Source organism: Cherax quadricarinatus, chromosome 82, assembly GCF_038502225.1.
Source record: "Cherax quadricarinatus isolate ZL_2023a chromosome 82, ASM3850222v1, whole genome shotgun sequence".
Lineage (NCBI taxonomy): Eukaryota > Metazoa > Arthropoda > Malacostraca > Decapoda > Parastacidae > Cherax > Cherax quadricarinatus.
Genome location: NC_091373.1, coordinates 5,654,347 through 5,726,435, shown reverse-complemented (window position 1 = coordinate 5,726,435; position 72,089 = coordinate 5,654,347). Strand labels below are relative to the sequence as shown.

The 72,089-nt window shown below is 42.6% G+C and overlaps 3 protein-coding genes across 10 annotated transcripts in view; 1 reads left to right on the top strand and 2 right to left on the bottom strand.

Annotated features, from left to right (window-relative positions):
* The window catches only part of LOC128702924 (sialin-like), a 55,613-nt gene extending 44,360 nt beyond the window's left edge, over positions 1-11,253 (bottom strand). For 2 of the 7 annotated variants that reach the window (XM_070102563.1, XM_070102569.1), the window contains exons 1-2: positions 11,114-11,253; positions 7,012-7,272 (exon numbers count right to left, since the gene is read on the bottom strand). In XM_070102563.1, coding sequence (XP_069958664.1) covers positions 7,012-7,039 — 28 coding nt within the window. In that variant the 5' untranslated portion in view covers positions 7,040-7,272; positions 11,114-11,253. The remainder of the gene's footprint in view (positions 1-7,011; positions 7,273-11,113) is intronic. The other 5 variants (XM_070102568.1, XM_070102566.1, XM_070102564.1 and 2 more) reach the window with 5 other exon arrangements.
* A 12,281-nt stretch (positions 11,254-23,534) lies between these two features.
* Tctp (translationally controlled tumor protein) lies at positions 23,535-42,469 on the top strand. The gene is made up of 4 exons (XM_053797311.2): positions 23,535-23,693; positions 33,597-33,852; positions 41,245-41,498; positions 42,383-42,469. The coding sequence occupies exons 1-3, from the start codon at positions 23,666-23,668 to the stop codon at positions 41,465-41,467; spliced, it is 507 nt and encodes a 168-aa protein (XP_053653286.1). The 5' UTR covers positions 23,535-23,665; the 3' UTR covers positions 41,468-41,498; positions 42,383-42,469.
* A 1,798-nt stretch (positions 42,470-44,267) lies between these two features.
* LOC128702863 (myb/SANT-like DNA-binding domain-containing protein 3) lies at positions 44,268-56,326 on the bottom strand. Of its 2 annotated transcripts, none has more exons than XM_053797312.2 (3): positions 56,032-56,326; positions 53,899-54,008; positions 44,268-48,986 (listed from the first exon to the last, which is right to left on the bottom strand). In XM_053797312.2, exons 1-3 carry the CDS (start codon positions 56,295-56,297, stop codon positions 48,535-48,537), a joined length of 828 nt encoding a protein of 275 aa, XP_053653287.1. In that variant the 5' UTR covers positions 56,298-56,326; the 3' UTR covers positions 44,268-48,534. The 2 variants fall into 2 exon arrangements, with proteins under 2 accessions (XP_053653287.1, XP_053653288.1); XM_053797313.2 differs by having other exon boundaries at positions 53,914-54,008; positions 56,032-56,325.
* Positions 56,327-72,089: the final 15,763 nt, after the last annotated feature.

Below are 72,089 nucleotides of genomic sequence, written 5' to 3'. Positions count from 1 at the left end.
AACACACAGAGACTTGAACCTACATAACACACAGAGACTTGAACCTACATAACATACAGAGACTTGAACCTACATAACATACAGAGACTTGAACCTACATAACACACAGAAACTTGAACCTACATAACACACAGAGACTTGAACCTACATAACATACAGAGACTTGAACCTACATAACACACAGAGACTTGAACCTACATAACATACAGAGACTTGAACCTACATAACACACAGAGACTTGAACCTACATAACACACAGAGACTTGAACCTACATAACATACAGAGACTTGAACCTACATAACATACAGAGACTTGAACCTACATAACACACAGAGACTTGAACCTACATAACACACAGAGACTTGAACCTACATAACATACAGAGACTTGAACCTACATAACATACAGAGACTTGAACCTACATAACACACAGAGACTTGAACCTACATAACATACAGAGACTTGAACCTACATAACACACAGAGACTTGAACCTACATAACACACAGAGACTTGAACCTACATAACACACAGAGACTTGAACCTACATAACACACAGAGACTTGAACCTACATAACATACAGAGACTTGAACCTACATAACATACAGAGACTTGAACCTACATAACACACAGAGACTTGAACCTACATAACATACAGAGACTTGAACCTACATAACACACAGAGACTTGAACCTACATAACACACAGAGACTTGAACCTACATAACACACAGAGACTTGAACCTACATAACACACAGAGACTTGAACCTACATAACACACAGAGACTTGAACCTACATAACACACAGAGACTTGAACCTACATAACACACAGAGACTTGAACCTACATAACACACAGAGACTTGAACCTACATAACACACAGAGACTTGAACCTACATAACATACAGAGACTTGAACCTACATAACACACAGAGACTTGAACCTACATAACACACAGAGACTTGAACCTACATAACATACAGAGACTTGAACCTACATAACATACAGAGACTTGTACCTACATAACACACAGAGACTTGAACCTACATAACACACAGAAACTTGAACCTACATAACACACAGAGACTTGAACCTACATAACACACAGAGACTTGAACCTACATAACACACAGAGACTTGAACCTACATAACACACAGAGACTTGAACCTACATAACACACAGAGACTTGAACCTACATAACACACAGAGACTTGAACCTACATAACACACAGAGACTTGAACCTACATAACACACAGAGACTTGAACCTACATAACACACAGAGACTTGAACCTACATAACACACAGAAACTTGAACCTACATAACATACAGAGACTTGAACCTACATAACACACAGAGACTTGAACCTACATAACACACAGAAACTTGAACCTACATAACACACAGAGACTTGAACCTACATAACACACAGAGACTTGAACCTACATAACATACAGAGACTTGAACCTACATAACACACAGAGACTTGAACCTACATAACATACAGAGACTTGAACCTACATAACATACAGAGACTTGAACCTACATAACACACAGAGACTTGAACCTACATAACATACAGAGACTTGAACCTACATAACACACAGAGACTTGAACCTACATAACATACAGAGACTTGAACCTACATAACACACAGAGACTTGAACCTACATAACACACAGAGACTTGAACCTACATAACACACAGAAACTTGAACCTACATAACACACAGAGACTTGAACCTACATAACATACAGAGACTTGAACCTACATAACACACAGAGACTTGAACCTACATAACACACAGAGACTTGAACCTACATAACATACAGAGACTTGAACCTACATATCATACAGAGACTTGAACCTACATAACACACAGAGACTTGAACCTACATAACATACAGAGACTTGAACCTACATAACACACAGAGACTTGAACCTACATAACATACAGAGACTTGAACCTACATAACACACAGAGACTTGAACCTACATAACATACAGAGACTTGAACCTACATAACATACAGAGACTTGAACCTACATAACACACAGAGACTTGAACCTACATAACATACAGAGACTTGAACCTACATAACACACAGAGACTTGAACCTACATAACATACAGAGACTTGAACCTACATAACACACAGAGACTTGAACCTACATAACACACAGAGACTTGAACCTACATAACACACAGAAACTTGAACCTACATAACACACAGAGACTTGAACCTACATAACATACAGAGACTTGAACCTACATAACACACAGAGACTTGAACCTACATAACACACAGAGACTTGAACCTACATAACATACAGAGACTTGAACCTACATATCATACAGAGACTTGAACCTACATAACACACAGAGACTTGAACCTACATAACATACAGAGACTTGAACCTACATAACACACAGAGACTTGAACCTACATAACACACAGAGACTTGAACCTACATAACACACAGAAACTTGAACCTACATAACACACAGAGACTTGAACCTACATAACATACAGAGACTTGAACCTACATAACACACAGAGACTTGAACCTACATAACATACAGAGACTTGAACCTACATAACACACAGAAACTTGAACCTACATAACACACAGAGACTTGAACCTACATAACACACAGAGACTTGAACCTACATAACACACAGAGACTTGAACCTACATAACACACAGAGACTTGAACCTACATAACATACAGAGACTTGAACCTACATAACACACAGAGACTTGAACCTACATAACACACAGAGACTTGAACCTACATAACACACAGAAACTTGAACCTACATAACACACAGAGACTTGAACCTACATAACACACAGAGACTTGAACCTACATAACACACAGAGACTTGAACCTACATAACACACAGAAACTTGAACCTACATAACACACAGAAACTTGAACCTACATAACACACAGAGACTTGAACCTACATAACACACAGAAACTTGAACCTACATAACACACAGAGACTTGAACCTACATAACACACAGAGACTTGAACCTACATAACACACAGAAACTTGAACCTACATAACACACAGAGACTTGAACCTACATAACACACAGAAACTTGAACCTACATAACACACAGAAACTTGAACCTACATAACACACAGAAACTTGAACCTACATAACACACAGAAACTTGAACCTACATAACACACAGAAACTTGAACCTACATAACACACAGAGACTTGAACCTACATAACACACAGAAACTTGAACCTACATAACACACAGAGACTTGAACCTACATAACATACAGAAACTTGAACCTACATAACACACAGAGACTTGAACCTACATAACACACAGAGACTTGAACCTACATAACACACAGAGACTTGAACCTACATAACACACAGAGACTTGAACCTACATAACACACAGAAACTTGAACCTACATAACACACAGAGACTTGAACCTACATAACATACAGAGACTTGAACCTACATAACATACAGAAACTTGAACCTACATAGCACACAGAGACTTGAACCTACATAACATACAGAGACTTGAACCTACATAACACACAGAAACTTGAACCTACATAGCACACAGAGACTTGAACCTACATAACATACAGAGACTTGAACCTACATAACACACAGAGACTTGAACCTACATAACACACAGAGACTTGAACCTACATAACACACAGAGACTTGAACCTACATAACATACAGAAACTTGAACCTACATAACACACAGAGACTTGAACCTACATAACATACAGAGACTTAAACCTACATAACATACAGAGACTTGAACCTACATAACACACAGAGACTTGAACCTACATAACACACAGAGACTTGAACCTACATAACACACAGAGACTTGAACCTACATAACACACAGAGACTTGAACCTACATAACACACAGAGACTTGAACCTACATAACACACAGAGACTTGAACCTACATAACACACAGAGACTTGAACCTACATAACATACAGAGACTTGAACCTACATAACATACAGAGACTTGAACCTACATAACACACAGAAACTTGAACCTACATAACACACAGAGACTTGAACCTACATAACACACAGAGACTTGAACCTACATAACACACAGAAACTTGAACCTACATAACACACAGAGACTTGAACCTACATAACATACAGAGACTTGAACCTACATAACACACAGAGACTTGAACCTACATAACACACAGAGACTTGAACCTACATAACACACAGAAACTTGAACCTACATAACACACAGAAACTTGAACCTACATAACACACAGAAACTTGAACCTACATAACACACAGAAACTTGAACCTACATAACACACAGAAACTTGAACCTACATAACACACAGAGACTTGAACCTACATAACACACAGAAACTTGAACCTACATAACACACAGAAACTTGAACCTACATAACACACAGAAACTTGAACCTACATAACACACAGAAACCTGAACCCACAAAACGTACAAAGACTAGAACCTACAAAACGTACAAAGACTAGAACCTACAAAAGGTACAAAAGACGTGAACCTACCTAACATACAAAGTATACACACACATACTACCGTGTAAGTTACTTATACACAACATTGACACAAACACTGCTCTTAAGCTTCAACAATTCAGGGAGGACTGCAGCAGAACACACACGTAACACCACAATACACACCTCATTAAAAGCCGAGTGAACACTACGACCAAACAATAGGACCAAAAACTTGAAGGAAAAAATAGAGACCTTTCTGAAGACTCAAAAATAAACTTCATTTCTCTCAATGGGTGAATAAAGAATCAGTCCAAACTCTCTTGAACGTGATGTGATATATGTAAACACGAACATGAACAGCACTGCGCAATACTGGTTTTTAGGAGGATGGTGTCCTATATTGCTATGTTATTTCTTGCTAAATTCTCGTTGTGATCGAAGCCATGTATTATAATCTTAACTACATGATTACATACATACATATATATATATATATATATATATATATATATATATATATATATATATATATATATATATATATATATATATATATATATATATATATATATATATATTTATATATATATATATATATATATATATGTGTGTGTGTGTGTGTGTGTGTGTGTGTGCAATAAGATCACAGTAAACAGGTGAAGAATTTAATACACTGGACAAATAATAATTTTTAAATTTTCTTGGGTAGAATAGTTTGTGGGTGAGTTGTGCAAAGGACCTATCCAAGTTGGGTCGGCGCGCGTTAGGTGTTTAACCGTTGTGGGATCTGATAGTGAGGTGTTGGCCAGACCCCTTATATAGCTTCCTTGGATGCTTTACTTTCATACTATCCACATGTTGGGATTACTGTCCCAATCAGCCTACGACAGACCAAACTGGTGGCTGCCAGAGCCATGAAACTTATGGGGGAGGTCTTAGGTGATACCCCATCTCAACAGTGGTACCGAGCAGCGACTCAGGGAGAACCCCCTCCATATGATAGAAGCTGGTCCAGAGCGCAGTGTACCGCCATCCATCGGCTTCGTTTGGGCTTTCCCACAGCCAAGATGATGGTAGACAAGGCTGAGGAGGAGATGTGCCAGTACTGTCAGCACGTTGTCCAGCGGCCCCTAACACACTATCTTCTGGAGTGCGAAGTTACTGAGACGCTCCGCAGGCAACTAGGAGTGATATTCCCTCCCGAAGAGGAACCAGAGATGACTGCGGCCACACTAGTGTACCATGGAGTCAACGAACCAGACAAGCTGTTACCTGTGATAACGACATATCCTCCTCCTCGCTAGTGTCCATAGTTAGGAGTACATACGGTGTAGTCGCTTATGAGATGCGCCAGTTGAACTGACCAGAAGAGTGCTTGAACAGCATATGTCTCATCATTGTAGAAACCTTTCTCCCTCGGGAGCCAGAGACGGGTCATCGCAAGATTGAGACCCGTGCCAGGACTACGGTCTTGGCGAACATTATACATACATACATACTTTACTTTCATAGTTCCTTGATAATGTGAGTAGTCACGAAAGCGCTTGGAATTTCTCTATTCTTTCAGAGTGGTTGTTTTGCATATATATATATATATATATATATATATATATATATATATATATATATATATATATATATATATATATATATATATATATATATATATATATATATATATATATATATATATATATATATATCAATAACAACATTGCTACTAGCCAAGGACTCGAACCCATGCTGCTTTGGCGTGCCTCATGTTGGGCGAAAACTCATGACGACTTAATCCACTGGACCTTACAATCCTTAAGAGTTTTTTGGCCGTGAGGCCCAAAAACAGAAGAAACACGTTCACCGTCACTCACTTTATAATCTTGCCAGAGGGGCACTGATACTACAGTTCAAAACTGCAAATATCCCCACCCCTCTTTCATAGTGCAGGTACTGTACTTCCCACCTCCAGGACTGTAACTTACTCACCCATCCTTCAGAGTGCAGACACTGTACTTTCCACCTCCAGGACTCAAGTCCAGCCAGCCGGTGTCCCCGAATCCCTTCATAAATGCTATCTTGCTCACACTTCTACAGCACGTCAAGTCATAGAAACTAGTTGCCTCCACTTCTATCCAACAAGCTCACACACGCTTAGATGTTCAAGCTTCTCGCACACAAAACCTACTTTACCTCCTCCCTCCAACCTTTTCTAGGACGACCCCTGCCGTACATATTTATAAACCTTTCAAGTCTTCCACTTTTGTTCCATCCTCTCTAAAAGTCCAGTTCATCTCTGCAATCCTTCTGGATAAAACTTTTAGGAACCCTGAACCTCCTAATATCCACAAGCATATCCCTGTCCCAGTGGCTGTATATGCAGTACATAGTTACACACACACACACACACACACACACACACACACACACACACACACACACACACACACACACACACACACACACACACACACACACACACACAACTTACAATTCTTGTCAGTCTTTATAGTAGTCATCTTGTTGATTTTCTTGTCGACTGTGTCGACCAGTTGAGGGAGAGACACGGGGTGTTGACCTCTTGAAGGAGAGACACGGGGTGTTGACCTCTTGAAGAGGAGACACAAGGTGTCGATCTATTGAGGGAGAGACACGGGATGTTGACCTCTTGAGAGAGAGACACGGGGTGTCGACCTCTTGAAGGAGAGACACGGGGTGTCGACCTCTTGAAGAGAAGACACAAGGTGTCGACCTATTGAGGGAGAGACACGGGGTGTTGACCTCTTGAGGGAGAGACATGAAGTGTCTAGACTAGGAGTCTACCTGGTAAGGGGACACAAGGAGTCTACCTGGTAAGTGGACACGAGGAAACTACCTGGTAAGGGACACAAGGAGTCTATCTGGTGTGGAGACATAAGAACATAAGAAGGAACATTGCAGCAGGCCTATTGGCCCAAGCGAGGCAGGTCCAAGTCTCCCACCAGCTTAAGCCAATGACCCAACCTACTCAGATAGGTCACATTCACTTAAGGAAGGAGAACGGTATCAGACCTACCAGCACAAGCTAGTCAGATCCAACTCACACCCACCCTCACCCCCTCATGTAATTATCTAACCCATTTTTAAAACTACACAACGTTTTAGCCTCTATAACTGTACTCGGAAGTTTGTTCCACTCATCCACAACTCTATTACCAAACCAGTGCTTTCCTATATCCTTCCTGAATCTGAATTTTTCCAACTTAAAACCATTGCTGTGAGTCCTGTCTTGGCTAGATATTTATAGCATGCTATTTGCATCCCCTTTATTTATTCCTGTTTTCCATTTATACACCTCAATCATATCCTCCCTAATTCTACGTCTTTCCAGCGAGTGCAGATTCAGTGCCCTCAGTCTCTCCTTATAGGGAAGATTTCTGATACATGGGATCAACTTTGTCCTTCTCCTTTGTACGTTTTCCAGAGCATCTATATCCATTCTGTAATACGGTGACCGAAACTGTGCAGCATAATCTAAATGAGGTCTAACCAAAGATACATAGAGTTGAAAAACAACCTGAGGAATCCTATTATTTATGCTTCTTTATATGAAGCCAGAGATTCTGTTAGCTTTATTGTGAACACTAATGCACTGTTGTCTTGGCTTTACATTATTGTTAACCAGAACTCCCAAATCCTTCTCGCAATCAGTAATATTAAGATCTACATTTAGTTTATATGTGGCATGGTTATTTTCCTGTCCAACATTTAGAACTTTGCATTTGTCTATATTAAACTGCATCTGCCACTTCTCCGACCACTGATTCAGTCTATTCACATCTTCCTGGAGTGCTCTAATGTCCTCGTCAGAATGAATTCGACGGCCTATTTTGATGTCATCAGCAAGCTTGCTTATATCACTATTTATTCCCTCATCTATGTCGTTTATGTACCATGATCTACCTCCTCAAACACCTTAGTAAAAAAAAGTTAATAAATGCGTAAGGCAGGAACGCCCTTTTGTAAAACTGTGCTGAGATTCGTTGATCAATTTAAGCTTTTCAAGATGGCTACAGATTGCCTCGAGAATTATTGACTCCATAAATTTTCCCACTATGGAGGTTAGGCTTATTGGTCTATAGTTCGAAGCTAAGGACCTGTCACCTGCTTTGAAAATAGGTATCACATTTGCCATTTTCCATTTATGTGGCACTGTGCCAGTTTGTAGTGATATGTTGAAAAGATTAGCCAGAGGTTTGCTAAGCTCCTCTTTACATTCCTTTAAAATCCTTGCATACAACTCATCAGGGCCTGGGGATTTGTTAGGTTTTAATTTATCTATTTGTCTAAGGACCATGTCACTTGTGACCCTAATCGTGCATAGTTTATTATCGTCCTGTTCTACATGATTTATTATTTCTGGAATATTGCTAGTATCTTCCTGTGTATAAACTGAGAGGAAGTAAGTGTTAAGAATTCTGCACATTTCCTTAACACTGTTGGTGAGCTGACCTGAGTAACTTTTAAGTGGGCCTATCTTGTCCCTAATCTTACTTCTGTATACCTGAGAGAATCCTTTTGGGTTAGTCTTCAGTTCCCTTCCAACTTTAACATCATAATCTCTCTGCTTTTCTTATTCCCTTTTTTATTTCTCTCTTTAACTGAATATAGTGATTTTTTAACTGCCCCTCTCCTCTTTTGATTCGCCTATATATGCCTCTCTTTTGACCAATGAGATGTTTTATTCTATTGTTTATCCATTTAGGATCTGATTTTCCTATTAGGAACATGAGTTGTCTGAGTAGCTAGAACTACACTCTGGAAAGCATCATATCGGCAACCATCACCACCTACCTGACCCATAGTCAGGTCATTCCAGCTCAACCCACCCAGGCAATTTCTCAGTCCTATGAAATCAGCCATGCAGAAGTCAGGGACAGAGACTTGATTGCCATTATTAGGGTAATTCCATGATACATTAAATTGAGTGATTTGTGATCACTTTCCCCAAGCTCACCATTAACCTCAAGATTATTAATTAGTGATTCCCTGCTGGCAAGAACTAAGTCAAGCAGGTTATTTCCTGTAGTTGGTTCTGTCACAAACTGTTTTAAAAAACAATCCTGAATCGCATCAAGAAAGTCGTTTGACTCTAAATTTCCTGTCGAATTGCTCCAGTCACTTTGTCTAAAGTTGAAATCCCCCATTATCACAGCATTTTCATACATAGATGTCTTACGAATTTTGTCCCATAGAAGTTTATTGCACTCCCTATCAAGGTTTGGGGGCCTGTAAATCACACCCAAGTTTAGTTTTTCATGGCCCTCGAGAAGCTGTAACCAAACAGATTCAGTGGCTGATGCTCTTAATTTTATACCTTGTCTAACACAACAGTTTAAATTATCTCTGACATACATCACTACTCCACCACCCCTCCTATTGACCCTATCAGTGTGGAATAATTTGTAGCCTTGTATGTAGCATTCAGAAAGCATTTCTCTATCTTTCAGATTGAGCCAGGTCTCTGTTATAGCAAAATATCTATGCTTCCTGCAATTAATCTTAACTCATCCGTCTTACTTCTTGCACTCCTGCTATTAGTACAGTAAACCTTAAGGCAGCTAGTCTCTCACTGCCCTCTGTTGTCCCTCTTTGTTTGCTGACCTGATCCATTGTCTTTATTTGTAACTTTATGAAGAATAATGTCTTTTAAACATTTGCTGTTTTCAACCCTAGTGCTGCAACCTGACTGTTTCCTACACACACCCATACCTCTATCTTCTATCAGTTTAAAATCCTAGACATGTCAGCAATGACCCTCTCGATCGAGCTGGCAAATGCTGCCACCCCAGCCCCAGAAAGATGTACCCCATCCCTTGCATACATATCATGTTTGCCATAAAAGTTGTTCCAGTTGTCAATGAATGGGATTGCAAGTTCCTTGCAGTATCTGTCTAGCCAGCAATTTATACCAATTGCCCTAGACATCCATTCATTGCCCACTCCCCTTCTAGGCAAGATGCTACATATCATTGGGACCCATCCCTTTGACCTAATTAAATCTATAGCTGACCTGTACTTATCTAGCAGCTCTTCTTTCCTGCCCTTGCCGATATCATTTCCACCATCACTGAGACAGATAATGGGCTTGTTCCCATTACCTGACATAATATTATCCAACCTGTTGACTATGTCACCAACACAAGTTCCAGGAAAATGCACTCTATGTCTCACTTTCTCATTCCTGTTACAAAAAGCACGGTCCATATATCTTACCTGAGAGTCTCCCACAATCAGAATGTTCTTACCTTGATTAGCAGGGGAGTCAGTGGTAACTTTAACCTCACTAACCACTGAAGTACACTCATCCTGGAGAACAAAGAATCGATGTACACAAGGAGTCTAATTGGTAAGGGGACACGAGGAGTCTGCCTGATAAGGGGACACAAGGTGTCTACCTGGTGAGGGGACACGAGGAGTCTACCTGGTAAGGGGACACAAGGAGCCTACCTGGTGAGGGGACACGAGGAGTCTACCCGATAAGGAGAGACAAGGAATCTACCTGGTAAGGGGACACGAGGAGTCTACCTGGTAAGGGGACACAAGGAGCCTACCTGGTGAAGGGACACAAGGAGTCTACCTGGTGAGGGGACACGAGGAGTCTACCTGATGAGAGGTAAACTCAAGTAAAACATGTAAACGAGACACACACTGAGGGCTAGAGAGTGACCCGATCCATGGATGTGCCACGAGCTGACTGACCTTCCACGACATCAACAAAGATGGAGGAGGGAGAGGTGGGGGAGGAGGAGAGGGAGGAAGGGAGAAGCGAGAGGGAGGGGTGGGGGAATAAGGAGGGAGAGATGTGGGGGAGGGGGGAAAAGGATGAAGAGAAGGAAGGAGCAGACGAGAAGAGGGAGTCAAAAGGCCGTTCAATCTATGTACTCACCTATATGTGGTTGCAGGGGTTGATTCACAGTTCTTGTGTGTACTCACCTAACTGTACTCACCAAATGTGTGTGTGTGTGTGTGTGTGTTCTACAAATAAGCAAACTAAATTGAACGCTAGTCAAGGTAAGTTGCTAATATTCTGCATGTGTAAAGTACCAAGGTGTTGCCTCCTTTACAGGTAATTAAAAAAAAATTTACATAATCAGAGAATCTGGGTTCAGTGTATGGTTCATACCACGACGCTCTCCAACACCCAAAACATCATTAATCAATTATTAGATGATTATATTATCTCGGCTGAGATAACAAAGATACCTCAGAGGCGTCCTTCATGACAGTGAACCGCAGGATGCAGTTACACGATGGATCTCAGTAAGACTGCATCACCTGATACAATTATCTTGGATTTGAGGTCCAACTACTTGGACTTATTGTAGAGCGCTTGGAGTTGTAGCAGGTTTTCATCTTGGGCAGGGAACTGGTATAAAAAAATAAAAATTATGTGTTTTGTTTACATTTTATTGTAGATTATACCGCCACCTTTACATACTCTTGTGTCTGACTGGAAACTTGTATGTCTGGAAAAACTGCAGAGCAAAGTAATGAAGATCATCCTGGAATGTTCACGTACCAGTAAAATTCCAAATATGTGGAAAAAATTGACATTTCAAGCATCAGAGAACTTGTGACTGAAAGAAATGCCCTCACTGGTGTTCTAACCCCGCCCGGGGTATGGTTTGTTTGCAATCGTGTCATTACGATTTCGTGAGTCAGCTCTATAAACTTTATTCAGCACTGGCGAACACTTCCCCAAATTGATGATAAAAACTGGAACTGACCTCCAAAGGAACCAGATACATCATATAATGTCAAGGAAGAGAACAGAGGCACTTTCCTTCACCATGGAAAATTACCTCTATCCAAACCACTATCTCTCACTTCCCCCTGAAAAGCCTTATTAAATTTCAACCAAAGTTTAGCCTTAAGTTGCAGTGAACAACTTAACAAATACAACTTAAGGCTATCATTACGCTTCCGCCATTCAAACTGAATTATTTGTTATAATCCTTGCAGTCAAAGGCGTCCATTTATCTAAAATTTGCAATTTAATTGTAAGTAATTCTAATTTTAATTGTAACTAATTCTCTATCATTTGTGGCATGATTGTCAGAAGCCAGACACTGGTATGACAATGTAAATATTGTATATAATTGTTGTAAGAAGTGGTTTCAAGTATTAGTTTTTTTTGGAAAGCCCTTGAGAATACTGAGTGTGGTAAGATAATGGAGTCAAGGTGCGCATTCTGTGGCTTATCATATATTGGTTTTGTAATGGATGACAGCATTGCTGACTTGTCGGATGTATGAGGAAGTGGACTACGACTTTAGGTTGTCCACTAGTTGTTTGAGGACAATAATACGAAAAGAACTTGAACTGAACTTCATTGACTTGAGTCCGAGGAAGACTGACACTGTTATTCTATCATGCAAGAGGAGCCGCACGTCTAAGGTGCATCCAGCATCATCATCTGACTCCTGGATGTCATCACTGCCAGGCTCCGGCTGACTCACAGGGTGTTATCACCACCATCACCACTCAACTAACTGTGAAATTTGCCATAGGGACGGTTGTCACACCTTGCGTTATTATGTCCTAGAATGCAAGAAAAAAATCGTGGATTCAGAGACAACTCAATCACAAAAATGCTTAAGAAATTCCAAAGTATTTTATCCAGAGTGACATATTACCCGACATTCTAGGAAAAACTCCTTAATTCAGAGAATTGGATCTGTGCTCCTATTCTCTAAATTGACCCTTAATGCTTTCCCTTCGCCCCCCTTCCCCCGCCCCCTAGAGTCTCTGTATAATCCCTAAGGGGTTTGGCGCTTCCCAATAATAATATTAATAATAATCTAGAAAAAATTCCTAAACTTTTCCATTCGCCAACAAAGTCAAAACAACTTAAAGTTGTTTATATTCAAACAAGCCTTGTTAAAATATAAAATAAACAATTCAACATTGCGTGTAAACTACAATGTAATATTTTGGCTACATAAACAACTCATTATGTTGTTACAGGATCATAAACTTGTGAAAACGCCATTACTAATGTTAGCTACTTAGCTACCGTAGCTGAGTTGGTAGCGCATTCACCTCACACGCAGAGGTCCGGGGGTTGATCCCCGGTGCCGGTGGAAACATTAGGACGTGTCTCCTTAAGACACCTGCTGTCCATATTCACCTAGCATTAAAATAGGTACCTGGGTGTTAGTGGACTGGTGTGGGTCGCATCCTGAAGGGGGGGGGGCAAATTGCCCTAATTCGCCCGAAATGCTCTACGTAACCAGGGGCTTCCTATATAGTACGTAACTGATGTCAGCTATGGTCTGTGTAAGTTCTATCATGTGCCTTTTGCTGTTGCAGGTATGAGGATTTTATTGCACACACACACACCACAATAACCACAACTACCACCCAGACTTTCACAACACCACCACAACCATAGCATCTTGTTACTTAGCAAGGATAGTCGTGTCTAGGACGAGAAAATGCTTTTTATAATAAATACCAAGGTCTCAGGTGTGGCGTGAATCTTCACCGATGGAGAGGCAGAGGTGAGAGAGAGAGAGAGAGAGAGAGAGAGAGAGAGAGAGAGAGAGAGAGAGAGAGAGAGAGAGAGAGAGAGAGAGAGAGAGAGAGAGGAGAGAACATTCATCACAAGCTTGGAATGTTACTGTGCACAGTGTGGTGGCTGTACTATCATGTGAACGGGATTTAAATACTTTATGGTAAAAGTATTTACACGGGTATTGACTGTGCAACCGTGACAGGCGACCCAAGGTGTTCATCACTCTACATTATTATTACTATTATTATTATTATTATTATTATTATTATTATTATTATTATTATTATTATTATTATTATTATTATTATTATTATTATTATTATTATTATTATGAAAACAGTGCTTAGCCAATATGTGTCATACAGTTTCAGTCTTATCTTCTTACTGGTTCTACCCTCGCACCTTATTAACCGAACAATACAACTCCCAACATTATATAAATCACTGGGTAAGTGTTCAGTGACGCCTTATTGCTTCAGAAATTTCAATGAATATAATAATGTAAACAAACATCCAGAACGTCTGGAGGAGGTTCAAGGAATTTGAACCTACAGTTCACCTCACACTTGAACCTTCCAGTGACAGGTTACCGTTCCTTGATATTGAGATATAAGGAATACAATAAATAATTATTTTATACTACATTTGTATACATTTTTCATTCCATGATGTCCTCGTGCACGAAGCAGATAGTATCTTATAATTCCAGGTCGACGGGAGACTTACGAATGCAAATTTCGTTACTGATGGCCAACAGTGTCGACATATTGATGAATAAGACAAGTTTGAAATGCTTGGGTATGTTTACCGCAGACACGTTTCACCTGGACAACAGTCTTCTTCAGTCGAAAGCGGGTGAATAAAGACCTAGAAGCAGTAGTAGTTTTGACTTGGTGGGAGGTGGTCAGTCCCTCAGGTTTGAAGATATGATAGCAAATGTACTCGTGTCAAAGAGCTTTTTAACAAGGAGTATACCTGGAGAGGGTTTCAGGGGGTCAACGCCCCCGCGGCCCAGTCTGAGACCAGGCCTTGAGTGCTGCAATATAGATCAAGCTTCATTTTCCTTCCTTCTTCATCAAAGGCTACAAAGAGAAAAGAGCTCATGGCATCATCACTTCTCATCATCATTTCTCCGTGCACTGACACTATGTTGAACAAAGTTATCATCCTTCCCAACAGCCAAGTTGATCTGAACGTCAACAAAGCATTCCCACAAACTTAAGAGTCACCATAGCTACCAGCACATCCATTAAAATGTTTACCAGAGGCAGTGTGGAGAACCTTGAACCAATCAACACAATGATGCACACACAACCGAACTACGCATGTGTTCAACACTGAAACACAACCAACCACTTAATGAAATGGAATCAAGTCGCTTTATGATTAAAGAATCAGAGAATACAGAAATGCTTCGAAGCATCATTAATGTACATTCAAAACACATTACACAGGACGATAACAGTTTTATACTTCCAAAAATATTCACACAAATTCCATTAACCAACAAGTCATTACTAGTTCTACTACTACTACTACTACTACTGTTATTACTATTACTACTACTACTACTACTGTTACTACTACTACTACTACTTCTACTACTACTACTGTTACTACTATTACTACTACTACTACAACTACTACTATTACTGCTATTACTACTACTACTACTACTTCTACTACTTCTACTACTGTTACTACTATTACTACTACTACTACTAATGTTACTACTACTACTACTACTACTGTTACTACTATTACTACTACTATTACTAAGATAACCCGATAAAATCATATAATGTGATTCATTTACATTGTTCCTTTGCAGTATTACAAAAAACCCAACAACCTGGTTGATCAGACCCTAATCCAGCATGAGGCTTGGTCACAGACCGGGCAGCGGGGGCGTTGACCCCCGCCAAACTCTCTCCAGGTATTTTACATAACTTGAATATGATATTGTGTATATGGACTTCAGTAAGGCTTTTGACAGGGTCCCACATCAGAGACTATTGAGGAAAATTAAAGCACATGGAATAGGAGGAGAAATTTTTTCCTGGATAGAGGCATGGTTGACAAATAGGCAGCAGAGAGTTTGCATAAATGGGGAGAAATCAGAGTGGGGAAGCGTCACGAGCGGTGTTCCACAGGGGTCAGTGTTGGGCCCCCTGCTGTTCACAATCTACATAAACGACATAGATGAGGGCATAAAGAGCGACATCGGCAAGTTTGCCGATGATACCAAAATAGGCTATCGAATTCATTCTGACGAGGACATTCGAGCACTCCAGGAAGATTTGAATAGACTGATGCAGTGGTCGGAGAAGTGGCAGATGCAGTTTAATATAGACAAATGCAAAGTTCTAAATGTTGGACAGGACAATAACCATGCCACATATAAACTAAATAATGTAGATCTTAATATTACGGATTGCGAAAAAGATTTAGGAGTTCTGGTTAGCAGTAATCTGAAACCAAGACAACAGTGCATAAGTGTTCGCAATAAAGCTAATAGAATCCTTGGCTTCATATCAAGAAGCATAAATAATAGGAGTCCTCAGGTTGTTCTTCAACTCTATACATCCTTGGTTAGGCCTCATTTAGATTATGCTGCACAGTTTTGGTCACCGTATTACAGAATGGATATAAATGCTCTGGAAAATGTACAAAGGAGGATGACAAAGTTGATCCCATGTATCAGAAATCTTCCCTATGAGGATAGACTGAGGACCCTGAATCTGCACTCTCTAGAAAGACGTAGAATTAGGGGGGATATGATTGAGGTGTATAAATGGAAGACAGGAATAATAAAGGGGATGTAAATAGTGTGCTAAAAATATCTAGCCTAAACAGGACTCGCAGCAATGGTTTCAAGTTGGAAAAATTCAGATTCAGGAAGGATATAGGAAAGTACTGGTTTGGTAATAGAGTTGTGGATGAGTGGAACAAACTCCCAAGTACCGTTATAGAGGCCAGAACGTTGTGTAGCTTTAAAAATAGGTTGGATAAATACATGAGTGGATGTGGGTGGGTGTGAGTTAGACCTGATAGCTTGTGCTACCAGGTCGGTTGCCGTGTTCCTCCCTTAAGTCAATGGGACCTGACCTGACTAGGTTGGGTGCATTGGCTTAAGCCGGTAGGAGACTTGGACCTGCCTCGCATGGGCCAGTGGGCCTTCTGCAGTGTTCCTTCGTTCTTATGTTCTTATGTTCTTATGTTAACTACCCAGGATAACCCAGGGTAGGGAGGGTTAACCACCCAGGATAACCCAGGGTAGGGAGGGTTAACCACCCAGGATAACCCAGGGTAGGGAGGGTTAACCACCCAGGATAACCCGGGGTAGGGAGGGTTAACCACCCAGGATAACCCTGGGTAGGGAGGGTTAATCACCCAGGATAACCCAGGGTAGGGAGGATTAACCACCCAGGATAACCCGGGGTAGGGAGGGTTAACCACCTAGGATAACCCGGGGTAGGGAGGGTTAACCACCCAGGATAACCCGGGGTAGGGAGGGTTAACCACCCAGGATAACCCGGGGTAGGGAGGGTTAACCACCCAGGATAACCCTGGGTAGGGAGGGTTAACCACCCAGGATAACCCGGGGTAGGGAGGGTTAACCACCTAGGATAACCCGGGGTAAGGAGGGTTAACCACCCAGGATAACCCGGGGTAGGGAGGGTTAACCACCCAGGATAACCCGGGGTAGGGAGGGTTAACCACCCAGGATAACCTTGGGTAGGGAGGGTTAACCACCTAGGATAACCCGGGGTAGGGAGGGTTAACCACCCAGGATAACCCGGGGTAGGGAGGGTTAACCACCTAGGATAACCCGGGGTAGGGAGGGTTAACCACCCAGGATAACCCGGGGTAGGGAGGGTTAACCACTCAGGATAACCCAGGGTAGGGAGGGTTAACCACCCAGGATAACCCAGGGTAGGGAGGGTTAACCACCCAGGATAACCCGGGGTAGGGAGGGTTAACCACCCAGGGTAACCCTGGGTAGGGAGGGTTAACCACCCAGGATAACCCGGGGTAGGGAGGGTTAACCACCCAGGATAATCCTGGGTAGGGAGGGTTAACCACCCAGGATAACCCGGGGTAGGGAGGGTTAACCACCCAGGATAACCCGGGGTAGGGAGGGTTAACCACCCAGGATAACCCGGGGTAGGGAGGGTTAACCACCCTGGATAACCCGGGGTAGGGAGGGTTAACCACCCAGGATAACCCTGGGTAGGGAGGGTTAATCACCCAGGATAACCCGGGGTAGGGAGCGTTAATCACCCATGATAACCCTGGGTAGGGAGGGTTAACCACCCAGGGTAACCCTGGGTAGGGAGGGTTAACCACCCAGGATAACCCGGGGTAGGGAGGGTTAACCACCCAGGATAACCCGGGGTAGGGAGGGTTAACCACTCAGGATAACCCAGGGTAGGGAGGGTTAACCACCCAGGATAACCCAGGGTAGGGAGGGTTAACCACCCAGGATAACCCGGGGTAGGGAGGGTTAACCACCCAGGGTAACCCTGGGTAGGGAGGGTTAACCACCCAGGATAACCCGGGGTAGGGAGGGTTAACCACCCAGGATAATCCTGGGTAGGGAGGGTTAACCACCCAGGATAACCCGGGGTAGGGAGGGTTAACCACCCAGGATAACCCGGGGTAGGGAGGGTTAACCACCCAGGATAACCCGGGGTAGGGAGGGTTAACCACCCTGGATAACCCGGGGTAGGGAGGGTTAACCACCCAGGATAACCCTGGGTAGGGAGGGTTAATCACCCAGGATAACCCGGGGTAGGGAGCGTTAATCACCCATGATAACCCTGGGTAGGGAGGGTTAACCACCCAGGGTAACCCTGGGTAGGGAGGGTTAACCACCCAGGATAACCCGGGGTAGGGAGGGTTAACCACCCAGGATAATCCTGGGTAGGGAGGGTTAACCACCCAGGATAACCCGGGGTAGGGAGGGTTAACCACCCAGGATAACCCGGGGTAGGGAGGGTTAACCACCCAGGATAACCCCGGGTAGGGAGGGTTAACCACCCTGGATAACCCGGGGTAGGGAGGGTTAACCACCCAGGATAACCCTGGGTAGGGAGGGTTAATCACCCAGGATAACCCGGGGTAGGGAGGGTTAATCACCCATGATAACCCTGGGTAGGGAGGGTTAACCACCCAGGATAACCCGGGGTAGGGAGGGTTAACCACCCAGGATAATCCTGGGTAGGGAGGGTTAACCACCCAGGATAACCCGGGGTAGGGAGGGTTAACCACCCAGGATAATCCTGGGTAGGGAGGGTTAACCACCCAGGATAACCCTGGGTAGGGAGAGTTAACCCCCCAGGATAACCCGGAGTAGGGAGGAGGGTTAACCACCCAGGATAGCCCTGGGTAGGGAGGGTTAGCCACCCAGGATAACCCAGGGAAGGGAGGGTTAACCACCCAGGATAACCCTGGGTAGGGAGAGTTAACCACCCAGGATAACCCAGGGTAGGGTGGGTTAACCACCCAGGATAACCTAGGGTAGGGTGGGTTAACCACTCAGGATAACCCTGGGTAGGGAGGGTTAATAACCCAGGATAACCCGGGGTAGGGAGGGTTAATCACCCATGATAACCCTGGGTAGGGAGGGTTAACCACCCAGGATAACCCGGGGTAGGGAGGGTTAATCACCCATGATAACCCTGGGTAGGGAGGGTTAACCACCCAGGATAACCCAGGGTAGGGTGGGTTAACCACCCAGGATAACCCAGGGTAGGGAGGGTTAACCACCCAGGATAACCCTGGGTAGGGAGGGTTAACCACCCAGGATAACTCAGGGTAGGGAGGGTTAACCACCCAGGATAACCCAGGGTAGTGTGGGTTAACCACCCAGGATAACCTAGGGTAGGGTGGGTTAACCACCCAGGATAACCCTGGGTAGGGAGGGTTAATCACCCAGGATAACCCGGGGTAGGGAGGGTTAATCACCCATGATAACCCTGGGTAGGGAGGGTTAACCACCCAGGATAACCCGGGGTAGGGAGGGTTAACCACCCAGGATAATCCTGGGTAGGGAGCGTTAACCACCCAGGATAACCCTGGGTAGGGAGAGTTAACCCCCCAGGATAACCCGGGGTAGGGAGGAGGGTTAACTACCCAGGATAGCCCTGGGTAGGGAGGGTTAACCACCCAGGATAACCCAGGGTAGGGAGGGTTAACCACCCAGGATAACCCTGGGTAGGGAGGGTTAACCACCCAGGATAACCCAGGGTAGGGTGGGTTAACCACCCAGGATAACCTAGGGTAGGGTGGGTTAACCACCCAGGATAACCCTGGGTAGGGAGGGTTAACCACCCAGGATAACCCAGGGTAGGGTGGGTTAACCACCCAGGATAACCCAGGATAAGGTGGGTTAACCACCCAGGATAACCCAGGGTAGGGTGGGTTAACCACCCAATATAACCCAGGGTATGATGGGTTAACCACCCAGGATAACCCAGGGTAGGGTGGGTTAACCACCAAGGATAACCCAAGAAAGTCAGTGCGTCATCGAGGACTGTCTCTCTTATATCCATTGTGAGCCATCAATCTTGTCCCCCAGGATGCCACCCACACCAGTCCACTAACACCCAGGTACCTACTTACTGCTAGGTGAACAGTGACAGCAGGTGTAAGGAAACATACCCAAGGTTGCCGTCCGTGACGAGGATTGAACCACGGATACCCAGGTATGTGTGTGTGTGTGTACTCACCTAATTGTACTCACCTAATTGTGGTTGCAGGGGTCGAGACTCAGCTCCTGGCCCCGCCTCTTCAATGATCGCTACTAGGTCCTCTCCCTCTCTGCTTCCTGAGCTTTGTCATACCTCTTCCTAAAACTATGTATAGTTCCTGCCTCCACTACGTCACATGCTAGGCTATTCCACTTCCTGTGTGTGTGTGTGTGTGTGTGTGTACTCACCTAGTTGAGGTTGCGGGGGTCGAGTCCGAGCTCCTGGCGCGTGTGTGTGTGTGTGTATGAGGCGAGTGCGCTGTCAACCGAGCCACAAGTTGATGAATGGTAGTAACCCCACTCACCCATACTGTGGGTGACAGTCACCCTATACACACTACACTGTGGGTGATAGTCACCCAATACACACCACACTGTGGGTGATAGTCACCCCACACACACTACACTGTGGGTGATAGTCACCCTATACACACCACACTGTGGGTGATAGTCACCCTATACACACCACACTGTGGGTGATAGTCACCCCATACACACCACACTGTGGGTGATAGTCACCCCATACACACCACACTGTGGGTGATAGTCACCCCACACACACCACACTGTGGGTGATAGTCACCTCATATACACCACACTGTGGGTGATAGTCACCTCATATACACCACACTGTGGGTGATAGTCACCCCATACACACCACACTGTGGGTGATAGTCGCCCCACACACACTACACTGTGGGTGATAGTCACCCCACACACCACACTGTAGGTGATAGTCACCCCACACACATCACACTGTGGGTGATAGTCACCCCATACACACCTCACTGTGGGTGATAGTCACCCCACACACACCACACTGTGGGTGATAGTCACCCCACACACACTACACTGTGGGTGATAGTCACCCCACACACCACACTGTGGGTGATAGTCACCCCATACACACCTCACTGTGGGTGATAGTCACCCCACACACACCACACTGTGGGTGATAGTCACCCCATACACACCACACTGTGGGTGATAGTCACCCCATACACACCACACTGTGGGTGATAGTCACCCCACACACACTACACTGTGGGTGATAGTCACCCCACACACACTACACTGTGGGTGATAGTCACCCCACACACACCACACTGTTGGTGATAGTCACCCCACACACACTACACTGTGGGTGATAGTCACCCCACACACCACACTGTGGGTGATAGTCACCCCATACACACCACACTGTGGGTGATAGTCACCCCACACACACACCACACTGTGAGTGATAATCACCCCACACACACCACATTGTGGGTGATAGTCACTCCATACACACCACACTGTGGGTGATAGTCACCCCACACACACTACACTGTGGGTGATAGTCACCCCACACACACCACACTGTGGGTGATAGTCACCCCACACTGTGGGTGATAGTCAACCCACACACACCACACTGTGGGTGATAGTCAACCCACACACACCACACTGTGGGTGATAGTCACCCCACACACACCACACTGTGGGTGATAGTCACCCCACACACATCACACTGTGGGTGATAGTCACCCCACACACACACCACACTGGGTGATAGTCACCCCACACACACCACACTGTGAGTGATAGTCACCCCACACACACCACACTGTGGGTGATAGTCACCCCACACACACCACACTGTGGGTGATAGTCACCCCACATTGTGGGTGATAGTCACCCCACATTGTGGGTGATAGTCACCCCACATTGTGGGTGATAGTCACCCCACACACACCACACTGTGGGTGATAGTCACCCCAGACACACCACACTGTGGGTGATAGTCACCCCACACACACCACACTGGGTGATAGTCACCCCACACACCACACTGTGAGTGATAGTCACCCCCACACACCACACTGTGGGTGATAGTCACCCCACACACACCACACTGTGGGTGATAGTCACCCCACACACACCACACTGGGTGATAGTCACCCCACACACCACACTGTGAGTGATAGTCACCCCACACTCACCACACTGTGAGTGATAGTCACCCCACACACACCACACTGTGGGTGATAGTCACCCCACACACACCACACTGTGGGTGATAGTCACCCCACATTGTGGGTGATAGTCACCCCACATTGTGGGTGATAGTCACCCCACATTGTGGGTGATAGTCACCCCACACTCACCACACTGTGAGTGATAGTCACCCCACACACACCACACTGTGGGTGATAGTCACCCCACATTGTGGGTGATAGTCACCCCACATTGTGGGTGATAGTCACCCCACACACACCCCATACTGTGGGTGACAATCACAAGATAACAGAAGCAAATAATGGGTCTCGGGACTGAGCCTCAGTTTTAATAATAATAAGTTGCGCAATATTGAGAAAAAATATCAAATAAGCGAAATAATTCAATTAAAATAAGGCGAACACCTAAACTATTTTTTTAAATTGAGAAAGCAGTCTGGCGTCATTGGAAAACAAATAATAATTAACCTAACCTTAAATGAGAATTATTTTATAACAAGTGTTGACGTAATTTCATGTATGGGTGAATTATTTTAGGTCAGGTAAAAAATAATTTTGGGTCATGGCTGCCTACTTTTTTTTACGTTAGAATAATGACGTTAGGTGTTCATTTTGTTTAGATTTCTGATGTTTTATTGATTCAGGGCTTTACTACACATGGTGTAACATGCTTTACTGATTGCACCATGAGTAAAATAGATATATATGAAGGGTGTGAGGAGTGCGCCTGTCACTTGTTTGTTTACAAGGAGGGTCCTTCCTGGCTCAGCCCCAGCGAGACCAGCCTTTATCATCATACTCTTCCGTCTTCATCCACCATCATCCATCCACCATGAAGGTCTTTAAGGACATTATCACCGGTAAGTTAACCTACGGTAACTCACTGTTAGACCTGAGGCGTTAATTCTGGCGCTAGGATAGTCGAAATAGCCCTATTTATCGCTTAGAATTTAGCGAGTGAAATGACAGCTCTAGGTTACAGCTGGGTAGTGTAATGAATTTTTTTTTTGTACCTCTGTTCAGGCTTTTTTTTTTTTTTTACCCTTTTTATATGGTGTGTATGAGTACATTGTATTGTATTCAAAATATCAATACACAAAATATATGAATAATAACAAGAGGCGACGTCATTTAAGGAAAATTTTTATTTTTACATATTTTTTCTACTTACATTTTTAGCTAAGCTTGTGCATTATTATGGTTCATTTGCAAGTGCTAATTGACTTTAATTTTGTAAATGAGAGAGGCAGGAGCTTTAAAAGCTTTCACTTTGACCTAGAGACGATGATTCATTATGTTAGGCTTGAATACAAAGCTTGACTTCACAGCTTTATGTTACAGCTTTAATACAGTTAAATACTCTAAAATAAAGTTGACTTTACAGCTGGGAACGTGAGAGTGCTGGGAGTGTGTGGATATGTTTCATAACGGCAGTAGGCCTATTGAATTATGCTGGGCAGGACCTGCTTTCACCCAGGACCATGCTAGGCAGGACCTGCTTTCACCCAGGACCATGCTAGGCAGGACCTGCTTTCACCCAGGACCATGCTAGGCAGGACCTGCTTTCACCCAGGACCATGCTAGGCAGGACCTGCTTTCACCCAGGACCATGCTAGGCAGGACCTGCTTTCACCCAGGACCATGCTAGGCAGGACCTGCTTTCACCCAGGACCATGCTAGGCAGGACCTGCTTTCACCCAGGACCATGCTAGGCAGGACCTGCTTTCACCCAGGACCATGCTAGGCAGGACCTGCTTTCACCCAGGACCATGCTAGGCAGGACCTGCTTTCACCCAGGACCATGCTAGGCAGGACCTGCTTTCACCCAGGACCATGCTAGGCAGGACCTGCTTTCACCCAGGACCATGCTAGGCAGGACCTGCTTTCACCCAGGACCATGCTAGGCAGGACCTGCTTTCACCCAGGACCATGCTAGGCAGGACCTGCTTTCACCCAGGACCATGCTAGGCAGGACCTGCTTTCACCCAGGACCATGCTAGGCAGGACCTGCTTTCACCCAGGACCATGCTAGGCAGGACCATGCTAGGCAGGACCTGCTTTCACCCAGGACCATGCGAGGCAGGACCTGCTTTCACCCAGGACCATGCTAGGCAGGACCTGCTTTCACCCAGGACCATGCTAGGCAGGACCTGCTTTCACCCAGGACCATGCTAGGCAGGACCTGCTTTCACCCAGGACCATGCTAGGCAGGACCTGCTTTCACTCAGGACCACGTTAGACAGGACCTGCTTTCACCCAGGACCATGCTAGACAGTGCCTGCTTTCACCCAGGACCATGCTAGACAGTGCCTGCTTTCACCCAGGACCATGCTAGGCAGGACCTGCTTTCACCCAGGACCATGCTAGGCAGGACCTGCTTTCACCCAGGACCATGCTAGGCAGGACCTGCTTTCACCCAGGACCATGCTAGGCAGGACCTGCTTTCACCCAGGACCATGCTAGGCAGGACCTGCTTTCACCCAGGACCATGCAAGGCAGGACCTGCTTTCACCCAGGACCATGCTAGGCAGGACCTTCTTTCACCCAGGACCATGTTAGGCAGGACCTGCTTGCGCCCAGGACCATGCTAGGCAGGACCTGCTTTCACTCAGGACCATGCTAGGCAGGACCTGCTTTCACCCAGGACCATGCTAGGCAGGACCTGCTTTCACCCAGGACCATGCTAGGCAGGACCTGCTTTCACCCAGGACCATGCTAGGCAGGACCTGCTTTCACCCAGGACCATGCTAGGCAGGACCTGCTTTCACCCAGGACCATGCTAGGCAGGACCTGCTTTCACCCAGGACCATCCTAGGCAGGACCTGCTTTCACCCAGGACCATGCTAGGCAGGACCTGCTTTCACCCAGGACCATGTTAGGCAGGACTTGCTTGCACCCAGGACCATGCTAGGCAGGACCTGCTTGCACCCAGGACCATGCTAGGCAGGGTCTGCTTGCACCCAGGACCGTGGTAGGCAGGGCCAGCTTGCACCCAGGACCGTGGTAGGCAGGGCCCGCTTGCACCCAGGACCGTGGTAGGCAGGGCCCGCTTGCACCCAGGACCGTGGTAGGCAGGGCCCGCTTGCACCCAGGACCGTGGTAGGCAGGGCCCGCTTGCACCCAGGACCGTGGTAGGCAGGGCCCGCTTGCACCCAGGACCGTGGTAGGCAGGGCCCGCTTGCACCCAGGACCGTGGTAGGCAGGGCCCGCTTGCACCCAGGACCGTGGTAGGCAGGGCCTGCTTGCACCCAGGACCGTGGTAGGCAGGGCCTGCTTGCACCCAGGACCGTGGTAGGCAGGGCCTGCTTGCACCCAGGACTGTGGTAGGCAGGGCCTGCTTGCACCCAGGACCGTGCTAGGCAGGGCCTGCTTGCACCCAGGACCGTGCTAGGCAGGGCCTGCTTGCACCCAGGACCGTGCTAGGCAGGGCCTGCTTGCACCCAGGACTGTGCTAGGCAGGGCATACATGGCACCCACGCCTGTGCTAGGCAGGGCATACATGGCACCCACGCCTGTGCTAGGCAGGGCATACTTGCACCCAGGACCATGCTAGGCTGAGCTTATGTGGCACCCATGACTATGCTAGGCAGGGCCTGCTTGCACCCAGTACTATGCTAGGCAGGGCCTGCTTGCACCCAGTACTATGCTAGGCAGGGCCTGCTTGCACCCAGTACTATGCTAGGCAGGGCCTGCTTGCACCCAGTACTATGCTAGGCAGGGCCTGCTTGCACCCGTGACTATGCTAGGCTGAGCCTACATGGCACACGACCATGCTAGGCAGGTCCTTCTTGCACCCACGACAATGCTAGACAGGGCTTACTCGCACCCGTGGGAGCATTGGGCGGGTTTTCTTTAAGTCGCCTGTGCTGTTTGACCCTTGTCGGTTTAGCGCTTAGTTATGATTATTATAATTAAGGCACTTGCTGTCCCTGTTAACCTAGCTGTAAATAGGTTCCTAAGTGTTAGTCAAATGGTGTGGGTCGCATCCTAGGGGACAAAATTAACCTAAGTTGCCTGAAAAGCTCTGCATAACCACGGGCTTTCTGTATACTATTATGTCATTAACGTCAGCTAGGTCTGTATAAGTTGCATCATGTACTTGTAGAAATAAAAATTATTATTAGTATAATTATTATTAACTATTTTGATATTAAAAAATTAAAGATTTCCAGAAATTTGCCAAATTATAATTTAAATTGTGTTATGTGAATTTGTTACACGTGTAAAAACCTTACCTTCCCACCCTACTTGAATTGTCATAACTAAAAACATGAAATAAGAAATGGGGAATTATCATAATCATAAATTGACACAATAAATATTTTCCTCAGTAAAATAGCCATTTAGGCTTTGGGTACGTATCATACAATTTTTTTTTACAGTTTGTCTTTGGGGCAAACGTATTATGGGCACATAAAAAGTATATTGTATGGATTTAACCTTCTTTACAGTACTTTGCTTTAAGAGTTTTGCCAATGCAGCAGTTTTGCAATTATGCCCATTCTTCACTTATTCAGACTTCTTACAATAAATATATTCACCACTCACTACAAGCTAAGGGTGAAAATATTTTAAGCTAAGTAATGCGTGTACTGTACAGTGGACCCTCAGTTATCAGCCAGCTTGGTGATCGGCCGGTTTTTCGGCTCCCGGTGATCAGCTGTTATTTCGGTGATTGGCTGTTTCAGACACATCCGTCCCCCAGCTGGGGCTGCTTGTATGTTAGCTTGGCTGTGTCTTTCGGTGCGTGAGGAAGCTTCTGCTCATACATCTAAACATTTCACTTGTTTTCCATTGTTTGTGGGTTTTTGCAGTGGAACTGTGCAATAAGTAGCCATAGCTCCAAAGAAAGTTCCTGTGGTAAAGAAAGTGAGAAACACCATGGAATTTAAGCAGGGAGTGTAGCAGGCAGGCATGCAGGGAGTGTAGCAGGCAGGCAAGCATGCAGGGTGTGTAGCAGGCAGGCAAGCATGCAGGGTGTGTAGCAGGCAGGCAAGCATGCAGGGTGTGTAGCAGGCAGGCAGGCATGCAGGGAGTGTAGCAGGCAGGCAGGCATGCAGGGAGTGTAGCAGGCAGGCAGGCATGCAGGGAGTGTAGCAGGCAGGCAGGCATGCAGGGAGTGTAGCAGGCAGGCAGGCAGGCATGCAGGGAGTGTAGCAGGCAGGCAGGCAGGCATGCAGGGAGTGTAGCAGGCAGGCAGGCAGGCATGCAGGGAGTGTAGCAGGCAGGCAGGCATGCAGGGAGTGTAGCAGGCAGGCAGGCATGCAGGGAGTGTAGCAGGCAGGCAGGCATGCAGGGAGTGTAGCAGGCAGGCAGGCATGCAGGGAGTGTAGCAGGCAGGCAGGCATGCAGGGAGTGTAGCAGGCAGGCAGGCATGCAGGGAGTGTAGCAGGCAGGCAGGCATGCAGGGAGTGTAGCAGGCAGGCAGGCATGCAGGGAGTGTAGCAGGCAGGCAGGCATGCAGGGAGTGTAGCAGGCAGGCAGGCATGCAGGGAGTGTAGCAGGCAGGCAGGCATGCAGGGAGTGTAGCAGGCAGGCAGGCATGCAGGGAGTGTAGCAGGCAGGCAGGGAGTGTAGCAGGCAGGCAGGCAGGCAGGCATGCAGGGAGTGTAGCAGGCAGGCAGGCATGCAGGGAGTGTAGCAGGCAGGCATGCAGGGAGTGTAGCAGGCAGGCAGGCATGCAGGGAGTGTAGCAGGCAGGCAGGCATGCAGGGAGTGTAGCAGGCAGGCAGGCAGGCATGCAGGGAGTGTAGCAGGCAGGCAGGCAGGCAGGCATGCAGGGAGTGTAGCAGGCAGGCATGCAGGGAGTGTAGCAGGCAGGCAGGCAGGCATGCAGGGAGTGTAGCAGGCAGGCATGCAGGGAGTGTAGCAGGCAGGCAGGCATGCAGGGAGTGTAGCAGGCAGGCAGGCAGGCATGCAGGGAGTGTAGCAGGCAGGCAGGCAGGCATGCAGGGAGTGTAGCAGGCAGGCAGGCAGGCATGCAGGGAGTGTAGCAGGCAGGCAGGCAGGCAGGCATGCATGCAGGGAGTGTAGCAGGCAGGCAGGCATGCAGGGAGTGTAGCAGGCAGGCAGGCAGGCAGGGAGTGTAGCAGGCAGGCAGGCAGGCAGGCATGCAGGGAGTGTAGCAGGCAGGCAGGCAGGCAGGCAGGCAGGCATGCATGCAGGCAGGGAGTGTAGCAGGCAGGCATGCATGCAGGCAGGGAGTGTAGCAGGCAGGCATGCAGGCAGGCATGCAGGCAGGCATGCAGGCAGGCATGCAGGGAGTGTAGCAGGCAGGCAGGCAGGCATGCAGGGAGTGTAGCAGGCAGGCAGGCAGGCATGCAGGGAGTGTAGCAGGCAGGCAGGCAGGCATGCAGGGAGTGTAGCAGGCAGGCAGGCAGGCATGCAGGGAGTGTAGCAGGCAGGCAGGCATGCAGGGAGTGTAGCAGGCAGGCAGGCAGGCATGCAGGGAGTGTAGCAGGCAGGCAGGCAGGCAGGCATGCAGGGAGTGTAGCAGGCAGGCAGGCAGGCATGCAGGGAGTGTAGCAGGCAGGCAGGCAGGCATGCAGGGAGTGTAGCAGGCAGGCAGGCAGGCATGCAGGGAGTGTAGCAGGCAGGCAGGGAGTGTAGCAGGCAGGCAGGCATGCAGGCAGGCATGCAGGGAGTGTAGCAGGCAGGCAGGCAGGCATGCAGGGAGTGTAGCAGGCAGGCAGGCAGGCATGCAGGGAGTGTAGCAGGCAGGCAGGCATGCAGGGAGTGTAGCAGGCAGGCAGGCATGCAGGGAGTGTAGCAGGCAGGCAGGCATGCAGGGAGTGTAGCAGGCAGGCAGGCATGCAGGGAGTGTAGCAGGCAGGCAGGCAGGCATGCAGGGAGTGTAGCAGGCAGGCAGGCATGCAGGGAGTGTAGCAGGCAGGCAGGCAGGGAGTGTGGCAGGCAGGCAGGGAGTGTAGCAGGCAGGCAGGGAGTGTAGCAGGCAGGCAGGGAGTGTAGCAGGCAGGCAGGCAGGGAGTGTAGCAGGCAGGCAGGGAGTGTAGCAGGCAGGCAGGGAGTGTAGCAGGCAGGCAGGCAGGGAGTGTAGCAGGCAGGCAGGCAGGCAGGCAGGCAGGGAGTGTAGCAGGCAGGCAGGCAGGCAGGCAGGCAGGCAGGGAGTGTAGCAGGCAGGCAGGCAGGGAGTGTAGCAGGCAGGCAGGCAGGCAGGCAGGCAGGCAGGGAGTGTAGCAGGCAGGCAGGCAGGCAGGCAGGCAGGCAGGCAGGCAGGCAGGGAGTGTAGCAGGCAGGCAGGCAGGCAGGCAGGGAGTGTAGCAGGCAGGCAGGTAGGCAGGGAGTGTAGCAGGCAGGCAGGGAGTGTAGCAGGCAGGCAGGCAGGCAGGCAGGGAGTGTAGCAGGCAGGCAGGCAGGCAGGGAGTGTAGCAGGCAGGCAGGGAGTGTAGCAGGGATGCAGGACGTGTAGCAGGCATTCCAGAAGCCAGCATTAGTCTTCAATAAAGGTATGAAATACTGATTTGTTAAAAAAATTGTTTTGGTGAGTATTTTCGTCTGGAACGGATTAATTTTATTTAATTAGTTCTTATGGGAAATATTATTTCAGTTTTAGGCTGAGCTTCTGGAACGGATTACAGCCGAGGGTCCACTGCATATGCATTTTTTTTAGGCCAAGCTCTATTACTCACTTAATATATGATAGTGTAAACATGTTATTAGGCTTTTATATGCATTTGAAAGTGAAAAGAGTATGTTTCACCTTACAGCAATTTTTGCTGTAGCCTGGAACCTAACCTGCTGTATAAGCAGGGCCTGCCTATACCCTTGATTTAACAGACTTCAAAAATACATAAACACGGCTGGAACAAGTGTAGAAGCCTTCAAGAGGCAATTGGACAGTATCTTCATCAGGTGCCAGATCAACCAGGCTGTGATGGATATTTGGGGCAGCGGGCCTCCAGCAGCAACAATCTGGTTAACCAGGCAAGCACCAGACGAGCCTGGCCCATGGCCGGGCTCCGAGAGTAGTGAAACTCTTGAAACTCTTCAAAGGTAAGGTACCCAGGACCATGCTAGGCAGGGCTTACTTAACCCTTTGACTGTCGTGGCCGTATATATACGTCTTACGAGGTACCGTGTTTGACGTATATATACTCATAAATTCTAGCGGCTTCAAATCAAGCAGGAGAAAGCTGGTAGGCCCACATGTGAGAGAATGGGTCTGTGTGGTCAGTGTGCACCATATAAAAAAAATACTGGAGCACGCAGTGCATAATGAGAAAAAAAAACTCAAGACCGTTTTTTTTTTTTTTTTAATTGCCGACTTTGTGGTCTATTTTCGTATGGTATTTATGGTTGTATACTCGTTTTCCTGGTCTTATTTGATAGAATGGAAAACATATTGTAGAAATAGAGGTGATTTTGATTGATTTTACTATAAAAAGAACCTAGAAATGGAGCTCAAAGTAGGGGAAATGTTTGATTTTTGCCAATGTTCAAAAGTAAACAAATGATGTCATTGTCCAATAAATGTCCAACTAGCCATTCTAATATGCAGTCATGAATGGGTTGATGTTATTTATACAATTATTACAGTATTGCAGTACTCTGCATAATAGTAAGTCTTCTATTTTTTGTTTGAATAAAAATTCAAAATAGAAAGCAAGAGTAATATCAGAGGGGCCTGGAGATATGACTGATGAGCAAAGAAAATGTTATTTTATAGCCAGGAATGTCTGCATTGTTCATTCTGGACCTTATTTTGAAATTGTCATATTTTTTAGTTTTCGTGAAATTGGCCAAATTGCAAATTTCTGACCACATTATTAGGTAGTTGAAATCAGTAAATGGGCAGTTTCTTGTACTCAATTGATAGAAAAAATAGAGTTCTAAAGAAATAGCTATGAGATTGGGCAACTGGTACAATGGAATTAGCCGAAAATAGGGCTCAAAGTGGGCGAAATCGCCGATTTGTAAACAGCGCCGAGGTCACTAACTTCGCGAGAGCATAATTCCGTCAGTTTTCCATCAAATTTCGTTTTTTGGTGTCATTACAATCGGGAAAAGATTCTCTATCATTTCATAAGAAGAATTTTTAAATTTTGCGACACCAGGAGACACCTCAGGATTGGGGGTTGTGACAGTCAAAGGGTTAAACCCCCCTTATTAACTCTTAAATGGTCCAAACGTATATATATGTTTTTTCAACATCTGAAAGTGTGTAAAAAAATGTAGATCTTTTTTGTTTTACATCTGAAAACGTGTAAAAAAAACTTATCTACATTTTTTTTTGTTGCATTTGAAAATATGCAAAAAAAAAAAAAATAGATCTACTTTTGTAGCACTATGAATTTGAACGTCGATCTGTTTGGACCATTTAAGGGTTAATGTATATGCTAGTTGAATAAGGCACATAAAACAGCAAGGTACCTTTGTTAAACTGTTTCGCCTGTCAGTCGGGTGAATGTGACTTATTGTAGACAGCAGAAGCAGTGGAGACGTAAAGATGCAGCGAAACTTGAGGCATGAGAATGGGGCCTTTTATAATAGTCAGAGGTAAGTGCTGAATTAGAAGATATACCAGCATAGGCAGGGCTCACAGGTAGAATAATGAACATAAGAATTGAGCACTGCAACTGGCTAACTGGTCCATGCTAGGCATATCTCAATTTCTATCTTTCACACACAAACTAGTGGTTGAACAACCAGGGAACTCATAACTCTTGGAGGTTATCATAGGTACATAAGAAAGAATGGACTTTTTAGACTGGTATTCATCAGTAGCATAGCTTATGGTCTTAAGTTATACGTACTTCAACTTGATATATCATTGGTAAGGCCTCGTTTAGATTATGCTCTGCAGTTCCGGTCACCATAATACAGAATGGACATAAATGTTCTGGAAAACATACTGAGAAGGATGATGATCCTGCATATCAGACATCTTTCTTACATAGGGCTCTTGTGGCTAAAGCTCTCGTTTCACACGGCAAGGGTCTGGGTTCGATTCCCAGCCAGGGTAGAAACATTGGGCTTGTTTCTTTATACTTGTTGTCTGTGTTCACCCATCAGTAGTAATATGTCATTGATGTCAGGTAGGCCTGTATACCATGTACATGTACTTGTAGTAAATAAAATTATTATTATTATATTAAGGATAGACTGAGGGCACTGAATCTGCACTCTAGAAAGGCATAGAATTAGGGGGGATATGATTAAGGTGTATAAATGAAAGGCAGGAATAATTAAAGGACATAAATGTGCTAAAAATATCCATCCAAGACAGGACTTGCAGCAATGTGTTCAAGTTGGAAAAATTTACATTTAGGAAGGATATAGTAAAGCACTGGTTTGGTAATAATTGTGGATGAGTGGAACAGACTTTTGAGTGGTATCACTGAACTGTAAGTTTATTCAGATACAGGTACACATAAATACATAATTATCATACATAGCATGTATGTAGATTACCTAGGATAATCCAAAAAGTCGGACAGGATGACTTATTTCCATTGGGATATTTTAGCAGGCCTGGCAAGCATCCTGGGTTAAATTTTGAGGGAAGAACAAAATTGCTTTCACTAAGAGACTCGAGTGATGGAATAAAAACATTGGTTAAAAATGCTTCATTGTTGGTCTTTCCTACTTCACCATGAGCATGTGATTTGGGAAAAAAAATTATGACCATTTCAGGGCTTTCTTTGTTTTTTTAACTGCAAGAGTGAATGCTGTAAACGATAAATCATGCGTGTTGTCTGTAAGCAGTTTTCATAGCATTTACTAACAGTTCTTATTTTTTACAGGTGACGAAATGTTCACAGACACCTATAAATTTGAAAGCATTGATGATGCCTTTTATATGGTGGTAGGCAAGAACATAACATTGTCTGAAGGCAATATAGAGTTAGAAGGTGCCAACCCCTCGGCAGAAGAGGCTGAAGAGGGTACAGAAAGTAATGTCATTTCTGGTATTGATGTTGTACTTTACATGCGTCTTCAAGAAACAGGATTTGGCAGCAAGAAGGACTATCTTGTTTACATGAAGGATTACCTCAAGAAGTGAGTGGTGTATTTCTTTCTGTTGGTAACTGCCCAGCTTCATAACTAATTTATGAATCTTTTTACATTGCAGAGGTTATGATATATGAATGGAAAAGTACTATATTGAGGGATGACTTCAGTTTTATAAGGAACCAAAGATTCTGAAAGAATAAGGGAGTTATGATAAGATTTATTCAGATTTTGAACCCTGAGGGTTAGCCACCTAGGATACCCCAAGAAAGCCTGTCATTGGGGACTGTCTTATTTCCATTGGAATCCTTCAGTCTCGTCCCACAGGATGCGACCCACACCAGTCATCTAACACCCAGGTACCTACTTGATGCTAGGTGAACAGGGACAGCAGGTGTAAGGAAACATGTCCAACATTACCACCCATGCTAGGGATTGAGCTATGGACACTTGGCATGAAACCAGTATGCTGAATGTTGACATGAAGGGTATACAATACTGACAAGAGGAAGAATTAGACAAATGTGCAACATATGGATATATTTATTTGTAGATGTTTTGCCAACCAGTGATTTTATCAATACAAGGACATGTGAAGAATGTAGAATTACAATGTACAAGAATCTGAAAGATTCAAGACTAGAGGGCTCTTTCTTCAACTCCAAGACTGAGGGATTGATTACCTCATCTTTTGTATATAATTACATTTATGTCCATGTATTGATAAAGCTACTGGTTGGCAAAATGACTACAAATAAAGATACCCAGATATTGCACATGCATGTAATTCTCACTGAATGTTGGTGATGCTGCTTGTTAATGAGTTTTGAATCAGTTTTTAAGATTGATTGCCTATCTCTTTGTTTTCATGCATTAACTTACTGTTGCTTTGCTTTTACTTTGGACTTATTACATTAACTCCATAAAAGGAAAATTTGTATTTTAAATGGGGTAGGCCTTTAGAAGGTGGGTTTGAAGAAATTTGATTTTTTTTTCTTTGGTTATTAGATAAATTTACTGCACCAAAATATACTCTGCATTATTTGTTTTTCTGATACCAGAATTTCAAATGGTTTCCTTAAATTAGTTTGTAAAATATTTGAACTTTAAATGTCTTATTTACACTAGTGGCTACAAGTTACAGCACCATCACTAGGCCATTTGACAATAAACCCACAAAATGGACTTGCCTCAATAATGGTCTGGAGCAGATCAATTTAATTTCAGTTTGCGCATTTATTGTTCCATGAGTTCAGTGATAGTACCTTTGGTGCACAACCAAAGAACCCTGGTTCAATCCAGAAGCAGGAAACTGGCATGTTTCCTTCTATCTGTTACTCCTTTGGTCATTTGGCAGTAAGCACTTTGTATCAAGTTCCCTGTTTTCTATAAATTTCCCAAACTGACTGTATTCCTGTTTCTCTAGCATGTATCATATCTCGCTAACACTCAAATTTTTGTTCAACCCTTTCTCTTCTCTAATGCCACAATGGTATTTTGGCATTACAGGAAATACTAGAAATCTATCAGTAAGTTAAATGCACATTTCTAGCTTTATCTCTTAACAGTGTTTGGTAACCTCTGCACTACCATCTAGGTTCTTGCACTGTGATCCTGTCATATTATACATGTAAATGTTGCACAAAACTAATTTGAGGACTAGGTTTTCTAGGGTTGTTTGCTTCAGTGGCGAAGGTATAATTGATTGCTAGTTGATGGAATAGTTCAGCTACTGCTGCATACTGCACTTTAATACAAAATACTGGATGGTGAAACACACTTCAGCACCTTGTGGTTTTCATACTGACTTGAATAAGTAGAGACTAAGCTGCAAAGAAAAGGCTGGAATGTGACAATGCAGGCAAGGCACATTATCTAGCATGCCAAGACAGATGCACTTCCAAATATGCTAATAATGAACATCATCCCAAGCTGTTGGAATCAGAGCAGCTCCTTTTGGCAGTAGAGATTTATGCACAGTCTGACCAGTGGTAATGGCAAGTCACTCAACCATCAACTTCAGCGATGGTTTTATCATTGTTTAGGTTCTGTTGACCAAATTGAGGATATATTAAAGCCTTGTTTGTGGACAATAAGATGGCACAAGAACTTTATCATGGTCAAACAAGTGCTTCTTATATGGTTAAAGATAGCTTGCAGGGGTATTTCATTGATATACTAATGACATCAAAGGATCAGAGCTACTATTCAGTATTCATTTTGATGAAATGGCCACTTTCCAGGTGAAGAAGCAGATGGATTTCTAACTAGCAGGTATTGGTAACACTGAATTGTCAAGTCATTAAAAGCAAATGCTTCCACTACTATAGAACACACACACATGCTTGCTGGATGTTCAAACCCCTTGCATTTCTAGATTTACACACCCTCCAAGTCGTCCCATTTTGCTCTGACCCCTCTAGATGTCCAAACCACCTCAACAATTCTTCCTCAGCCCTCTGGTTAATACTTTAAGTATCCCCCACACTTCCTTCTGTTCTCCAAACTATGAATTTTCAGCTTATTTACACCACATGTTGCCTTCAGACATGACATCTCAACTGCATCTACCCTACTTCTCACTGCAACATTCACAGCCCATGTTTCACACCTATATAAGATTACAGCCTCTCCTCACTTAACCCTTTCAGGGTTTCAGACGTACTGGTACGGCTTACGCACCAGGGTTTTTGACGTACTAGTACGCCTAAATTCTAGTGCTCTCAAATCTAGCGAGAGAAAGCTGGTAGGCCTACATATGAAAGAATGGGTCTGTGGTCAGTGTGTGCACTATAAAAAAAATCCTGCAGCACACAGTGCGTAATGAGAAAAAAAAAACTTGACAGTGTTTTTGGTTTAAAACATCGACTTTGCACTGTATTTTCGTATGGTATTTATGATGGTATTCTAGTTTTCCTGGTCTCATTTTATAGAATGGAAGACATGTTACAGAAATTGAGACGATTTTGATTGGTTTTACAATGAAAAGTACAGTGGACCCTCGCCTAACGAACGCATCGCATAACGTTAAATCCGCCTAGCGATACATTTTAACGCAAAAATTTTGCCTCGGCTAGTGCTAAAAAACTCGCCCAACGCAATTCGCTCCGTTCAAGACGCGTCCACGTGTGGCCTGAGCCCAGTGTTTACAAGCCAGCCACTGCGGTCGCATCCAAACATAAAATTGGAACATTTCATATCACAGCATTTTTAGTGATTGCACCTGCAAAATAAGTCACCATGGGCCCCAAAAAAGCTTCTAGTGCCAACCCTGTAATAAAAAGGGTGAGAATTAGTATGGAAATTAAGAAAGATTTTGAAGGGTTTGGGGCTAACCCTGAGATGCCTATGCCAGTTGTGGAATCCATTGTGCCTACTTCAAAGATTAAGGAAATGTGTGCAAAGCGGGTTGAACTGCAAACCTTTATGGATGAAAATCACCCTAACACAGCTATTGCAAGCCGTGCTGGTGACTATTACAATGACAATGTTATGGCCCATTTTAGACAAATCTTAAAGGAACGGGAGGTACAGAGCTCTATGGACAGATATGTTGTGCGACAGAGGTCCAGTGACTCTCAAGCTGGTCCTAGTGGCATTAAAAGAAGGGAAGTAACCCTGGAAAAGGACTTTACACCTCGAGTCCTAATGGAAGGGGATTCCCCTTCTGAACATTAACACCATCCACACACTCCCCTCCTCCCATCCCATCAATCATCGCCAGATCTTCAATAAAGTTAAGTGTCATGTAATTGTACATGTCTCCTTCAATTTGTGTGTATTAAAATTAATATTTCATGTGGTAAATTTTTTTTTTTTCATTGGGGTGTCAGGAACGGATTAATTTGATTTCCATTATTTCTTATGGGGAAAATTAATTCGGCTAACAATAATTTCGCCTAACGTTGAGGTCTCAGGAACGGATTAATATCGTTAGGTGAGGGTCCACTGTACCTTGAAATTGAACTCAAAGTAGCGGAAATCTTCGATTTTTGCCAAAGTTCAAAAGTAAACAAATCATGCTAAGCGTCCAATACACGTCAACTGGTGAGTCTAATATTCTTTCACAAGTGCGCTGATATCATTTATACCATTTCTACACTAATGCAGTAGTCTGCATAACAGTAAATCTTCTATTTTTTTGTGAGAATAAAAATTCTAAGTGGATTGCAAAAGAATGTAAGAGGGGCGTGGGGACGTGACTAATGAACAGAAGAAATGTTATTTTAGTGCCAGGAATGTCTTTCTTGTTTATTCTGGACCTTATTTGGAAATTGGCATCTTTTGAAATTTGTGTGAAATTGGCAAAATTGCTAAATTCTGACCACTTTATTGGATAGTTGAAATCGGTAAATGGGTGGTTTCTTGTACTCATTCGATCAAAAAAAATGGAGTTCTGGCGAAATAGTTATGATTTTTGTCGACTAGTACACTGGAATTGGCCGAAAATAGGGCTCAAAGTGGGCAAAATCGCCAATGCATAAACATCGTAGAGACCGCTAACTTCGCGAGAGCATAATTCCGTAAGTTTTCCATCAAATTTCATGCTTTTGGTGTCGTTATGATTGGGAAAAGATTCTCTTTTCGTAAGTTTTTTTTTTTTTTTTTTTTTTTTTTTTTTTAATTTGGCGACCCGGAGAATAAGTCTTGGAGAGGGCCTGGCGACCCTGAAAGGGTTAATGGAGTTCTGTACCTAAGACCATGTCAGTAAATGAATTTGTCGCTAAGTGAGGAGCATACTAAAATGGTAGTGGGTTTGTGTCAACCATCTTTGATATTTTGTCATCTTTGCACTATTTATAAAATTTCTGGTATATTTTTTAAATGTTTATACAGTTTACTGTATATTGTAATAAACAGAATAGAGGAAATCACCTCTGATATACATTATTTAGGTATTCATACTGGTCAGAAGCCCGTCGTAAGTCCAAGTCATCAGTAAACGAGTACGTCGCTAAGTGAGGAGAGGCTGTATTGGTACCACTGTACTCTTTCCCCTTTTTGCCTTCATGGACAGTAATCTCTACAGGTGCAACATTTCAACACCTCCCTCATAGTGCAGGCTCTGTACTTCCCACCTCCAGAACTGGAGTCTGGCAAACTGGGCAAATTATCTGAAATATGCTAAATGCACAGCTATGCCAGTGAGGGGCTTTTGATGAAAGACATTGGCCTTTTCTTTACTTTCTTGGATTGTAATTGTCTTCCATTCCCCCCAGGTGCTATATGACCCTGCTGGCTTAGTGCTCCTTCCTAAATAATAAGTTGGTTTTTAAAGGGGTAGACCAGTAAGTCAGTGGAAGGCCTTGGTAAGATAACCAAAAGATCCAGTGGTGGGACATGCCATGTCAGAAGACGTGTAACCTATTTGTTAATGAGTCTTTCCTAACCTAACCTAAATACAATGGTAATTCTAATTGCTGCAAACTCCAGTATTCAAACTATCATTTTCTTTTCTCTCTCCTGGCTGTTTACCTCATTTTTCAGTACTAAGAGTAATGCAGTCATATTGAATCTGCATTGACTAAAGAAACTGATACTGGTGGGTGTTCAAAAAGCCATCAGTAGAGGCAGTGCTAAAACCTTGGTAACACGTTGACAAAGGGGGTCAGGAGACATGTGTACAAATACTTAAGACATTTCTTTTGGAAATGTTTTGGTCCTGGGACTTAGACGACTTCTAACATACAAAGTCAAGAAAAAATAACATATATGTATAGGCAAAAAAGTGAACATACAGTTGGGTGAAGACCTGATGAAAGTTGCATGGTGTGAGAGGTTGGAGAGGGCATCAGATTGCTCATGAGGTCATTGGGGCTTAAATAGGTGAAGTATTAGGTGTGCCAGTGTCTTCAATATGTTGTACTTCTAGATTTTTTTTTATATTATGCACCAGTTATCTTCCAGCAAGGTAAGTTGACCTTAAAGAGAAAACACGTTTGCAGCCATTCATTCACTTGCTGTCTTACTAGAAGCATGCTGACATCATACTTCACATGATCTTCCAAACCAATGTCTTTACTCATTGCAGGCACTGTACTTCCCACCTGTTGTCATTTTTTGCTTTAGCTGTTCTGAAAGTGGGGGGTATGTATATTCTCCAACAATAGATGAGCTGTGCATGGAGACATTTATACACAAATAATCTGCATTTGGTAAGAAACTTAGGACAATTCAGTCGGTCTGGGACTGTTGACACACATGCACGCACTCAAAGAAAACTATTTTTTTAATAAAATATAAAGAACCAACATACATAATTAGAATTTTTTGTTAGTTTTTTTTTTTTTTTTTTTTTTTTTTTTTTTACATACCCGTATGCTCAAAATGTAATTTTCCATTGCACAGTTTGTTAAATTTTGCACAAGTTGCACACTAAGACATTGGGCAGCTGAAATATTAAACCCAAAAGCACTTTTAAACAGCATACAAAACTGTATTGCAAAACCCACTTATTATGCACTAACTTGAATTATCACCTAACTGAGCAGCTCAAGCAAATATTAACCCCTCTTCCCTCAACCTCCAGGTCTCCAGTCCAGTTAATGGGTTTTCCAGAATCTCTTAATATTACCAACCCCCAAAACCACCTTTACCCCCATACCTCCAACTCTTCTGGGATACCCCCCCCCCTTTTTTCCTTGCATCCCAAATTCACACACCACCTTGGGTATCCTATTCTGTTCCCTCTTTAAATGCTTAAACCTCCTTAGCCACTCTTTCCTTGTACCTCTATGGGATTACCAAAGGTATATTTTAAGGTCTTCTAATTTCTTCATTCTCCTTTTTTCTGTATAACAGTCTCACTGCACAATACTCAATGGTTTTTAAATGGGAAAAAATTCAGATTCAGGAAGGATATAAGAAAAAGCTGGTTTGGTAATAGTTGTGGATGAGTAGAACAAACTCCCGAGTACCGTCGTAGTAGCTAAGACGTGTAGTTTTAAAAATAGGTTGGATAAATACATGAGTGGGTGGGTGTGAGTTGGGCCTGACTAGCTTGTGCTATTAGGTCAGATGCTGTGCTCCTCCCTTAAGTGAATGTGACTGACCTGACTAGGTCAAGGCATTGGCTTAAGCTGGTGGGAGAATTGGACCTGCCTCACATGGGCTGGTAGGCCTGCTGCAATGTTCCTTCTTTCTTGTGTTCTTATGATTTCATCTAGCCTCCTTGCTGTAGGGTTTAAAGTCCATATAGTATTTATGTATATATACAGTACTGTAGAGATGTTAAAAAAAATTTTTGGGTGTAGTTTGCACCAGAGACTATTGTCCATTCCCTGGTCTTAGGAATAGGCTTAAAACTGTTTGTCTGCCATTATTGTGATATCTAAATTACAAGTTTTTAGTTTGCTTGGAAGAATAATTTTTAACTGCAACTGTCAGTGTATTTATTAGTTATTTTCTGATATATTTTGATATTCTTACTTATAATTTCAGATTAAAGGCAAAGCTGGAGGGCACGTCTGGGGCAGATAAGCTTATTGCAATCCAAAAGCCTCTGAATGATGTACTCAAGAAGTTCAAAGATCTTCAGTTCTTCACAGGGGAGTCAATGAATCCTGAGGGTATGGTTGCAATTGGGGACTATAAGGATATTGATGGCGAAGAACGGCCCGTATTCTATTTCCCAAAGTATGGTCTAGAAGAGGAGAAACTATGAGCCAACTTTTATATTAATATTAAATATTCAAGTAAGTAAAGGTACATACAGTATTGGTCTTAAGTGCTAAACGTAAAATAATTTCCCAAATTGCCTTTATACAAAATGGTTAACTTGAGCAATGGTTTTTGGAATGCTGTAATATTTTAAGCTTAAATATATATCGACTTAAACTGAAATTGCAATCACTCGACAGTAATATAGACTTTTTGTGGTGGATGAGATTTGAGCTTGCATAATTAAGCTTTTAATCCTTAATACTATCTCATTAATTCATCAGTAAGGATAGATTGTATCTTGTGGAATGGTTTGGGGTGTCCCAGATGGCGCATTTTGTATTTCTTATGAATACAATACTCGCATGTAGTTTTTTTTCCAACAAGTTGGCCGTCTCCCACCGAGGCAGGGTGACCCAAAAAAGAAAGAAAATCCCCAAAAAGAAAATGCTTTCATCATCATTCAACACTTTCACCACACTCACACATAATCACTGTTTTTGCAGAGGTGCTCAGAATACAAGAGTCCAGAAGCACATACGTACAAAGATACACAACATATCCCTCCAAACTGCCAATATCCCAAACCCCTCCTTTAAAGTGCAGGCATTGTACTTCCCATTTCCAGGACTCAAGTCCGACTATATGAAAATAATGCACTTTAAAATAGGACTCAAACCAGGGTATAATTAATAAATATTTTACTATTACATTCGTGGGGGAGAGCCAGACCTGTAAGGGTCATACAGTGCCCTGGGGAAATGGCAGGCATTAAGGCTTGATCTAGGGAACGGGAGTCCAGGTTCAGTTCCTTGGATCAAAAGGTCCCCTCACTGGCTTCAAGGAACCTCTCTTTAGGGGAGACATTGTAATATTAATGATGTAAGTGCCTTTCTAATTTGTTTTTGTTTATTTCCAGATCCTAACAACTGGACCATTGGAACAACAGAGTTCTGCTATGCCAAATGTCAAGTCTTTTGACCTTCACTAATAAAAATTGCTCGCAGTCTCTCTTTTATTCACTGATTTAAGCATTTTAATTTAATTTGTATATGCATACAAAATTTATTGAACAGTGCAGGGTGAATCACACAAGGGCACTTATCATGTCTACCCTTCAAAAAGGAGATACATACGTACATTGCCTTGATGCTGATAAGGAGCTCTTTGATCATAGGGATACACTATAACTCATAGGTTTAGCATTACCAAGAATACAAGTCCTTTCACAGGTCAAAGCTAATTACCTCCCACAGTTAGTACTTAATTTTATTATTTAATTAACTCCCATTCTCCAGTCACTAAGACTTGTGGGTTTAGTGCTTTCCCATGATTTACATTATTTCTTCATTGGCATTACTTGCTCTGTTCCCAGTATCATTTTCACCCTTGCTGATCTCCGATACATCACATTTTTAGTACATCCTACCCTGCAGTGCTGTATGACCCTTGTGGGTTTAGTGCTTAATTTTTATTGTAATAATTTCCCATGATTATAGTACCTTTCAAGTGTGGCCCATTAGTTTTTGTGAATATAATCCCTCTTCCTTATCAAGAGGTTCCTTGGAGGACTCTTACTCGGTTGTCCACTTCAAACCTGAATGCCTGTCAGGAACTATATAACCTTTATGGGTTCAGCTATACCCCCTAAATAAAATAAATGTTCTGTTCATTAAATCAAGCCTAACTGCCATGCTTTTCCAGGTGCTGTTGTTGCCTTTAAAAGGGGGAGAGACCTTAGTGCTGATTAGGGGCTCAGTCTTAAGATATTGGATCTGTACTTCCCTTCCTTTGATAACTAATTGTTTATTACAATCACAACTAGTGCTAAACCTATATAGGTCTTACAGCAGTTATATATATGTTATAATCAAAAGTAAGCCCTAAAAATTGCCTCTAACTTCAGGCATTGTATGACCCTATATATATTTTGCTGTAATTGCTACCCACCTTTGCACCCATTGGCAATAATGTTGGTCTGATCTGGTCTAAAATAAACTACATTCTATTAACTGTATATAGGTTTCTGGCCGTCTTATCAGTGTCAAGGGTGGGAGACTACTCTCTCCCACCTTCGCATCGGCCACACTTAGTCTTACAGGTATTTCATGGACAGGCGCCCTGTTCCATTGTGAGAATTATCAGGTTTGTTTCAGTTAGCCACATTCTGTTGGACTGTCCACTTTATCAACGAGCACACAGAATTTACCTCCATCGTCACCGCTGTCCTTACCTTACCTTCCCTGCTTGCTAATGGAACCTCCTTTAACCCAGACTCTCTCATTGACTTTTTGACAGCAGCCGATTTACTACACAAACTGTGCTCCAGTTCCCCGAATTAAGCCTGAATGCCTTCCACATCCCCCTCCCCAGGCGCTGTATAATCCTCCGGGTTTAGCGCTTCCCCCTTGATTATAATAATAATACTACACAAACTCTGATGATGATGCCTCTAGTACTCCTCATGGCCCTTTCTACCTCAATATCTTGCTACCCTCTACCCAAGCAGTATCCGCTGCCCTGTTGCACTCCATGACCCAATAATCATCCCTCTTGCTACCCATTACTAATGCATCCTTCCCTGCTCAGCGGTGGTATATGACCGGTGTAGGCTTAGGGCTTCTATTTCATTATAATAATAATCCTATATTGTTCCTACGAATGTGATAATTCTAGCTTGTTAAATGACCCTTGTGGGTTTAACAATTAGTTATAATTGTAATAATTGTGAGTTTAGTGCTTAGTGTTGATTGATTTAGCTCATTAAAAATTTCAGGCATTAAATATCCGAATAAAAAGTCATGTACGATATACAATGTTTTATTTGTAAAGAAATATTTTATCACAGGCAATAGAAATAATATGAAAGATTTTTAACAAAATTAACACAGTATAAATTCATAATTTGCAAAAACAAATGCACTCAACAATGAAAATAACAGCATCACATAACAGTACAACATACTGTTTACTGGGTATCTTTCATTCTTAGATGTGTGTTTTAGTTCACACAATGTGGATTTCTGTAGAACAAATACTAATAAATTTTCAGACTCTCAGGTGGTCAGAGACGTAGTGTGTATACGTAACAAAATAAAATTGCATAAATTCATGTAAAACAAATATACAGCAGTCTAATATTCCAAATTTCATTCTAAACACCTTCAAAGGAAATGCTACTCACCAGTCTACCCCTCAAGGGGGGTTCCTTAATGTTGGTGATGGGCTCTTGATATAGGGAATTGGATCTATGTTCTGGTTCCCTGAATTGAGTCTGAATACCTTCCTTCCTCCCCCCAGGCACTGTATAATCCCTATGGGTTTAGTGCTCCCCATTAATAATAATAATACTCTCCATTCTTAGCTTAAACCTGAATGCCTTCTGAAGCCCCAGTGTACTATGACCCATACAGATGCTAAGCCCACATGGGTCACAGCATCTGGGGGAAAAGGAGGAAACGATACAAATGAAGGAAAAGGGGCAAAGTAGCTCCAATTCAATGAATCCAGATTCCTCCACTGGCATCAAGGCACCTACCTCCCTTCAAGAGCATAAATAATTCGTAAACAATAAAATTACCAGTGTCAGCAAAAAAAAAAAAAAAAATCCTTACAGCAACTTCAAATGTTTCCATTTTTGTACTCATAAGCAAACAATTTTATTCAAATTATTATATTCACAAAATGTTAAATCTACATGGGTTATTCAGCACTAAGCTGTATAGCCCTTGTGGCTTAGCGCTTCTTTTTGATTATAATAATAATATTCAGCACTAAAGTTAATTTGTGAGAACTCTCAAACGTAAGAGTTGACATTCATCTGCTGGCTCCAGGCTGGTGACAAAGAGGTAAGCTATGACAACCATTTTAGACTTGATACCTCATAATAAAAAACTAGTCTCACATTTTCTAGTTCTTTCACAACTTTAAACAGATTAACACGCCATTGCAAAATCAAGTTATTCTATACAAGTTTGGTATAAGTTTATCAACAGAAAAGTTTAGTCTTACTTCAAATTCTGTTATGGAAAGCTAAGTACCATTTTAAACCTATCCTGCCTATAGATGGTTCCAAGGATCACTGCTCCTCAGCCTGCTCTCAGACCAATCCTCCTGATCAGACTGCAGGCAACACAGCCCGATCAATCAGCTTGAGGGAGAAAGAAAATTTCTCCAAAAGTGTGTGGTCTGTCGGTAATTTTCCTTATATGAAAGGAGTGCGTTGAAAAGCTTTGGATAATTTTTTAATATTCCAGTAATAGGCATTTCCAACAGTTAACAACCCATGTCCAAGTTTCACATTTATATTGTTGGTAAGAATGTTAAATTTATGGATCAATAATGTTCACAATTCTTATACATTATTCACATAAAGCACTAAACCCGTGAGTATTTACAATTTAAGTTACCATCACTAGCATACTGATACAAATAATCACTTTAACCAATGTAAACAGTAACCAGATCTAGGTATATATATACTGTGTTTGTTTTAATAAATCACTATCAAAAGTACACCATGCAAAATACCACAAACTTCTCCTGTCCCTGCCCACCTGTTCTATAATTCCCACTGGCTCTTCAACAATGCATAAATTCCTAAATTATAACAATAACAAAAGCTATATACCAAATACTATCCAAAGTGTCCAAGCTAATCAAGTCCATAAATGTATATCAAGGTTTGGAGACAAAAGCAAAGGTTGCAGAACAAGCCTTCATTCAGACAATGTTTTCAACATTGAGCAAAAATGTCCCTATAAAAAAAAAAAAAAAAAATTCATATTTGCTGGAAATGCACCATTTCAAGATTTCAACCCCTCAAGGAAGGTTCCTTGATGTTGGTGAGGGGCTCTTGATTTAGGGAATTGGATCTGTGCTCCAGTTCCCCGAATTAAGCCTGAATGCCTTCCACATCCTCCCCCCCTTCCCAGGCGCTGTATAATCCTCCGGGTTTAGCGCTTCCCCCTTGATTATAATAATAATAATCAAGATTTCAAAATACAAGAACAAATTGCATCTAAAGAAGTTGCAGATAAAACCCACCAAAGCAACTCATAGCAGCCTTTCATTCAGATAAGCTAAATACAGTATCAAAGTCAGTAATTTACATGATGATACATTATAGTAAAGGATTTTCTAGTACTGCATTAAAATAATGTTGCTATTGACATAAAAGATTTTTAAATATTTAAGAAATATGGCACTTATTCCAGTCTTCCCTGAAAGTCACTTTTTAATTACTGTATTAGTAAGTTAACAATATGAAGTTAATTTAAAAGGTAAGCATGCAAGCTATACTTTCACTGAATATGAAGATTGATGTACGAACTGAATGTGACTGGAAATTAAGTAATCTTTCTAGCACTATAGAACATTGTTTAAAAATTATCAAATTAAATTTCTGAATACTTTTTCAGAAGTTGGAGTACTCATATTTCAACGATTTTAGTAGGGTTCTGTACTAAAAAACAATTTGTAAAAGTGAGAGTAATATACTTTCATATAAATATCAAAGGGTATCCTGAGGTTCTGCACTTATTTGTACATATCAAGAGATTGCACTGGTTTGTACATTCTGATGAGCTGCAAAGATTTACAGAGACTAGTAACTAAATTTGTAACAGAGCAGTTACGGTTTGAGGAAATGAGCAACTCACCTAGTATTATTAATATATTTTATATATAATATACATTATATATATACTATATATATTATATATTTAGGAATGATTACTAAATATCCAAATATGCACTATGGATATTACAGGCCTACACAGTTATCTGCTGAACACAGAAGGAAACACTTAAGCCTGTGTGGATATCAGCTCAAATTAAGTTCACCAGGAAAATAATTCATTACACTACAGTATAACTCCATCCTATTCATAATTTTTCACAGGACAAAATGAGCACCAAACTTCCTGAGCTTAGCAGTTGTCACACTTACTACTCTAAGCAAGCAAGTAAGTTACCTCCACTTATAGTAGTAGAATCACAACACTGGCTTGAAAAAAAAAAATGGAGAGATTTTATGACTATGTTAAATGAAAGGACATAGCAAGGACTGCACGTACATTGACAGTAGTACCTCCGAAGAAAGTGCAGAAGCATAGCATCAACCATCTCGCTGCATAGAATGAGAAGGCATCTTGGGGATAAATATACACACAGTGCTTCAGACATTTAACTATATGTATTAAACCTGCTATGGAACTAAGAGTATTTACTAAGATCAAGGTTTACCTAAAGCATCAAATAAAATTAACAGACTTAACCCACTATTGTTGATTACCCATAAGATGCTATACCAATGGAAAAAAGTCTTAAGAAAAGCAGTGTGTCCATTTATACTCCCCATAGGCACATGGCTTCAAAAGAAATGATGAAGCACACTTCTGTACTCTAGGTATGGTTTGGACAAAATCGTTTGCATCAACATACGACTTCAATCAGCTAATGTAATCATTTCATTTCCCTCAATGCCCAGTGTTTTGTGCAATCAATAATTTTGATAATAATCATATCCATGGTTCCACAAACATATCCCATCACAGAATTTATTGACAATGCACAAGCATAAATACAGTGAGATAAACTTGCCACTTGGGCTTAATGTTAAAATATTTTAACATATTACTAAACAAAATTCAGATATAACAAAAATTTGGATTTCATCCATAAACTTATTTTCAAAAAATAAAATTAGAAACAGAACAATATACTTTGTAAATGCATCAGTGTCTGATGTCTATTATATACAGTATACTGTAGGTGCACCACTGCCCAGTATTAAAGCACAGGTGTTCAAGCTTCACATACATAATGATCAACTTATCTTCACATAACAGTATTCACTAAAATAAACACAGTCTTTCAATTATTTAACCTCGCCACCACACTCATATTTCTTAAATGCACAAGTTTTTTTGTTTTTGTTTTTTCAGGTACATATTTCCTACAATTTACACTATCACAATCTAGTATCCATTTTAAAGACTGCATGATATCTAAAAAAAAAAAATTCACTGATTTTCATTAACTATTCTTTACCATCTATTACTTTCTGCATTATGTTTCCATATCTCCATAACCAGTTTTCTTTTCCCAAAACTTAATTTGCAACATTGCCAAATTCAAGTTAGCCTCATGCTGTTGTCGCTGCCACTCGTGAGCTTCCCGCTGCTGCTGGTATCTTTCTTGTAGAGTTTTACGCTCTAATCTTAAGTTTTCTATCGACAGCTGAGCCTGCTGCATTTGTATCTGAGCAAGAAGAATGTCTTCATCACATAACTGGTCCATTTTTTGCTTTCTTGTTCGTCTTGAAGGGCCAATATTTGGGGTTAAATCTGCATTTGGCTTTTCATAATAGGTCTGCTCACAGTTCTGAGAGGTATCTGATGCAGAAGATTGCCCAGTCTGAAAGCCATCCATTCTGACAGTGGAGTTTGTTGAAGTTTCTGGTAGCAAACAATCTGGAACCATATCCTGAGGATTCACCACAACAGTTTTCACATCATCATCTATAAAGAATAAATAATAACTATAAATAAAACAACCCAATACTTATGCAGTATTCTAAAATACAGTAAAATAAAATACTGGAAAGTGTATATTAAAGGATAAGAATAAAGTACTAATGTAGCTTCAAGGGTGTTTATGATGGATATGAAGTGCCACAATTTCAAAATACAAATACACATATTCTTACCATACACAGTATACATAGATGGAAATAAAAGCCATTAAACTGTTTGGTTTAAATAAAAGATACTACTGACTGGAATCTTATTCTCATTACATCATCTACCAGAGCCTGAATGTCACCACAAGTATTTAAGATTCTATATACTGTATATTTTAAAGTAATTTTATCTCTAACTGCACCCACAATCAAGCCTAAATCCACTTCTTACAAACTAACTACATTCATGGGAGGCACTTAACCCATACAGGTCATACAATACCCTGGGAAATGGAAGCATTCTGGTTCAATCCAAGGAAGGGAGAGCAGATCCAATTCCTTGAATCTTATTGTCCCTCACCAGCAATGAAGAACCTCCCTTGAGGTAACTTATAAAGTAGCTTAACAGAAGTACAGTAGTTAAATGGTCATTCATTATATTCTGACTATCACCTACCCTGAGACACTCATTTACAGTCTCTAATTTATTTTAGTAACTCAACATACGGAAATCAATTCTATTCTATCCCTCTCTTTAACAAGTACTAAACATGGTTCCCTAAGAACTCTTCCTCAATTGGGATGATTATCATTATTATTGGACAATTAGTTTTATTATTATTTTTTTATTATTTTCATTATTATAATTTTAATACATTGGTCATTTCCAAACATGGCAGGGTAACCCAAATTAGGAAACATTCCTCAGCATAAGAACATAAGAAAGGAGGAATGCTGCAGGAGGCCTGCTGGCCCATACTAGGCAGGTCCTTTACAATTCATCCCACTAACAAAACATTTGCCCAACCCAATTTTCAATGCCACCCAAGAAATAAGCTCTGATGTGAAAGTCCCACTCAAATCCAACCCCTCCCACTCATGTACTTATCCAACCTAGATTTGAAACTACCCAAAGTCCCAGCCTCAATAACCCAACTAGGTAGACTGTTCCACTCATCAACTACCCTATTTCCAAACCAATACTTTCCTATGTCCTTTCTAAATCTAAACTTATCTAATTTAAATCCATTACTGCGGGTTCTCTCTTGGAGAGACATCCTCAAGACCTTATTAATATCCCCTTTATTAATACCTATCTTCCACTTATACACTTCGATCAGGTCTCCCCTCATTCTTCGTCTAACAAGTGAATGTAACTTAAGAGTCTTCAATCTTTCTTCATAAGGAAGATTTCTAATGCTATGTATTAATTTAGTCATCCTACGCTGAATGTTTTCTAACAAATTTATGTCCATTTTGTAATACGGAGACCAGAACTGAGCTGCATAATCTAGGTGAGGCCTTACTAATGATGTATAAAGCTGCAGTATGACCTCTGGACTTCTGTTGCTTACACTTCTTGATATAAATCCCAGTAATCTATTTGCCTTATTACGTACGCTTAGGCACTGCTGTCTTGGTTTAAGGTTGCTGCTCACCATAACCCCCAAGTCCTTTTTGCAATCTGTATGGCTAAGTTCTACATCATTTAACTTATAAGTACTAGGGTTATGGGCACTCCCAAGCTTCAGAACCTTGCATTTATCTACATTGAACTGCATCTGCCACTTTTCTGACCAAGAATAGAGTTTGTTTAAATCCTCCTGAAGTTCCATAACATCTACGTTTGAATCAATTATCCTACTTATCTTTGTGTCATCGGCGAATTTGCTCATATCACTAGTAATTCCCTCATCAAGATCATTGATATATATTATAAACAACAACGGGCCCAAGACTGATCCCTGTGGAACGCCACTTGTTACAGATCCCCACTCGGACTTAACCCCATTTATGGACACTCTCTGCTTCCTGTCAGTGAGCCATGACTCGATCCACGAGAGCACTTTTCCCCCAATGCCATGAGCTGCCACTTTCTTTAACAGTCTATGGTGCGGAACTCTATCAAAAGCCTTACTAAAATCTAAGTAAATAATATCAAATTCTTTATTGTGGTCAACAGCCTCAAAAGCTTTACTGAAGAAAGTTAATAAATTAGTTAGACAAGACCGGCCTCTTGTGAATCCATGCTGAGTATCATTAATCAAGCTATGCTTATCGAGATGGCTTCTTATAATCTCAGCTATAATTGACTCTAGTAATTTGCCTACAATTGAGGTCAGGCTTATTGGGCGGTAATTTGACGGTAACGACTTGTCCCCCGTTTTAAAAATAGGAATTACATTAGCCATCTTCCACATATCAGACACTACACCTGTTTGAAGAGATAAATTAAAAATATTAGTTAATGGTTCACAGAGTTCCATTTTGCATTCCTTAAGAACCCTTGAAAAAACCTCATCAGGACCCGGCGACTTATTTTGCTTCAGTCTGTCTATCTGCTTCACAACCATCTCACTAGTGACTGTGATGTTACATAATTTATCTTCTTCTAGCCCACTGTAAAAATTAATTACTGGAATATTGTTAGTGTCTTCCTGTGTAAAAACTGAGAGAAAATAATTATTTAAAATCAAGCACATTTCATTCTCTTTGTCAGTAAGGTGCCCATAGTTATTTTTAAGGGGACCTATCTTATCTCTAACTTTTGTTCTATAGACCTGGAAAAAACTTTTTGGGTTAGTTTTAGAATCCCTAGCAACTTTAATTTCATAGTCCCTTTTAGCTTTTCTTATCCCCTTTTTAATGTCCCTCTTAATGTCAATATACTGATTCATAAGATGACCCTCACCTCTTTTGATACGCCTATAAATTCCTTTCTTATGCCCTAGTAGATATTTGAGCCTATTATTCATCCATTTTGGGTCATTTCTATTTGATCTAATTTCTTTATATGGGATAAACGCTCTTTGAGCAGCATGTATAGTGTTCAGAAAACTGTCATATTGATAGCTCTCTTCGTTACCCCAGTCAACAGATGATAAGTGTTCTCTAAGCCCATCGTAATCTGCTAAGCGAAAATCTGGGACTGTTACTGAGTTATCGCTACTATCGTACTTCCATTCAATGCTAAATGTAATTGATTTGTGGTCGCTAGCACCCAGTTCCTCTGAAATTTCTAAATTATTAACAAGGGATTCATTGTTTGCCATAACTAAGTCAAGCAGGTTATTTCCCCTTGTAGGTTCTGTCACAAACTGCTTCAAAAAACAATCCTGAAATACTTCTAAGAAGTCGTATGATTCTAAATTCCCAGTCAAGAAATTCCAATCAACATGACTAAAGTTAAAGTCTCCTAGAATTACTACATTATGGTGCCTTGTGGCCTTAACAATTTCCTCCCATAGTAGTTTCCCTTGGTCCCTATCTAAGTTTGGGGGACGGTATATCACTCCTAAAATCAGTTTTTCATGCCCCTCTGAAAATTCTATCCAAACAGACTCTGTATGTGTTACTTCAGACTTAATACCCGTTTTTATGCAACAGTTCAAGCGATCTCGGACATACAATGCCACCCCACCCCCCTTCCCAATACTTCTATCTTCTTGGAACAATTTAAAACCCTGAATATGACATTCCGCAGGCATGTCCCGACTTTTTGAATTAAACCACGTCACAGTTAAGGCAAATACATCAATGTTACCTGCACTAGCAACTAATCTCAACTCGTCCATCTTATTCCTAGCACTACAGCAATTAGCATAATAAACATTGAAAGACTCTCCTTTCTCTTTACCCTTCCTGCTCTATCTGTTTAAATTCATATTAGCATTATCACAGTAACATAGAATTTTCTACATACAATGCAAATGCCTTGAAAAGTGTAAAAAAAAAAATAATAAGATCTACTACAGGAAATTCCCATGCTTATCTACCTATTATGCTGTGAAGCAGTCTACTTTGTGGCACTTCAAAATGAGTGGAAGGAATGAGGATTCACTCGCTTGAAACATTAAGATTACTTATGAAAAAAAGATCAAGAAAAAACAGAAAACATTCATTGAAGGTTAGAATAGAAATACGAAAAGGATGCATACTACCAAGTGGCTCTGGAGTGCAAATCTAATCCAAATTAGGAACCATCATTGAAAAAAGCAGTACACTTTCATTTTCCCCTATACAGTATCATTAATTTTGTGCAAAACACGAGCCAAATAGTTATGATGACTTCCTCATGCATTATTGCCCAAATATTTGTACTGTACCAACAGTAACTTTTTCACCTGCTTCTGTCACCTTAGATCAAATTTTAAATTAACTCTGATTACATAACACTCTTCTTCAAAATTCTAAAATAAAAGAATGTCTCAAAATTTTCTCCACCTGCATTCTTTAACAAAGAGAATTAATAATATTCTTATTAGTTCCTAGATTTCATATATAGAAATGGAGTACAGAGTACGAATTTCTCAAAAGTGTTTAACGTACTGTATTCAGTAAAACTTAATTAAACTGTTAGTGATTCAAGGGTTAAATGCTTCCCAAGTTAGTCTCAGACCAGGTTTCCTAAACTGAAAATGCTGAATTAAGGAAAAGTATTAGGAACTATTAAGACACAAGGGAAATTAAAGTGTACATACAGCATACTGCATATAAGTAAAGGTTTGCAAGATTTGTGTGTCATCTTATATACGTATTCATAAGACAAAGACATACATGACCAACAATCCTTCCAGAATCCAAAACATTTAACATGCATTCATGTGCCATTCAGGTGATAAGACAGCAGTACCTTCCTGGATGGATGATATCTACTCCCCCTTCACACCTATGACTAAATAAGTAGAATGTAACTTAAAAATATATAGGATACATAGGCAATAAAAAAATTAAGTCATGCACTGACAGACCAGAATTTAGCATACAGGGATTGAGCACATTGAGAACAGCCTCTACTTCAGGTGTAACAGCCGATGGTACAGATCGATTATCTTCTGATCCGTTTCGTGTTGCTCTATCACTGGAAGAAAAACATAAATTATACTACCAGAAGAAAGTCTTTGTAAAGGCAGACATATTTAAAACTAGATATTGAATTTTAGAGCTAGATATGTACTAGTCTATCACTTAGCGATCAAAAAAGTATGTATGCTATATATATCCATCCTGTTTCCCCAGTTACATAATTGTTCTGAAACTTAAATGAAAAGAATGTATATTTTATTACTGTATTAATATTTTCAAGAAGAATGATTTGTTTATCTTAAAAAATTACAAGTTAGCAGAGGACCCATAAGGAAATTACACCATCTAAAAAAATATGCTAGTAAAGAAGACACTTTACTGACATACATTAAAGTTTAAAAACAAAAAAAAGGCTCAGCAAATTTATTAAAGCAACCTCTGGCTATCACATAGAGAAACAGATAGTAGCATTTTTTCTGCAGTTTTAACAGTTTTGGAGGTAACTAGAAAGAAGTAAAAACTACAAGATTAAAAAATAAAACAAAGACAAACTTAGAATTGGCTCAACAGGCTATATCCTGGCCTGATACAAAAATGACAAATTTTACTAATTCTCTACAGGCTGTCACCATCACTAGATTTTAAAGAATAATCTCACCTCTGTCGTGGAATTCTAAAATTCACAACAGAATCTGTGAACTGTGTCAATTATTCCTAAAGCAAATGTATTCTGTACCTTATGATTTTTTTTTTATTAACACAACCGTTTCTTACTGAGACAGGGCAACTCGAAAAAGAAGAAACACTTTCATCATCACTCACTCACTCCATCATTGTCTTGCCAGAGGTGTGTTCACACTACAGTTAAAAAACTGCAACAAATTTCCACCCCTCCTTCAGAGTGCAGGCACTGTACTTCCTACTTCCAGGACTCAAGTTCAGTTAACCAGTTCCCCCGAATTCCTTCATAAATGCTACTTGTGTCATTGAGATTATTCTGCTCAGTTCTGGTCACACTGTATTACAGGATGAACATAAATATGCTGGAAAACATACAGAGATGATAAATTTCATTCTACGAATTAGAAACCTTTCCTACAAAAATAGGCTAAAGGTACTGAACATGCACTGTCTGGAAAGGGGTAGAATTTGGGGAGATATGACTGAAGTGTATAAATGGAAAAGCAGCAATAAAGGTTATATAAACATGTTGAAAATATCTAACCAAGACAAGACTCTCAACAATGGATTAAAGTTGGAGAAATTTAGATTTAGATAAAATGTAGGGATGAACTGATTTGGCAATAAAATTGCAAGTGACTATTATTATTATTCTGGTTATAAAGAGCGCTAAATCTGTAAAGGCCACACAGCACAAAGAGGAATGGAAAGAACTTAGGTTCATTATTATAATCATGGGGAGCGCTAAACCCGTAGGATTATACAGCACATGTAGGGAGGGATGGAAGGTATTCAGGTTCAATTCAGAGAACTGGAGCACAGATCCAATTCCCTAGATCAAGAGCCCCTCGCCAGCGTCAAGGAACCTCCCTTGAGGGGAGAACTTAGGTTCAATCCAAGGAAAGGGAAGTCAGGGCCAATTCCTTGAATTAAGAGTCCTTCAGACATTAAGGAACAAGAAGTGGAACAAACTCCCAAGTAACATCACTGAAGTGAGAACCTTGAGTAGCTTTATTTACTGGTTAGAAGGGTGCATAAGTGTGAGTTAAACCTGCCTAGCATAGGTCAGTAGGCCTACGTCATGACCCAAATTAACATGAATAATAGCAAGATCAACTGACACAGGAGTCCACCAGACGGGTCAATTTTTTAAGACCCAACTGTGAGGATAAACCTGTAAGGGTAGGTGGCAATCAGGTTTGTTCAAAAGTGGAAAGTGGCTCCAATTTCGTGGATCACGAGCCCCTCCACTGGCGTCAAGGAACGACCCTTGAAAGGACCGTGTGCATGTAGCTGTAATAAAACTCTTACAGCCTCCAGACAATGAAAACATTATGCTGCAACGGATTCCCTGTTACCTCTGTTCTATTACTGATGTTATATTAAAGTGTTGTCACCTCTCTAGTGCCTTCTTGGCTCTGGCTTTCATGTTTTCCCAGCAGCGCCTCAGCTCCCGGCTGCTCCTGGGTTGGGTTGAGGGATGAGCTGAGAATTGTGCTGCTATCACTTCCCACACTTGTTCTTTTTCTCTGTTAGATGCTCCGTCTCTCTTCTTAGACTCCACTACGTCTTTGTGTTGCTCTATTAACGCTGTCAACACCGTCTTCTCTAAAGGGATAAACCATTTTCGTCGGCCCTCAGTTCCTTCACCGTATTCCGCCATGTTGACGTAAACAACTCAAATTTGCTGCAGTTTTACCAACTCTTTTCTATAAAAGACCTTACTTATGGCAAATAAATATCGTTTAATTTCAGTAATCACCTTATATAAGCCTTTCGGAGTATTAGCTTATAGATAATAGTCTAAGAATAATTTTTATTGAAATAAATTTGTACTTCAGTAAAGTTGAAAATCAAAATTTTAAATTTCAAAGATTTACTTTTATTTTGGCTATACCCTTAAATAAGATAGGAACAACATGATTAGTTAAAAGTAACCAATCATATGCCTCGTTACATCCCGTGATGCAGGAAACGCACAAACGAACGCTACACTCCCTCAAGAGCCACTTGATTAAGTTTAATGTCAAACAAAAACAAAAAATATGACCACACGCGCTGTTTTTAATAGCCCATATTTTTACTCACATAACAACTTTGTCTTAACATAGAAATTCTAAAGACAAAGTCAATTAGAAACGATGAATTATTGGTTTGAACCAGCGCTTCATTAGTTTAAATAATTTAGTAACCCTTTTGTAAATTCTTTATTTTCTAAGAATTTTCTTCATAATTCACGAGATGATATATTTTACCTAGTTAGAAGTGATATATAAATGATTCAGGACGATTACTATAACTATTAAAAAAGTTATTCTCATTGAGACTGTACTGGAGTTTACCTGGAGAGAGTTCCGGGGGTCAACGCCCCCGCGGCCCGGTCTGTGACCAGGCCTCCTGGTGAATCAGAGCCTGATCAACCAGGCTGTTGCTGCTGGCTGCACGCAAACCAACGTACGAGCCACAGCCCGGCTGATCAGGAACTGACTTTAGGTGCTTGTCCAGTGCCAGCTTGAAGACTGCCAGGGGTCTGTTGGTAATCCCCCTTATGTGTGCTGGGAGGCAGTTGAACAGTCTCGGGCCCCTGACACTTATTGTATGGTCTCTTAACGTGCTAGTGACACCCCTGCTTTTCATTGGGGGATGGTGCATCGTCTGCCAAGTCTTTTGCTTTCGTAGTGAGTGATTTTCGTGTGCAAGTTCGGTACTAGTCCCTCTAGGATTTTCCAGGTGTATATAATCATGTATCTCTCCCTCCTGCGTTCCAGGGAATACAGGTTCAGGAACCTCAAGCGCTCCCAGTAATTGAGGTGTTTTATCTCCGTTATGCGCGCCGTGAAAGTTCTCTGCACATTCTCTAGGTCGGCAATTTCACCTGCCTTGAAAGGTGATGTTAGTGTGCAGCAATATTCCAGCCTAGATAGAACAAGTGACCTGAAGAGTGTCATCATGGGCTTGGCCTCCCTAGTTTTGAAGGTTCTCATTATCCATCCTGTCATTTTTCTAGCAGATGCGATTGATACAATGTTATGGTCCTTGAAGGTGAGATCCTCCGACATGATCACTCCCAGGTCTTTGACGTTGGTGTTTCGCTCTATTTTGTGGCCAGAATTTGTTTTGTAACTAACGTTATATAAAGAAATTGGAAAAATTCATAGAATTTTCAGTAACATTTAAATTGTTAGCAGAAGGCATCTATGTTTTGTACATAACCCACAGAATATTGTTAAAACTAGCATCGAACTTAAGCTAAAAGAATCCTTTAGGAGTCAGGAATCGCGGGAAGAACTAAAAGCCATAAATGAAATCGAAAGAAACCCAAAGTATTTCTTCTCCTATGCCAAATCAAAATCGAGAACAACGTCCAGTATTGGGCCCCTACTTAAACAAGATGGGTCCTACACAGATGACAGCAAGGAAATGAGTGAGCTACTCAAGTCCCAATATGACTCAGTTTTTAGCAAGCCGCTAACCAGACTGAGAGTCGAAGATCAAAATGAATTTTTTATGAGAGAGCCACAAAATTTGATTAACACAAGCCTATCCGATGTTATCCTGACGCCAAATGACTTCGAACAGGCGATAAATGACATGCCCATGCACTCTGCCCCAGGGCCAGACTCATGGAACTCTGTGTTCATCAAGAACTGCAAGAAGCCCCTATCACGAGCCTTTTCCATCCTATGGAGAGGGAGCATGGACACGGGGGTCGTCCCTCAGTTACTAAAAACAACAGACATAGCCCCACTCCACAAAGGGGGCAGTAAAGCAACAGCAAAGAACTACAGACCAATAGCACTAACATCCCATATCATAAAAATCTTTGAAAGGGTCCTAAGAAGCAAGATCACCACCCATCTAGAAACCCATCAGTTACACAACCCAGGGCAACATGGGTTTAGAACAGGTCGCTCCTGTCTGTCTCAACTACTGGATCACTACGACAAGGTCCTAAATGCACTAGAAGACAAAAAGAATGCAGATGTAATATATACAGACTTTGCAAAAGCCTTCGACAAGTGTGACCATGGCGTAATAGCGCACAAAATGCGCGCTAAAGGAATAACAGGAAAAGTTGGTCGATGGATCTATAATTTCCTCACTAACAGAACACAGAGAGTAGTCGTCAACAGAGTAAAGTCCGAGGCAGCTACGGTGAAAAGCTCTGTTCCACAAGGCACAGTACTAGCTCCCATCTTGTTCCTCATCCTCATATCCGACATAGACAAGGATGTCAGCCACAGCACCGTGTCTTCCTTTGCAGATGACACCCGAATCTGCATGACAGTGTCTTCCATTGCAGACACTGCAAGGCTCCAGGCGGACATCAACCAAATCTTTCAGTGGGCTGCAGAAAACAATATGAAGTTCAACGATGAGAAATTTCAATTACTCAGATATGGTAAACATGAGGAAATTAAATCTTCATCAGAGTACAAAACAAATTCTGGCCACAAAATAGAGCGAAACACCAACGTCAAAGACCTGGGAGTGATTATGTCGGAGGATCTCACCTTCAAGGACCATAACATTGTATCAATCGCATCTGCTAGAAAAATGACAGGATGGATAATGAGAACCTTCAAAACTAGGGAGGCCAAGCCCATGATGACACTCTTCAGGTCACTTGTTCTATCTAGGCTGGAATATTGCTGCACTCTAACAGCACCTTTCAAGGCAGGTGAAATTGCCGACCTAGAAAATGTACAGAGAACTTTCACGGCGCGCATAACGGAGATAAAACACCTCAATTACTGGGAGCGCTTGAGGTTTCTAAACCTGTATTCCCTGGAACGCAGGAGGGAGAGATACATGATTATATACACCTGGAAAATCCTAGAGGGACTAGTACCGAACTTGCACACGAAAATCACTCACTACGAAAGCAAAAGACTTGGCAGACGATGCACCATCCCCCCAATGAAAAGCAGGGGTGTCACTAGCACGTTAAGAGACCATACAATAAGTGTCAGGGGACCGAGACTGTTCAACTGCCTCCCAGCACACATAAGGGGGATTACCAACAGACCCCTGGCAGTCTTCAAGCTGGCACTGGACAAGCACCTAAAGGCAGTTCCTGATCAGCCGGGCTGTGGCTCGTACGTTGGTTTGCGTGCAGCCAGCAGCAACAGCCTGGTTGATCAGGCGCTGATCCACCAGGAGGCCTGGTCACAGACCGGGCCGCGGGGGCGTTGACCCCCGAAACTCTCTCCAGGTAAACTCCAGGTAAATATATCCATGCCGTGGGCAGTAGTTATTACAGAGGCACATAATGGTTCTAGGGACTGTACCTGTAATATACACAGACTTTGCAAAAGCATTTGACAAATGCGATCATGGCGTAATAGCCCATAAAATACGTGCTAAAGGAATAACTGGGAAAGTGGGGAGATGGATCTTCAACTTCCTAACAAATCGAACACAAAGAGTAGCGGTCAACAGAGTTAAATCGGAGGCTGCCATAGTGAAGAGCTCTGTTCCACAAGGCACAGTACTCGCCCCCATCTTATTCCTTATCCTCATATCAGACATAAACAGAGATATACACCACAGCACCGTATCATCCTTTGCGGATGATACTAGGATCTGCATGAGGCTGTCATCTGCTGAGGACGCGGTTAACCTCCAAGAAGATATAAACAAAGTTTTCCAGTGGGCAACGGTAAACAATGTGATGTTCAATGAGGACAAATTCCAACTACTCCGTTATGGAAAACTGGAGGAGATAATAACTAGAACAGAGTATACTACTGACTCCGGCCATACAATAGAGCGGAAAAATAATGTAAGGGACCTGGGAGTAGTAATGTCTGAGGATCTCACTTTCAAGGATCACAACAGTGCCACAATCGCACGTGCAAAGAAAATGATAGGATGGATAATGAGAACTTTCAAAACGAGAGATGCCAAGCCCATGATGATCATCCTTTTCAAATCACTTGTTCTCTCTAGGCTGGAATACTGCTGTACATTAACATCTCCATTCAAAGCAGGCGAAATCGCAGATCTAGAGAGTGTACAGAGATCGTTTACTGCACGTATAAGTTCTGTCAAGCACCTTAACTACTGGGAACGCTTGAAAGCACTTGACTTGTACTCGTTGGAACGCAGGAGGGAGAGATATATCATAATCTACACTTGGAAAATCTTGGAAGGAATGGTCCCAAATCTGCACACAGAAATCACTCCCTACGAAAGTAAAAGACTGGGCAGGCGATGCAAAATGCCGCCAATAAAAAGTAGGGGCGCCATTGGTACACTAAGAGAAAACACCATAAGTGTCCGGGGCCCAAAACTGTTCAACAGCCTCCCATCAAGCATTAGGGGAATTGCCAATAAACCCCTGGCTGCCTTCAAGAGAGAGCTGGACAGATACCTAAAGTCAGTGCCGGATCAGCCGGGCTGTGGCTCGTACGTTGGACTGCGTGCGGCCAGCAGTAACAGCCTAGTTGATCAGGCCCTGATCCATCGGGAGGCCTGGTCATGGACCAGGGGGCGCGGGGGCGTTGATCCCCGGAATAACCTCCAGGTAACCTCAGCATCACAGAGGTACATAATGGTTCTAGGGACTGTACCTCAACATTACAAAGGTACATAATGGGTCCAGGGACTGTACCTCAGCATTACAGAGATACATAATGGGTCCAGGGACTGTACCTCAGCATTACAGAGGTACATAATGGGTCCAGGGACTGTATCTCAACATTTCAGAGGTACATAATGGTTCTACATACATAGTATACATAGTGTATAGTGTATACTACAGTGGCTCCCTAGTATATTGATGATAAAGGCTAAAGTGTCATTTGAAAACAGGTGAATTTGTAAATGAAGTGATAAGCCTATAGAGGCAGGTGCCAGAAGTCGCCAGAAACTTACCACAGGTCAGCTGTTTTTAATAATCTTCCTGGCCTGCTAGTGTACTCGCATATAATCTAGTGATACCAGTGAATAGCAGAATACAGTGTTGTAGTAGCAACTAACCAGTATTATAATGGTACTTAGTGGAGTGGAGTGACTTTCATTAGTTTCATTTTCTTGAAATACGAGACGTTACTGTGAATTTCATATAACCTGTAGTTACCAGCGGTCGAATATACACAACGAGAAGCAATTATTACTACAGAAAAAGCGCCCTTCCTCCAAAATTTGCACCAGTCAACTATAGTGATAATATAGCATTTATTGTGGTGGAGACGGAAAAACAAAAATAGAAAAGCCAGATACAGCGATTGATAAACAAAGAGGTCGACTGTACGTCATTGTAGGAGCTGCCAGATATCACCGGCTCTTCAACACGCAAGTTATACTTTTGTATCAGTCAAATCACATATTACTCGGGTAGATAATTTCCAGTAGATCCTTCATGTGTTAGCTCAAATCACCGACCAGTATGTTTTAAATAAGTGACCCACTGATCAGAGCAGATCGACTGGTCCGAACCCTTGACTGGTCCGAACCCGGGACTGGTTTCAAACAGTTTCATTGGACAATAAAGCAGACTGTAAACGGATGGGTTTGTAGGCGCCCTATAAACACAAACATTAAAAATCAGGAACGTGACGGTAAGCTGTCCAATATACAAAAAGAGTTAGAAACAGAAATACAAATAGCTAGAGCTTCATTTAAGGTTATTAATATAATATTCAAGAGGTTGCTAGTAGACTTGCAGTAAATCAACCATTCAAATCATTATGAAGCTGTGTGTAGTCTGTGGTCAGTCAAACAAACGGGCTACCACATGGATAAATTGTCATTTTTGTGGAAATTGGTGTCACGCTCCTTGTGCAGATATCCCAGAACTAGCTACAAGCAGTATTAAAACAGAGAAGTGTTTTTGGGTATGCCCAAATGAGGAAAATCTGTGGACTAAAATCACAAGGGTATTAAAAGAGGATAACATCAAAGCTGCTTTCATAGAAAACCTGGAAGCTTTCTACAACAGATGGGAACATAAAAAGTCCGGGCTGAATGGTACTGCCCTTGATACTGGCCATGTAGTCACAAACTGTAAGGCTGGAGGTGATGTCCTGGTAGTCAGTAAATGTAGGGCTGATAGTGCTGTCCTGGGAGACAGTAATGGTGAAGCTGGAGGTGCTGTCCTGGGAGACAGTAATGGTGAAGCTGGAGGTGCTGTCCTGGGAGACAGTAATGGTGAAGCTGGAGATACTGTCCTGGGAGACAGTAATGGGGAAGCTGGAGGTGCTGTCCTGGGAGACAGAAATGGTGAAGCTGGAGATACTGTCCTGGTAGACAGTAATGGTGAAGCTGGAGATTTTGTCCAGGTAGTCGGGAATTATACGCAGGAAGGAATACATATAAATGACCTCATAGAGGACAGGAGCCATAGTAGGGAAACAAGTGTAGTCAAAGATAAGATAAAACCAATATTGCAAACCAGAAATACCGCAGGAAATAGCAAACAAGAGGACTCCAATAGCAATAGTGAGGATAAATTACCAAAAACAACTGGTGGGAGCTCCATTGTTGGTGCTAGGGAGGATAGGAATAAGACAGGGAAACATGCACCAACAGGGAATACAGTCACAGAAACCCAAGGCAAACGGAAACCAAGCCTGTGCACATACTATGCACTTGGTATCTGCTGGCATGGGAAATCTGGAAAAACAGATGGGACATGCAACTATGACCACCCTAGAAAATGTCATGCCCATATGACAACAGGAAAATGCAAACTCCCTTCCTGTAAGCTTTTTCACCCTGAAATGTGTACCTCTTCAGTACAGGAAAGACTGTGCTATAACTTAAATTGCCAGGCATACCATCTAAAGGGGACAAAAAGATACAAAACATCCAGGCCATGGGAAAACCTGGGTAGCCACAGCCACTCAAGAGGGAGAGGTTTTTTAGTGCCAGGAAGGAAAAAAAACTGGCAGGAAATGGCAGAAATCGTACACCAAATCCAGTCATTCCTGGAGTGGAACCACAGTCGATGGCCTCCACTCCAAACCAACAGATACAGATACTAATGCCGGAAAAAAAATCCCCCCCCAGTACCAACAATACCACCAGTCCGATAACATTCTTCTTTGCAAATATACAGGGTCTAAAGCCAGCAATAAACAACAAAATACCTTTCATCCGTGGACTGCTTGCAGAGGCAAAGGCAATGTTCGCGGCTTTCACTGAGACCCACATAAAGGATCACTTGGACAACGAAATATGGATCCCAGGTTACAACCTATACAGATGTGACAGAGTGAACAGGCAAAAGGGGGGGGTTGGCCTGTACATTGCAGAGTCACTTGTTTGCACAGAACTGCTTAATGCCTCAAATGACGTAGTGGAAGTTTTAGCAGTAAAGGTCGAGAACCAAAACCTAGTCATTGTGGTAGTCTACAAGCCTCCGGATGCAACATCCCAGCAATTCCAGGAACAGCTGTTAAAAATTGACCACTGTCTGGAAAATCTTCCAGCTCCTGCACCCAACATCTTGCTCCTGGGGGATTTCAACTTAAGGCACCTAAAATGGAGGAATATAGCAAATAATATTGTTGCAGTAATAACACCAGGAGGCAGCTCTGATGAAAACTCACACTCACACGAGCTTTTAAATCTCTGCACAAAATTCAATTTAAACCAGCAAATAATAGAGCCTACTAGACTGGAGAATACACTAGACCTCATCTTCACTAACAATGATGATCTGATAAGAAATGTCACCATATCAAAAACAATATACTCAGATCACAACATAATTGAGGTTCAGACATGTATGCGTGGAGCCTCAGACCGACAAAATGAGACTAGTCACGAGGGAGCATTCACCAAATTCAACTTCAATAACAAAAACATAAAGTGGGACCAAGTAAACCAAGTCCTAACCGATATAAGCTGGGAAGATATACTAAGCAACACAGACCCAAACTTATGCCTAGAACAGATTAACTCGGTGGCACTCGATGTATGCACAAGGCTTATTCCTCTAAGAAAAAGGAGGAGTAGATGTAAAATAGAAAGAGACAGGCGCTCCCTTTACAGGCGACGGAAAAGAATAACAGAGCGGCTAAAAGAGGTCAATATATCAGAAATGCGCAGGGAGACACTGGTCAGAGAAATAGCAAGCATCGAACTTAAGCTAAAAGAATCCTTTAGGAGTCAGGAATCGCGGGAAGAACTAAAAGCCATAAATGAAATCGAAAGAAACCCAAAGTATTTCTTCTCCTATGCCAAATCAAAATCGAGAACAACGTCCAGTATTGGGCCCCTACTTAAACAAGATGGGTCCTACACAGATGACAGCAAGGAAATGAGTGAGCTACTCAAGTCCCAATATGACTCAGTTTTTAGCAAGCCGCTAACCAGACTGAGAGTCGAAGATCAAAATGAATTTTTTATGAGAGAGCCACAAAATTTGATTAACACAAGCCTATCCGATGTTATCCTGACGCCAAATGACTTCGAACAGGCGATAAATGACATGCCCATGCACTCTGCCCCAGGGCCAGACTCATGGAACTCTGTGTTCATCAAGAACTGCAAGAAGCCCCTATCACGAGCCTTTTCCATCCTATGGAGAGGGAGCATGGACACGGGGGTCGTCCCTCAGTTACTAAAAACAACAGACATAGCCCCACTCCACAAAGGGGGCAGTAAAGCAACAGCAAAGAACTACAGACCAATAGCACTAACATCCCATATCATAAAAATCTTTGAAAGGGTCCTAAGAAGCAAGATCACCACCCATCTAGAAACCCATCAGTTACACAACCCAGGGCAACATGGGTTTAGAACAGGTCGCTCCTGTCTGTCTCAACTACTGGATCACTACGACAAGGTCCTAAATGCACTAGAAGACAAAAAGAATGCAGATGTAATATATACAGACTTTGCAAAAGCCTTCGACAAGTGTGACCATGGCGTAATAGCGCACAAAATGCGCGCTAAAGGAATAACAGGAAAAGTTGGTCGATGGATCTATAATTTCCTCACTAACAGAACACAGAGAGTAGTCGTCAACAGAGTAAAGTCCGAGGCAGCTACGGTGAAAAGCTCTGTTCCACAAGGCACAGTACTAGCTCCCATCTTGTTCCTCATCCTCATATCCGACATAGACAAGGATGTCAGCCACAGCACCGTGTCTTCCTTTGCAGATGACACCCGAATCTGCATGACAGTGTCTTCCATTGCAGACACTGCAAGGCTCCAGGCGGACATCAACCAAATCTTTCAGTGGGCTGCAGAAAACAATATGAAGTTCAACGATGAGAAATTTCAATTACTCAGATATGGTAAACATGAGGAAATTAAATCTTCATCAGAGTACAAAACAAATTCTGGCCACAAAATAGAGCGAAACACCAACGTCAAAGACCTGGGAGTGATTATGTCGGAGGATCTCACCTTCAAGGACCATAACATTGTATCAATCGCATCTGCTAGAAAAATGACAGGATGGATAATGAGAACCTTCAAAACTAGGGAGGCCAAGCCCATGATGACACTCTTCAGGTCACTTGTTCTATCTAGGCTGGAATATTGCTGCACTCTAACAGCACCTTTCAAGGCAGGTGAAATTGCCGACCTAGAAAATGTACAGAGAACTTTCACGGCGCGCATAACGGAGATAAAACACCTCAATTACTGGGAGCGCTTGAGGTTTCTAAACCTGTATTCCCTGGAACGCAGGAGGGAGAGATACATGATTATATACACCTGGAAAATCCTAGAGGGACTAGTACCGAACTTGCACACGAAAATCACTCACTACGAAAGCAAAAGACTTGGCAGACGATGCACCATCCCCCCAATGAAAAGCAGGGGTGTCACTAGCACGTTAAGAGACCATACAATAAGTGTCAGGGGACCGAGACTGTTCAACTGCCTCCCAGCACACATAAGGGGGATTACCAACAGACCCCTGGCAGTCTTCAAGCTGGCACTGGACAAGCACCTAAAGGCAGTTCCTGATCAGCCGGGCTGTGGCTCGTACGTTGGTTTGCGTGCAGCCAGCAGCAACAGCCTGGTTGATCAGGCGCTGATCCACCAGGAGGCCTGGTCACAGACCGGGCCGCGGGGGCGTTGACCCCCGAAACTCTCTCCAGGTAACTCCAGGTACCTCAACATTACAAAGGTGTGATGAATGGTTTGAAAAACCGACAAGTTGAAGATTGAGACACTTATGCAGCATATGGAAATCTTTATTCAGGAAACGTTTCGCCACACAGTGGCTTCATCAGTCCAATACAAAGAGGAAGGCGTAAGGAGAGGAGGAGAATGAGGTAATCAGTCCCTCAACCTGGAGTCGATGTGTTCAGTCCATCAATCTTGTAGAATGTACAGCATAGGGCCGTAGACGTGGCTTATATACTGTAGTGAGGTGACGTGAAGCAGATGGAGGCGGGGTCATAGTGGTACCATCCACTAGTCGAAGTAGGTCTTCGTCCAAAGGTTGAACAAGTGTTGAAGAATTCTTTGTAACAAGATCCCCTGATGCTGCAGTGTCCGACAGTTGTGATGAATGGTTTGAAAAACCGACAAGTTGAAGATTGAGACACTTATGCAGCATATGGAAATCTTTATTCAGGAAACGTTTCGCCACACAGTGGCTTCATCAGTCCAATACAAAGAGGAAGGCGTAAGGAGAGGAGGAGAATGAGGTAATCAGTCCCTCAACCTGGAGTCGATGTGTTCAGTCCATCAATCTTGTAGAATGTACAGCATAGGGCCGTAGACGTGGCTTATATACTGTAGTGAGGTGACGTGAAGCAGATGGAGGCGGGGTCATAGTGGTACCATCCACTAGTCGAAGTAGGTCTTCGTTACAAAGAATTCTTCAACACTTGTTCAACCTTTGGACGAAGACCTACTTCGACTAGTGGATGGTACCACTATGACCCCGCCTCCATCTGCTTCACGTCACCTCACTACAGTATATAAGCCACGTCTACGGCCCTATGCTGTACATTCTACAAGATTGATGGACTGAACACATCGACTCCAGGTTGAGGGACTGATTACCTCATTCTCCTCCTCTCCTTACGCCTTCCTCTTTGTATTGGACTGATGAAGCCACTGTGTGGCGAAACGTTTCCTGAATAAAAATTTCCATATGCTGCATAAGTGTCTCAATCTTCATTACAAAGGTACATAATGGGTCCAGGGACTGTACCTTAGCATTACAGAGGTACATAATGGGTCCAGGGACTGTACCTCAAAATTTCAGAGGTACATAATGGTTCTAGGGACCGTACTTCAACATTACAAAGGTACATAATGGGTCCAGGGACTGTACCTCAGCATTACAGACTTACATAATGGGTCTAGGGACTGTACCTCAACATTACAGAGGTACATAATGGGTCTAGGGACTGTACCTCAACATTACAGAGGTACATAATGGGTCCAGGGAATGTACCTCAACATTACAGAGGTACATGGCACCAGGGACTGTACCTCAATATTACAGAGGTACATAATGGTTCCAGGGACTGTACCTCAACATTACAGAGGTACATAATGGTTCTAGGGACTGTACATCAACATTACAGAGGTACATAATGGTTCTAGGGACTGTACCTCAGCATTACAGAGGTACATAATGGGTCCAGGGACTGTACCTCAACATTACAGAGGTATATAATGGGTCCAGAGACTGTACCTCAACATTACAGAGGTACATAATGGTTCTAGGGACTGTACCTCAAAATTACGGAGGTACATAATTACCTGGAGTTTACCTGGAGAGAATTCCGGGGGTCAACGCCCCCACGGCCCGGTCTGTGACCAGGCCTCCTGGTGGATCAGAGCCTGATCAACCAGGCTGTTACTGCTGGCTGCACGCAATCCAACGTACGAGCCACAGCCCGGCTGGTCAGGTACCGACTTTAGGTGCTTGTCCAGTGCCTGCTTGAAGACAGCCAGGGGTCTATTGGTAATCCCCCTTATGAATGATAGGAGGCAGTTGAACAGTCTCGGACCCCTGACACTTATTGTATTGTCTCTTAACGTGCTAGTGACACCCCTGCTTTACATTGGGGGGATGTTTCATCGTCTGCCGAGTCTTAGAAACCTTTCAAAGATTTTTATGATGTAGGACGCTAGTGCTATCGGCCTTTAATTCTTTGCAGTTAATTTCTTTATTGCCACCTTTGTGAAGTGGGGCTATATCCATTGTTTTTAGTGACTGTGGGATGACCCTTGTGTCTATGCTCCCTCTCTATAGAATATTTAATGCCCGTGAAAGGGTTTTCTTGCAGTTCTTGATAAACACGGAGTTCCATGAGTCTGGGCCTGGGGTACTGTATGGAAATGTGATCTATTAAGTCACTAAAATATTAGTGTAGCTTATATGTGGTTCTGAATTAGTATTTGTTTTACCATATATTTTACCACGGTATGGTTAAATTTAAACAAGTTTAAGTGGTTATGAATTATTTACAATAGCAAAGTTGGGGTATTATTCGCAGAATAGCTGGTAATATGCCGCTGTGACCTTTCCTAAACATTTGAGAAGAAGTTGCCTATGAATTCATTAATTTTATCGCGTTCCATCAGATTATGATTAAATACTTAATGATAAACTTCTTTTCAACAAAATAAGGTTGATAACTGATTCAAAAAAGGTGGTATTATTGACATACTTTATTGAAATCCCCTGGTTATGCAGAGCAAGGTGTGACAACAGCCCATCTGATCAGGCAAAGTTTACATTTAGTTATGTCTATATGAACTGGTGATGTAACCTTCTAGAGATACCAGTAGCCTAGCCGGAGCCGGGCGGTAAGACTTACTTATGATGTATTACAGAATATATGAAGTAATGGGTGTACGAATACATGTCATTCTTTTTTCTTTAACATCTGCTGAAAAGGGTCACTAACTGAGGCAGAAATGTACCAATCTATCATGCCAGTGTTTCAAATTTTTGTCGAAGTTTTCTCAGCATTGTACATTTAGATTATAGGCAATGATTAAAGACTATAACACACAGCATAAATTGTTTATGCTAAGATTCATACACCTCCAGCAATGAAGAGGATATAAGGGTGAGCATAACAGCAAACATATCACCGGAGGCGTACATCAGTAGCACATATGCACACCTGGACTCATCATGTGCCTCTGTAATCCTTTGAATACCATCCACAGGATGAGTATGTAGCAGGAGTTTATCTGGAGAGAGTTCCGGGGGTCAACGCCCCCGCGGCCCGGTCTGTGACCAGGGGTGCATAATAAACATATTAAATTAACTGGCAAATTTAAAACAAGCATTCGCGTATCTCAAAAATGAATTCCTCACAATCCAATAAATGACATATTTTAGACTTCTCATGAAGTATGCAACACTTACGTAAAAATACACACTTCCGAAAACAAGTGGGACATTGAGGTAATGTAATCAAATTTTTACATAAAACTCTCGCTATGAGGAACGATTAGGAATTCTTTATATTTACAGTTTAGCAAGGCGTGATTGAATATAACAAGTATAAAGGGTTATGAGTTATTTTTCATAGGCAAAGTTAGGCCAAGTTCATCATAACAGTGGTCGATAGGGTTAAGAGGAAGTGCTTGGAAGCAGCCATGGTCTCACTTCCCCAACGGAGTCGCCTTAGAACTCTGACCAATACGGCGGCCCCGCAATTCCAGGCGACAGCTTCCTACCTACCGGAGGCCTGGTCGAGGACCAGGCCTCTCGGGCGTTGACCCTCGGAACGGTCTCCAGGTAGCCATCATCAGAATATGAAACACCATCGAGCAGATCCAAGGTGCTTTCAGATTAGCAAGACTTCATGCATACATACTGCTAAGTAATCTTCCCACACAAGGCCCCGACACTTACAGTCCTCCGCCCGTGATCGAGTTGGATTCTCAAACAACCCTGTAGATTATTATTATAATCAAAAAGAAGCGCTAAGCCACAAGGGCTATACAGCATCACAACCCTGTAGAGAGGCCTGGCCCTGTCAGATTTCCACCTTCTAGATGTCGAGATGTCGATCATAAACCTCGGTTCCTGACCAACTGCCCTCTCCACCTCATCGGAATGTATGTTGAAGTAGTTTTTCTGTAGAGTTGATTAAAATCGTACTAATACAGCTCTGTATCTGTATGTGTCTACCACTTGTCAGCTACGCAATACTTCAACTACTTGCATCGCCTGTCCTTACTCATGTTACGTATTTTCTTAAATGTAATGTAGTTTAGGGCTGCCCTTATAATGTGCCACTGGTGTATGCTTGAAATATGTGTGTGTCACCTGTACTATTGTACAGGTTTATGCTGAAATCTAAAATATCTGTATATTTTTCTGACTGCAGCGTATCTTATCTTAAGTTGACGTTAAGGTTACAGATCACCACCACCACCATCACAGCAACATCACCATTACAGCACTACCACCATCACAGAACCACCACCATCACAGCACCACCAATACAGCACCACCATCACAGCACCACCAATACAGCACCACCATCACAGCACCACCAATACAGCACCACCATCACAGCACCACAACCATCACAGCACCACCACCACAACACCATTATCACAATACTGCCACTACAACACCACCATCATCACAAGACCACCACAGCACCACCAGCACATCACCACATCACCACACAGCCCCACTGGCCCCATCACCACAACACCATCACACATTATTGCTACAAAATACCCCTTCCTCTCACCCTTAAGAAATATTACCCTCTACTTGAACACCTATCAGTGATACGATAAACGCAACTGTCAGTATTTGTCACACGATAAACCTATTTGCTGATAATATGAAGCAAGAAAACAAGGGGGAAAAAAGCAATTGAAAGCACCATGAAAGCAATAGGAGAAGACGACATGACCCAGCTGGAAATTTTTCGGAGAATAGGGGAGTTTGTAAAAAAAAGAACCCGGCCAGTGAAAGTGACCTTCAAGGCAGAAGCGACTCGGACCAGGATCCTGCAGGAGAAAGCACGATTAAGGGACATGCCGGCATACAGGAAGGTGTATCTCGATCGCGACAGAACACAAGAAGAAAGGCAGAAACTGAGAGAGATGGTACAAAGGCGAAAGGAGGAAAGAGAGGGGATGGAGAAGACAGACAGGAGATCCCAGACCCAGGAAGAAGATCAAATACAGCCTCCCTCACAACTTCCTATAGAAGCCTCCCAACCAGGTCAACCCCAGTGCAACCAAACACTCTAAATCAAAACACCCATGCCACATCCAATGCCCCCACCCACTACATTACAAACTCCACCTCCACAGCAACAACCCATAGTTCCTTACCAGGTCTCCCACTTCCCCAACCCCAATATACCTCCCAGACCACAGTCTTAGAAAAGAAGTTGAAGGTGTGGTATACAAATGCAGATGGAATAACAAACAAGTATGAGGAGTGGCACGAAAGAATCAAAGAGACATCCCCAGACATAACACTCACAGAAACAAAACTCACCAGAATAATAACAGATTCAATCTTTCCATCCGG

What these genes read in the sequence shown, in the direction of transcription:
- Tctp (XM_053797311.2), top strand. Translation starts at nt 23,666, where the DNA reads ATGAAGGTCTTTAAGGACATTATCACCG. An exon ending in CTTTAAGGACATTATCACCG is followed by an intron (nt 23,694 to 33,596) that starts GTAAGTTAACCT and finishes TATTTTTTACAG; the next exon opens with GTGACGAAATGTTCACAGAC. An exon ending in ATGAAGGATTACCTCAAGAA is followed by an intron (nt 33,853 to 41,244) that starts GTGAGTGGTGTA and finishes TTATAATTTCAG; the next exon opens with ATTAAAGGCAAAGCTGGAGG.
- LOC128702863 (XM_053797312.2), bottom strand. Translation starts at nt 56,297, where the DNA reads ATGGCGGAATACGGTGAAGGAACTGAGGGCCGACGAAAATGGTTTATC. An exon ending in GCCAAGAAGGCACTAGAGAG is followed by an intron (nt 54,009 to 56,031) that starts GTGACAACACTT and finishes TTTTTCTTCCAG; the next exon opens with TGATAGAGCAACACGAAACG. An exon ending in TCCCTGTATGCTAAATTCTG is followed by an intron (nt 48,987 to 53,898) that starts GTCTGTCAGTGC and finishes TATTCTTTATAG; the next exon opens with ATGATGATGTGAAAACTGTT.